This window comes from Stegostoma tigrinum, chromosome 43, assembly GCF_030684315.1.
Source record: "Stegostoma tigrinum isolate sSteTig4 chromosome 43, sSteTig4.hap1, whole genome shotgun sequence".
In the NCBI taxonomy this organism is placed as follows: Eukaryota; Metazoa; Chordata; class Chondrichthyes; order Orectolobiformes; family Stegostomatidae; genus Stegostoma; species Stegostoma tigrinum.
In genome coordinates, this window is record NC_081396.1 from 3,113,319 (window position 1) to 3,184,952 (window position 71,634).

Genomic DNA, 71,634 nt, shown 5'->3' on the forward strand with positions numbered 1-71,634 from the left:
TCTCATCTACCTGTTTGGTCACATTCTCAAAGAACTCAATAAGGTTTGTGAGGCACGACCTTCCGTTTACAAAACCATCCTCACTATCCCTAATCAATTTATTCTTTTCTAGATGATTATGAATCCTATCCTTTATAACCTTTTCCAACACTTTACCAACAACTGAGGTAAAGCTCACTGGTCTATAATTACTAGGGTTGTCTCTACTCTCCTTCTTGAACAGGGGAACCACATTTGCTATCCTCCAGTCATCTGGCACTATTCCTGAAGATAGTGATGAGTTTAAGATCAATGCCAAAGGCTCGGCAATCTCCTCCCTGTCTTCCCAGAGGATGCTCGGATAAATCCCATCCGGCCCAGGGGAGTTAGCTAACTTCACCCTCTGTAGGATTTCGATTACCTCTTCCTTGTGAACCTTAATCCCACCTAGTCTAGTAGCCTGTATCTCAGTATTCTCCTCGACAACATTGTCATTTTCTAGAGTGAATACTGTTGAAAAATATCCATTTATTGCTTCCCCTATCTCCTCTGACTCCACTCACAACTTACCACAACTATCCTTGATTAGCCCTAATCTTACTTTCGTCATTCTTTTATTCCTTAAATGCCTGTAGAAAGCCTTAGAGTTTACCCTGATCGTATCCGCCAACAACTTCTCATGTCTCCTCCTGGCTCTTCTGAGCTTTCTCTTTACATCTTTCCTGGCTACCTCGTAGCCCTCAAGCACCCTAACTAAGCTTTCACATCTCATCCTAACATTAGCCTTCTTCTTCCTCTTGACCAGAGTTTCCACCTCCTTTGTAAACCACGGCTCCCGCACTCTACAGCTTCCTCCCTGCCTGACAGGCACATACCTATCTAGGACACACAAGAGCTTTTCCTTGAATAAGCTCCACATTTCTAATGTGCCCATCCCCTGCAGTTTCCTTCCCCATCCTATGCTCCTTATATCTTGCCTCATCTCATGGTAATTGCCTTTCCCCCAGCTATAACTCTTGCCCAGTGGTATACACCTATCCCTTTCCATCACTAAAGTAAACATAACAGAATTGTGATTGCTATCACCAAAGTGCTCACCTACTTCCAAATCTAACACCTGGCCAGGCTCATTACCCAGTACCAAATCTAATGTGGTTTCGCCCCTTGGCCTATCTACATACTGTGTCAGGAAGCCCTCTTGCACACACTGGACAAAAACTGACCCTTCTATAGTACTCAAACTATAGTGTTCCCAGTCAATATTTGAAAAGTTGAAGTCCCCCATGACAACTACCCTGTCTCTCTCACTCCTATCGAGAATCATCTTTGCTATCCTTTCCTCTACATCTCTGAAACTATTCGGAGGCCTATAGAAAACTCCCAACAGGGTGACCTCTCCTTTCCTGTTTCTAACCTCAGTTGATGAGTCCCCAAACATCCTTTCTGCAACTGTAATACTGTCCTTGACCAACAATGCCACACCTCCCCCCCTTTTATCATCTTCTCTGTTTTTACTGAAACATCTCAATCCTGGAACCTGCAACAACCATTCCTGTCCCTGCTCTATCCATGTCTCCGAAATGGCCACAACATCGAAGTCCCAGATACCAACCCATGCTGCAAGTTCACCCACCTTTTTCCGGATGCTCCTGGCATTGAAGTAGACACACTTCAAACCAACTTCTTGCTTGCTGGTGCCATCTTGCGTCCCTGAAACTTTATTTCGGACCACCCTACTCTCAACCTTTTCTATACTCGAACTACAATTTTGGTTCCCATCCCCCTGCTGAATTAGTTCAAACCCATACGAATAGCCTTCGCAAATCCCACCCCACCCCCCCAAGGATATCGGTACCCCTCTGGTTTAGGTGAAGACCATCTTGCTTGTAGTGGTCCCACCTACCCCAGAAAGAGCCCCAATTATCCAAGAATCCAAAACCCTCCCTCCTGCACCATCCCTGTAGCCACGTGTTCAACTCCTCTCTCTCCCAATTCCTCGCCTCACTAGCACGTGGCACGGGCAACAAACCAGAGACAACAACTCTGTTGTTCCTAGCTCTCAGCTTCCATCCTAGCTCCCTGAATTTCTGCCTTAAATCCCCATCTCTCTTCCCACCTATGTCGTTGGTACCAATGTGGACCACGACTTGGGGCTGCTCCCCCTCCTCCTTAAGGATCTCAAAAACACGATCAGAGACATCACACACCCTGGCACCTGGGAGGCAACACACCAACCGTGAGTCTCTCTGGTCTCCACAGAACCTCCTATCCGTCCCCCTAACTATGGAGCCCCCAATGGCTACTGCTCTGCTCCTCTTCCCCCTTCCATTCTGAGCAGCAGGGACAGACTCTGTGCCAGAGACCTGTGCCCCACTGCTTTCCCCTGCTAAGTCGTCCCCCCCAACAGTATCCAAAATGGTATACTTATTGTTGAGGGGAATGTGCACAGGGGATCCCTGCACTGCCTGCCAGTTCCCTTTCCATCCCCTGACCATAACCCATCTGTCTTTTTCTTGTAGCTGAGGAGCGACTACCTCCCTGTAACTTCTCTCAATAACCCCACCTGCCTCCCGAATGTTCTGAAGTTCATCCAGCTCCAGCTCCAGTTCCCTAACGTGGTTTTCGAGGAGCTGGAGTTGGGTGCATTTCCCGCAGATGTAGTCAGCAGGGACACTAGTGGTGAACCTTACCTCCCACATTCTGCAGGAGGAACATTCAACTGCCCTGACCTCTGTTCCCATTATTGTAAATTCCCAAGACTGTTAAAAAATAAAGAATAAAAAATAAACTTGTTACCTTACCAATCAGGCACACAGAACCTTTTTTTTGTTTAGAGGAGGAGGACGGGTGGGAGACACTACACGGGTAGTGTTTCGGGTAACGTAACCACACAAGTATGTTACCTCACTCACTCACCAGTACTGTGTCAGCTCCTGCTCAGCGTCCCTCCGCCTATTCACGAGGAAAGCTTTTTAAAGTTTCCAAAACAGTGACTCACCGGCTTCCCGACAGGCTCCTGCTCGTGCTGCTGCTCAACAAGAAATGACATGGAATATGGGTTGCAGTTCCTGCAACCTTTGGGTAGCATCGTTGCTATGGAGAACTATAAAGGAAAAGTGAATTGATACAGCCAGGTAAAATAATGGAAAATGTTCAGTTGTTTTACAGGTAAATTAATGGTGAAAGGAGGAAAGACTGAGGCCCATTAATTTAAATCACATATTTCTCCTTGATTTGTCTCAGACAGAAAATCTTCATTTGGAACCAGGTCTGCATCCTCTGATTCTACACACAGATTACTGCAGCAGGCCCTAAAGAAATTAGAGCAGAGACAGAGGACGTTTTCAGTCATTGAGCAGGCTTAACTGTGGGTAAACTTCCAGATTCAGATGACATGTATCCTGCAATGTTGGGGCAAAATAGCAGGGGCACTTGCAAAATATTTCAATTCCCCTCTGACCACAGGAAATGTGCGAGAGGACTGACGAATAGTCGAAGTTGGAGTTTTATTCAAGAAGTGAGCAAGGGATGAATCAAGAAACTGCAAGGCAGTCAGTCTCACCTTGATTTAAAAAGGTATGCAGCTGGATGAACACAGCAGGTCAAGCAGCATCAGAGGAGCAGGCAGGCTAATGTTTCAGGCCTAGACAATTTCTCAGAAATGGGGGAGGGGAAGTGGGTTCTGAAATAAATAGGGAGAGGGGGGAGGCAGATAGAAGATGGATAGAGGAGAAGATAGGTGGAGAAGAGACAGACCAGTCAAGGAGATAGGGATGGAGCAAGTAAAGGTGAGTTCAGGTGGGGAGGTAGGGAGGAGATAGGTTAGTCGAGGGAGGAAGGACAGGTCAAGGAGGGGGATGAGGTTAGTAGGTAGGAGATGGGGTGGAGGGAGGGGATAGGTGGAAGAAGCAACAGGTTAGAGAGGTGGAGATGAGCTGGTTGGTTTTGGGGTGTGTTAAGTGGAGGGGAGATTTTGAACCTTGTGACGTCCACATTGATACCATTGGGCTGCAGGGTTCCTAAGCAGAATATGAGTTGCTGTTCCTGCAACCTTTGGGTAGCATCCTTGTGGCACTACAGGAGGCCCAGGATGGACATGTTGCCTGTGGAGTGGGAGCGGGAGTTGAAATGGTTCACGACTGGGAAGAGCAGTTGTTTAGTGCAAACTGAGGGTATGTGTTCTGCAAAGCAGTCCCCAAGCCTCTGCTTGGTTTCCCCGATGTAGAGGAGACCACAACAGGAACAGTGGATACAGTATATCAAATTAGCAGATGTGCAGGTGAACATCTGCTTGATGTGGAAAGTCTTCTTGGGGCCTGGGATGGGGGTGAGGTGGGACGTTTAGGGGCAGGTGTAGCACTTCCTGCAGTTGCAGGGAAAAGTGCCGGGTGAGATTGGACCGGAGGTGAGTGTGGAGCGGATAAGGGAGTCATGGAGAGTGTGGTCCGCCCAGATAGCAGATAAAGGTGGGGAGGGAAAAATGTCTTTTGTGGTGGGGTCAGATTGCAGCTGGCAGAAGTGTCAGAGGATGATGCATTGGTTCCAGAGGTTAGTGGGGTGGTACGTGAGGATGAGAGGCATTCTGTTTTGGTAGTTATTGTGGGGAGGGGGTGTAAGGGATGAGTTGTGGGAAATGTGGGAGACATGGTCAAGGGCGCTCTTGACCACTGGTGGGGTGGGGGGCAGGTGGAATTTGCGATCCTTGAAAAACAAGGACATCTGAGATGTATAGAGTGGAATGCCTCATCCTGGGAGTGGATGCAGTGGAGGCAAAGGAATTGGGAATAAGGGATGGCATTTTTGCAGGAAGGTAGGTGGAAGGAGGTGTATTCTAGGTAGCTGTGGGAGTCGGTGGGCTTGAAATGGATATTGGTTTCTAGGTGGTTGCCGGAGCTGGAGACAGAGGGGTCAAGGAAAGAGAGAGAGGTATTAGCGATGGTCCAGGTGAACTTAAGGTTGGAGTGGAAGGTGTTGGTGAAGTGGATGAACTGTGTGAGCTCCTAGTGGGAGCATCAGGCGGCGTTGATACAGTAATCAAAGTAACGGAGGAAGAGCTGGGATTTAGGGCCAGTGTAGGTGCAGAAGACAGATTGTTCCACATAACCTACAATGAGGCAGGCATAGTTTGGGCCCATGCGGCTACCCATGGCCACCCACTTTGTCTGTAGGAAGTGGGAGGAATTGAATTGGAAGTTGTTGAGGGTGAGGATGACTTCAGCTAAGCGGACGAGGGTGTCTGTGGAGGGGGACAGGTTGGGCCTGTGGGACAAGAAGTGGAGGGCCTTTAGGCCATCTGTATGGGGAATGCAGGTGTGTAGGGTTTGGACATCCATGGTGAAGCTGAGGTGCTGTGGACCGGGGAATTGGAAGTTCTGTAGAAGGTGGAGGGTATTGGTGGTGTCACGGATGCAGGCAGGGAGTTCCTGGAGAGTTGGAGAAAATGGAGTCCAGATAGGTGGAGATAGGTTTGGTAGGGCAGGAACAGGCAGAGACAATGGATCGACCATTGCAGTCAGTTTTGTGGATTTTGGGAAGGAGATAGAAGCCAGCGGTGCAGGGTTGGGGAATGATGAGGTTGTCAGCTGTGGGTGGCAGGTCACCTGAAGTGATGAAATTGTGGAAGGTTTGGGTGATGATGGTCTGGTGGTTGGGGCTGGGGTCATGATCAAGGGGGCAGTAGGAGGTGTTGTCGGAGAGTTGGCACCTGGCCTTGGCGATGTAGAGGTCAGTGTGCAGTCCTTCAACTGCGCCTCCCTTTTCCGCGGGTTTCATAGTGAGGTTGGGATTGGAGCAGAGGGCTGCAAGTTCTGTGCGGGAGAGATTGGAGTGGGGGAGAGGGGTGGAGAGGTTGAGGCGACTGATGTCACAACAGCTGCTGGAGATGAAGAGGTCGAGGGAGGGGAGGAGGCCTTGAGGTGGTGTCCAGGAGGAGGGTGTTTGTTAGATGCGGGAGAAGGGGTCAGTAGAGGAGGGTTCAGCTCATGGCTGAAGAAGTAAGCACTGAGGCAGAGGCAGCGGACAAACTGCTCGATGTCCAGTCCTGGCCGGTATTCGTTGATGTGTGGGTGGAGGGGTCAAAGGTGAACCGTTTACTGAGGCCTCCTCTCCACCTATCTTCTCCTCTATCTATCTTCCATCCGCCTTCCCCCTCCCCCTATTTATTTCAGAACCCCCTTCCCCTCCCCCATTTCAGAAAAAGTGTCTAGGCCCAAAACGTCAGCCTTCCTGCTCCTCTGATGCTGCTTGACCTGCTGTGTTCATCCAGCTCTACACCTTGTTATCTCAGATCCTTCAGCATCCGCAGTTCCTACAATTTCAGTTTCACCTGGGTAATGGGCAAACTATTGGAAGTAACTCTGAGTCAGAATTAATTTAGCAACATTAGAACCTGTGTATTTGTGGATTCACAAAATAACTGAAGTGAGCAACTTTTGGACAAAATTGTTTTGCAGCCAAGATCCCCATTGACAATCCAGGCCTGTGTTACAGAGCAAAAAAAAAGCCTTCCTTCGCTGCATGGTCGATCAACTCCTCATCTTTTGGTTAAGATTCAAGTGCAATAATCCAATCTCAATATGTTGCTTGTCACCGATCTCAATTGAGTACAGTTTACCACCGATCAGCCCATCTGGCCAGCCTGTCTAAATTCTCCTATGTCTGTTTTTCTCACTATTAACCACCTACTACTTTTGTATCACCTGCAAACTAACTGATCATCTGTCTCAAATTAAAATCATTTATGCAAACCATAAACTGTAAGGACTCAATACAAACCACTGTGGAACCCCACCAGACTTCCAATCAGGAAAAAAAAATCCCTCAACCTTCACCCTCTGCTTCTTGTCAATGAATCAACTGTAAATCTAATTGGTCAAATTTCAATGGATCCCACAGGCTCTTGCCTTATCAGTCTTCCATGCTTATAGGTGATGCTTCCCAGTGAATGAGAAACAGGAGAGTCCTGGGATAGATCCTTGTAGAGCATCAAGTTCAAGAAATTTGGAGAAATGGAAATTAGAGAGGGAGAGGTATATTTCAATGACAGAGAGATGAAGATTTGTTTTTATTTCACAGGATAGGTGATGATGTTGGATTGAAACGTGAGAGGGACAGAACCAGAAGAGACCATGAGCATTTTTTTTATAATTTCACTGAGCATGGGTAACTTGGATGGCCAGATGTTTAGTAGGATTAGGGTTGAGGGACTCAGTAGTCGATCAAATGATCAAGTGAGCACTGACAGGGCATGATGGGAGATTAGACAGAAATTAGGCAATGACACATGTCGAGGGTTCAAATAAGAACTTCTGAGACAGTTTGTCCTGGTGACCTCAGGGAAGGGAAGGACATGACGGACGCCAATGATCAGATAATCTCAATCCATGACAAAGTCCATCAGCTCCTCACATTGTTGGACTTGAGGATGGAGGGGATGGGGGAAAGCCCTTCAACCTTGAGTAGGAATGGGCCATTCAGCCCTGTGCCTGCTCTGTCATTCACTTAAATCATGGCGAGTCATTTCTTCCTAGCATTGTTCCTGTTTAGCATTATGTCGTTCATCTCCAGGAATCTATCGATGTCTGACTTTAAAATCCTCAGTCATTGAGCTTGCATTGCCTCCTGGGTAGAAAATTGCCAAGTTTCTGAGCAAAATAATTCCTCCTCACCCGAGTCATTAACGGCCTATCCCTTATTCTGAGACTATGTCTATTGGTTCTGAACTGAACAGCCAGGGAAGAAATCCTATCTACACTCATGCTGTCAGAATCTTGTAAGTTTCAATGAGATTACTGATAATTGTCCAAATGATTAGCCCTAGTTGATTGAACTACTGGACAAGTTGGATCTCCGTGTTAAACCTGACTTGATAGATTGTAAGTTTTATTTTTGCAGTTTAGTAAGGATGGTAATCAGTAACTATTCATACCAGGCTGCAATTTTCTTTCCACAAGACAAATTTATTTCTTGAAGAAAATAAAAAAAGCTGTGTGCATGTATATCAATTTTGATGGATCTTAAACAGTAATTTAACCTATTTTCCCAACAGTATCCATTATAAACACTCAATATCAGTGAAGTGACAATCCGATCCTTTTTAACTTGTTTATGGTTTGTGGATTTTGAAGAGTAGCTCAGCATTTATTGCCCATCCTAACCGTACAGTAGGAGGTGGTGGTGATGAGCTGTCTTCTTGAATGTCTGCAGTCCTTGGGATATTGGGGTATCCATGGTGGTGTTAGGAAGAGAATTCCAGGATCTCGATTAAATCATGGTGAAAGAACAGTGATTCCGGTCTAAGTTACGATGGACTATAGGTTGGGATAGAAGTTGCAGTATGTAGCATTCCCATGCATCTGCTGTTTTTGACTTCCGAGATGGCAGAGGTTGCAGGTTTGCAAGGTACTGTCAAAGGAGTCGTGATGAGTTACTGCAATGCATCTTCCAGCTGGTACGTTCCTCTACTTGTGTGGCAGTGATGAGGGTGTGTATGTTGAAGGTGATAGTTGGGGTGCCAATTCAGTGAGCTTTTACATCTTTCCCATTTTACACATCAATGGAAATTTTACTGTCTACTTTTATGTTTCTTGTGAGCTTCGCTGCGTTTTCTCTATTCCCCTGTATCAATTATTTTTGGTCATCCTTCATTGGGTTCTAGGTTTTTTCCAAGACTCTGCTTTACCACTTTTTCTTGCAACCTTATGAGCCATTTCTTTTGATTGAATACAAATTTTACGTTGTTTCTTTAGCCACAGTGGATTCATTTTTTGCTTTGTATTTGTGGTTGAGAAGAATGCATAATTATCGCAGGCCCTGATATGCTTCTTGAAATCATTTTGTGTATTTTGCCAATCCATCATGGGCACCTTCCACTGTTCAGATTTGTCACCCTAATTCCAGAATGAGCTAACACTTTCAAACCTGATAAAAATTCAACAATTTTGTGGTCAATATTTCCCACACTCGTGAACAGCAAAACTATTAATTATTCATTCTAATTACATAATACTGAATATAAAACAGCCTGATTCATAATTGTCCTTTTGATTCTTGAACACATGACAGAAATTCATCTTCACAACATTCACACTGATTAGGTCCACCAAACCTGCATCGAAATGGCAGTCACCCATTATTACTGTATTATTCATGTACATGCACATCTTACATTCAAAAGGGGGTCATTGGGATATTAAGTAGGTTCCGCTAATTATGTTAAATAGGAGGTCCAACTATACATCTTTACCTGTAACATTTTATCACATAAAACTGGACTGGGATTTTTCAACATTAGTTGTTAAAGATACCAGTGAAAATCCTTCAGACCTCGATGTGATTAACAGAAAAACAGCTCCTGACATTATTTATGAACTCTCTGCTGCCTCTGCAGGTGTGCCACGAGGTGGGATTTCTGAGTAAATCCTTTCCCACACTTGGTGCAGATGAATGGCCTCTCTCCAGTGTGAACTCGCTGATGTACTGTCAGTTGAGTTGATCGTCTGAATCCAGTCCCGCAGTGAGTACATCTGAATGGTCTCTCATCAGTATGAATATGTTGATGGAGCATCAGCTCCCCAGAACTTTTAAAGCATTTCCCACAGTCTGGGCATGAAAAAGGCCTGTCGTCAGAGTGAACACGTTGATGGCGTATCAGGTCACCAGAACTTTTAAAGCACTTCCTACAATCTGTACATTTAAAAGGTCTCTCCCCTGTGTGAACTCGCTGGTGCGTCAGGAGGTGGATTTTCTGAGTGAATCCCTTCCCACACTCAGAGCAGGTGAAAGGTCTCTCTCCGGTGTGAGTGCGCTGGTGTGCATGGAGTTGAGATGACCATCTGAACCTAGACCCACAGAGAGAGCAGCTATATGGTCTCTCGTCAGTGTGAATACGTTGGTGTAACTTCAGCTCCCCAGAGCTTTTATAACACTTCCCACAATCTTGACATTTGAAAGGTCTCTCCTCAGTGTGAACTCGTTGGTGTGCCTTGAGGTGAGATGGCTCAATGAATCCTTTCCCACACTCAGGGCAGGTAAATGGCCACTCCCCAGTGTGAACTCGCTGGTGTGTCAAGAGGGTGGAGAACTGAATGAATCCCTGCCCACATTCAAAACAAATAAATGGCCTCTCCCCAGTGTGAAGACGCCGGTGTATAGTGAGTTGTGATGATCTCCTAAACCCAGTCCCACAGTGAGAGCACCTAAATGGTCTTTCATCAGTGTGAATACGTTGATGGAGCATCAGTTCCCCAGAACTTTTAAAGCATTTTCCACAGTCTGAACATTTGAAAGGTCTCTCCTCAGTATGAACACGTTGATGGGACTGCAGACGGCTGGAACTTTTAAAGCACTTTGTGCAGTTTGGGCATTTAAAAGGTCTCTCCTCAGTGTGAACCTGCTGGTGTGCCTTGAGGTGAGATGACTGAGTGAATCCACTCCCACATTCAGAACAGGTGAATGGCCTCTCACCAGTGTGAATGCGCTGATGAACGGTGAGCTGGGACGACCATTTGAAGCCAGCCCCACAATCCGAGCATCTGAACCTTCTCTCCTCAGTGTGAACACGTTGATGAGACATCAGATCACCAGAGCTTTTAAAGCACTTCGCACAGTCTGGACATTTAAAAGGTCTCTCCTCAGTGTGAACTCGCTGGTGTGTGAGCAGGGTGGAAATCTGAGTGAATCCCTTTCCACACAGGGAGCAGGTGAACAACCTCTCCCCAGTGTGAACGCGTTGGTGAATTTTCAGTGCAGAGTGGTGACTGAACCCTTTCTGACAGTCCCCGCATTTCCATGGCTTCTCTGCAGTGTGACTGCATTTATGCTTCTTGAGCCTAGTTGACTGGCTGAAGCCTTTTTTGCACACAGAACATGTGTACTTGCTCTCGCCACCTTGAACGGTGCTTTCCCTTTCCATGGTAAAAAGCTGTTGGTACTCTGGTTGTGATAAATTGGGTGACTCCATTAGATCATGATGTGGTGACTGGTTTCAGTTTCATGGCTGCATATCATCCTCTTCGCATACCCTGTAGAATTTATTTAAAACAAAAGAAAGGAATGAGACAGAAATAACAAAAACATAAACGCAGGTTGCGACATTTTCAGGACTGAATCTGGCAATTTGTGGGGCTGGCATTTGTGAAAAGTGACCATGACAGCTGTTGATTGTCAGAGAAGCTCAATTGGGGCTAAAACTAATGTGGAAACAAAAAAAATCCTGCTACCTGGTCTAGTCCTACACATGACTGTAATGGCCTGCATGAAGCAGACTGAAAGAGAAAAGAGAGATACAGTTGCAAGACAGAGAGATAGCGAAATAAGTGGGAGATGCTGTGGGTAAAGATTGCCATTTCGTGCTCTACAACTTGACCAGAACATAAGTAGGACCTTGCAAAACCTCAATCTCCAGCAGCTCGAAGGGCCATTGTAACAGGTCTATCCAAGTGCCAATTTGCCATCCAACTCTCACCATTCTAACCTGTTTGACATACAGTACTGGAGCAACAGAGAATTCCTTGGCTGGAATATGAGAAGGATGGCAGTCATTTCTTTGAGTCTCCATTATGAATTCTATCCCCTAGCTGCCAACTAATTCGCTCCCTGGAAACTGTCTGATATTGAAAAAGAGATGGTAAGAACTGTCGATGCTAGAGAATCTGAGATGATGAGGTGTCGAGCTAGATGAACACTGCAGGCCAAGCAGCATCAGAGGAGCAGGAAGGCAGACGTTTCGGGTCGAGACCCTTCTTCAGAAATGGGGGAGGGGAAGGGGATTCTGATATAAATGGCGGGGGTAGATAGAAGATGGATAAAGGAGAAGATAGGTGGAGAGGGGACAGACAGGTCAAAGTGGGGGGGGGGGGCGCTGCAGCCAGTAAAGGTAAATGTAGGTGGGGAGTTATGAAGGGGATAGGTCATTCCAGGGAGGACAGACAGGTCAAAGAGGTGGGAAGAAGTTGGTGGGGAGGAGATAGGGGTGGAGCTTGAGGTGGGAGGAATGGTTAGGGAGGCGGGGACGACCTGGACCGACCTATCCCCTCCCTATCTCCCCACCTATATTCACCTTTACTGGCTCCAACCCCGCCTCTTTGACCTGTCTGTCTCCTCTCCACCTTTATCCATCTTCTATCCACCCCCCTCCCTATTTATTTCAGAACCCCCTTCCCCGCCCCCATTTCTGAAGAAGGGTCTCGACCCGAAACGTCAGCCTTCCTGCTCTTCTGATGCTGCTTAGCCTGCAGTGTTCATCCAGCTCTCCAGCTTGTTATCTCTGATATTGAAAAAGCCTCAGTGTCATATTTCACTGCAAACTGAGATACCAATCATATCTCCGTATCATCAGTAAAACCTCACATTTCCAGCTAATAACATTCACCCTCCCTGTAGTTGAGGTCAGTGTCCATCCTCTGCTGCCTGTCTCCTCACTCACTGAACCATCCCCCCTCGTGACATTCGCCCACCGTGACGCTGCGCACGCGCACTGCTGCATCTTAACACGATGAAGCATGCGCCCATCAAGCTCGCGTACGCTTCCGGTGCCTTCACCAAGATGGATAACGTCAACCTGGGCCTTTTCCCGGGATAAAGACCGCGGCTCCCTGACGCGGGACTTTGGAGGTTCTTATTCAATGTTTGCGACCAGACGAGGTGTTCATGAAGTCTCTCCGCTCAGCTCTCCCATGCAAGCTGCCACATACCTACACCCTTGCCGCCCCCTCCCCCCGCCCACTTTGTGCCGGAGATCGCAGCTGCTGGAAGGAAAAGCTCGATGTCCCTCACAGTCCTGATCAAAGTGATACTGCGCATGCTCCACATACTGTCCTCAGTGCGCCTGCGTGTGAGCCTCTTGTCCTGAACGGAGCATCTTCACATCTGCAATGAACGGTCGGTTAGAACAGCGCTATTAACATCGAAATGCGGATATCAAGCTAATTTTCTTGCTCGATTTATATAAATGATTTGGCAAAGAAACATCGTCGTTTACTTCCCCGCTGTTTCTTAAGTTGTCCCATCTGCTTCTTCGAGATTTGATCTTCTACGCATTGAGAATGATTGGAGTTTGTCAAACTTATCACGGCTTCCCTTTCTGACCGCTTTCACGCCCGTCTGTCCACCAGCCCTGCCCCTTGTTCACTCTGGTCGTCGGAGCAGCTTCCTCGTCTCGATCCTCCAGCCCCGTCCCTTGCGTCCTTTCCACAACAAAAAAAAACCTGCGGATGCTGTAAATCAGGAACAAGGAGAAATTTGCCGGGAAAGCTCAGCAGGTCTGGCAGCATCTGTGAAGGAGAAAATAGAATTAACGTTGCGGGTCTGGTGACCCTTCCGGCCTATTGGTCCGCAGCCGTCGTCAGTTGCTGGAACGCTGAGCATTGAGCATGCGCCGTAGCGATGCAGCACAGGATAGGTCCAGGTGGGTGAACGTGTGGGGAGGGTGAGAGCCCGAGGGTGGGTTTGCACTCTTCAGAAATATCTCGTATAGCTCGCAAGCCTCGCATTCCGAAGCTCATATGGAAAAAGTGCAGACTGTGTCTGCGAACAAGAGGAGGAGCAAATGGTGATCCCAACTGGGTTTGTCTGCTCTTGAGTGTCTATTCTGCACTGACGGGTGAGCTTGATTGCAAACTCTGTTTACAGGGTGTGATGACTGAAGGGCTTACAGAAATAAAATTCTCACCAAACCAGACGATCAAGTCACTCAGAGCCTGGATATCACCCACCCGGAAATGTGCAAGGAGAAATCTCTCACTGCTGTGAATGTGGGAAGGAATTTTAAACACAGGATAACGCAGGTGCTTCCCGCACAACAACTATAGAAAGACCTCAAGGCAATTGCACAACCTGAAGAAACATCATACTATTCACAAAGGGGAGAATTCATACATGTGTCATCTGTGGAGAATTAATCAGCAAACTGCGAACGATTGGTGGATACCTGTGCCATGGAGAAACCCGTGGAAATGTATGAATTGTGGGAAAGAATTCAAATGTCCATCCGATTTGGAAATTCAATGACTGAGGAGAGGCCGTTCACTTGTTCTGAGTGTGGAAAGGGATTCACTCAGTCATCACACCTGCTGCTGCATCAGCATGTTTACAGACAATAGACCCTTTAAATGTCCAAACTGAAGGGAGTCTTATAAAACTTCCAGCGAATTCAGACCGGGACAGGCTATTCTCCTATCCTGATTGTGGGAAAAGATTTACTACTTCATCCAACCTGCTGACACACCAGTGACTTCAATCTGTGAACAGACCATTCACCTGCCCTGGGTGTGAAAAGGGATTCAGTAATTGATCTATGCTGTTGAGGCACCAGCGAGTTCACACCAGAGACAGGCCATTTACCTGCTTTGAATGTGGGAAAGGATTTACTCCGTAAGCCATCCGCTAAGACATCAGCGAGTTCACATTGAAGAGAGGCCATTTGCATGCTCTGAGACTGAGAATTGATTCACTCTGTAATCCCACTAGCTGAGTCACCAGCAAGTTCACAAAGGACTGGAGTGACTGGAATTTTCTGTACAGCATAGCCGGGATAAAACCATTTTCATTTCTGGCTATTTCTGATATTAATAAACTTCAACCCAATTTTAGATGCTGATGTTCTGGCTGATAAGAGTCACATCAGCTTTGTGTTCAGTACAGTGTGTTACTTTTTTAAAATTGTCTTGTTAGTTTCTCCCTGCACTCCATTCTCACCTTCCACAACAAATGCAAGTATGCGGCCTTCCACATCACTAAGACTGAGATAATCGGATCAGCTGGCTCTGCCGTTTCCCTCTCACATACGCTACCTTTGTATAAGGAGCCGTTCAAGTGGGGAAGGAAATAGGAATATAATTGAGCTGGGAGCAATCTAATTAGAGGGATAGATCCTGAGAAGACAAGCAGTCCTTGTTCACTTCAGGAAGTGAATGCAACTTCTGTTCCTTTTCTTTACCTTGCTTTTCCAATTGTTCTATGAAAAAGTTTGTGGTTTGAACTGTTTCCAACATATGATGCTCCCACAGTAAACAATGACAAGCTCTAACGCTACACTGGGGAAAGAGAAGCACCTCATGAGACACAGCTTTGACACTGAGATAACAAGGTGTAGAGGTGGATGAACACAGCAGGCCAAGCAGCATCAGAGGAGCAGGAAGGCTGATGTTTCGGGCCTCGACTCTTCTTCAGAAGGGTCTAGGCCCAAACGTCAGCTTTCCTGCTCCTCTGATACTGCTTGGTCTGCTGTGTTCATCCAGCTCTACACCATGTTATCTCAGATTCTCCAGCATCTGCAGTTCTTACTATCTCTGAAAGAGCTTTGACACTGTCTGCTGCTAAGGACCGATAGCCTGATTCTTTTAGCTGTGATTACTTTGATAATTGAATTGACACATAATGAAGGAAAGTAGCAATATATTTACAAATGTGAATTTCTATTTACAATAAAGTGTTACCCATGCCATGCAGGTGTCCTCAGAAATGTTCCTGTGTTGCTTCTCTTACACACCATGCACTGTGATGGATTCTTCCTGGCGGGCAGTGATTGACCTGATGCACAGATTGGCTTTAAATATGATGGTGTCAGAAATTCCAGATGATCCTGGTAGCGCCAGACTCCTCTGTCGCTGGTGACAGTTCACAGAGCACCATAGAACCCTTTGGGTTATTTATAATGAGGTGAACAAACAGAAAATTGTGTGAGAACTCACTAGAGCTCACAGAGAGAAACACGCCATGAAACTGACACAAAATGACACCTGCTGATTTTGTCTAATATTGACCCTGTGTTTCCTCTTATTGCTGAGTCATCGGTGAAAACTAGAGGGTGTTGTTTTAGAATAACATTGCCCGTTCAGGACTAAGAGAGAGGAGAAGTTTTTGTCTGAGGGTTGAGCATCTTTGGGCTCTCTGTCTCAGTATGTGGGGAAGATGGAATTTTTTTTTAAGACAGAGGTAGTAATTTTTTCGTTTAGCAATGGGACCATCAACTATTGGGAGTTGACGGGAATATGGAATTTGGAGTACAAGCAGTTGGGCAATGATCCTCCTGAATGGCAGTAGAGGTTTGAGAGGCTGAATGATCTGTATCATCTTCTAATACTTATGTTTGTATGAGGCTGGGAAATGGTCAGTGAGTAACTCACCTTCTGGCTCCCCCGTAGCAGCAATATATACCGCCTACTGGATGCACCACAGAAAGTGACCAAGGCTGCTCAGACAGTTCCTTCTAATCCTATGAACTCTACCATCTAGAAAGACAAAGGCAGCAGACACAGAGGAACACCACTTGCCACAAGTCACACACATCCAAACTTGGAAATATATCCCTTTTCCTTCACTGTCAGTGGGTCAAATTTATAAGGCTTGTTCCTCATGTCATCCTCTGTTTCTGACTGGAGAATAATTAATACATTTGGTTAACTGCAAGACGTTGTCTTCAGTTAAATGTTCATCCCCAAAAGACGTCTTTCACTTTGTCAGCTTATTTCAGTAAAAAGAAAACACAACTAATCGGAAGGTGGTGAAGTTTGACTGAAATTTATCACGCAGGCCCAGTTACAGCTGTCAGTCTTTACTTACATCCTTCAGTATGGTCTCAGGCAGTGGTTGGACTTAACAAATGCATGTCTCTTTAAAAGGTCATAGATAAGGATACTAACATCTCCACATGAAGCTTTCCATTTATTAGTCTGATATATTCAACTGAACAACATCTGAGGTGATAACAAAGCGTGGAGCTGGATGAACACAGCAGGCCAAGCAGCATCCCTGGAGCACAAAAGCTGACATTTCGGGTCTCTGATGAAGGGTCTTGGCCCGAAACGTCAGCTTTTGTGCTTCTAAGATGCTGCTTGGCCTGCTGTGTTCATCCAGCTCCACGCTTTGTTATCTTGGATTCTCCAGCATCTGCAGTTCCCATTATCACTGATACAACATCTGAAGTGAGTTGTTCCAATTTCAATTTCCATTCAGTGCTGTTTTCTTCGCCCCCCCCCCCCCTTAAATCTGTCTGACTCCCATTCACTTATTTTCATACAATTACACAGATCCCATTCTAGTTACCATCCTGTTTCACTCATGAACCCTGGATAACTATGACTGTTCAATGCTCAGAATATTTTTCAGACTGAATTGAAACATTTGCGTCTGATTCTGAGCATTAACATAAAGTGTTTATTTGTTTGTTTTATTGCTTGGACATTATGCCTGGAGTTATTTTTTATTTTAATCTTATCCAAATTCAGGGTGCTGACACATTCTCTTAATCTTCCAATGAATTTTAATTAAAATAAACAATGTTTTTGAAATTCAAGAGTCACCTCACCTTTGTTTTTATTAACTTTTGATTCTCCATTTAAGCTTCAGGTCAATTTCCCACAAATGGCTAAGGTGTAAATTCACATCACTTAATAATTCAGAAACAATTATGCCCACATTTGTTGGTTTTAATGTTGCTTTTGCATCAGGGACAGACGTGCTTGCTATCAATTTGCAGGTAAGTCCCACAGTTTCTGTTCTGAAGCATTTTGTCTTGAATGATAACACATGACCTGAATGGTTAAAGCCAAGGCTTTGAAAGTCAATGTTTTTGTCCATGTTGTGTTCTGACATCTTGGTCGATCAGTTCATGAATTCATTAAAAATTTTACAGTTCCTGCTACTGTATCAGCTCCCATGTTGCTCTGGAAACCATTATCACCTGTTTAAACACACACACACACATATACACACACACACACACACACACACACACATACACACACAAAACATGGCTTTGATCAATATACCAATGGATGAACACATCCATGAGAACAACTACAGGAGTAAGAGCTGGACTAATGCTCAGAGACCCAGGACTGGAGTTTGGGTTTCACATGAGGTTGGGTTTCACAGGGCCCAACATGACGTTTAGCGTTTTCATGTTGAGCAATGCTCTTCCTCTGCTGTGATGTTCTTTCCTTTCTACTGATGGCCCTCCCTCCGTAAGTCCTTCCATCAAAGGAGATGTTGATGTGTTCATTGTGTAGTTACCTCATCCCATTGTGTGCAGGAGGTTATGCCTCAACAACTTGATTTTTGAGGGGGTAAACAAACAGAGAGTTGTGTGAGAACTCATGAGAGCTCACAGATAGAAACACTCCCTGAAACTGGCATAGACACCATTGAGTTCACACTGGGGAGAGGCCATTCTGACTGCAAACAAGAATTTGTTGATTCATCTGACCTTCTGATCCACCAGTGAGTTTACATTGGAGACCATTCACCGGGTCCATGTGTGCAGGGGAATTCACTTGTGCATCCCACCGACTGAAACACCAACACACTCACATCAAGAAGAGACTTTTCACCCACTGTGTTTATGGGAAGTGATTCACTCAATCATCCAACCTGCTGTAATATCAGTGAGTTCACCACTACTGTAGGGGTTTGATTTGATATTACTGCCATTCGTCATGGCCAGGTCTGAACAAGCAAGTTACTTCTGAGAGTGCAAGAAATGTTCCAGCCACTTTCTTTCATAGTTCAGCGCCCCTAGACATAGAACAGAAGATCCTTTACAACCATGTTTAGAGTCAGAAGTAGCAATGATAAAGGCTGGAAGTGTGCTGTCAAAGCAGAGATTAGTATAGAAATATACTAATATACTTTTAGTATACTAAATATACTTCCCTGACTGGAAGTAAATCAGCAGGTTCCACTACAAAATAGAATCAAAGCCTTCCATTGCTAATAAGTTATTTCTCAGCCTTCTCCTTTCTGAGGAAGAGAGCTTCAGGCTTTCCTGGTGATGATAAGCTATCTTATCATTTGGTATTTGTGTTGAATATTTACTTTCCTGGTCCTTGTGAATTATGGCAACAGCAGAAATGTTTCTTATCTGAGGGATTTCAGTTTGGGCTATTTGTGTTTACAATATCATTTTCCCCATACGTCTGCTGACTGAACAACTTAACCATAGGAATTAGTTGTTAATCTGTTTAAATGTCGCTGAGTGAGAATGTCAATCATCCAACAAACAATTATTGTTGATTTAGCAGTCGCCCCTGAAAAAAAGAACAAAATTTCCCCTTGATCTTTTACATCTTTGTGCTATTTTATTCCTATAATATTTTAACATGAATCCATCCAACTAAGTGAATAAAATCTGTATTTTTTAAAAATGAGGAATAACCACGTAGTGGAAAGAAAACATAACCACTAAGAATGACAGAAACCACGCCGATGTAAACAACTGGAAAGTAATGAAACACTAAAAAAAACAGAATTGTTGAATGAAACACCAAACAGTACTCTATGTACTTAACTATCGAGTGAATGCTTAATATTTGCGAACTACTGAGTCTTTGTGCAGGCATAAACGCATGTGAGAAGTAACAAATTGGAGAGTTACCCTTTACATTTCCACAACACTGTCAGTGGAGCTGTGGAATGAATTAGTTATGAATTCGTTATGATCTCAGATTCTCCAGCATCTGCAATTCCCACTATCTATGAATTCCTAAGCGTCCATTTGTTGGGCTGAATGATTTCATCTCGCTGCATCACTCCATAAAATTTGATATTTAGCATCGGGATAGAGGACGAGAGATGAATCTCGTTGGATTGCGCCCAGCAAGAGTCACCCCTTCGGCACCGATCACAATGGGAACAAGTGAAAAGTCATTAAAAACTGATTTCGTTATCTGTAGTATTAAAGCTCTTTTAAGAGATGGGAGAATTTAAGAAATTGTGGAGAAAACTCTGACAACTGATTGATTTTCCAATTAATTTATTAATCTTTTTCATCCCCCCTCCTTGCCAGATGTTAATAGCGTTCCTGTTGGTTGGAGGGCGGTGCATGAATGGCAGGTCCTCCAACCAATCGGAATAACCGAGGGGCGGGACTCGGCCCCGAGCTCTTCAAATGAATGAAACTCTGCCTTATTTGGCAACCTGGTTTTTCTCAGACTCCCGGAGAAAAGTGGAACTTTCTGTTAACAAAGTGTGGGGCTGCATGAACACAGCAGGCCAAGCAGCATCTGAGGAGCACAAAAGCTGACTTTTTGGGCCTAGGCCCTTCATCATGTTTTTTTTTCTGATGAAGGGTCTAGGCCCGAATCGTCAGCTTTTGTGCTCCTGAGATGCTGCTTGGCCTGCTGTGTTCATGCAGCCTCACACTTTGTTTTTTTGGATTCTCCAGCATCTGCAGTTCCCATTATCTCTGGAACTTTCTGGTTGTGGCTTTAAACTATTGCAGCCCGGTGGGGCTGGAGCAAACATTTCACAGTGCTGTTAAAATTTTAAACCAGACCAGATACCTGTGATTGGCATTGCCCTGAGAAACTAACCACCTAATGGCTGACAATTTTGTTGAATTGAATGACAAGCAGTGTGTGTGTTCTTTTCTGTCTGCAAGTAACAGAGCCTTGTGTACTAACACACATTGCTTTCAATAAATGCAAATGCATCAAAACTCTAAACTGGTTGTTAGTGTGAGGTAATAAAATGTGAGGCTGGACGAACACAGCAGGCCAAGCAGCATCTCAGGAGCACAAAAGCTGACGTTTCGGGCCTAGACCCTTCATCAGATGCTCCTGAGATGCTGCTTGGCCTGCTGTGTTCGTCCAGCCTCACATTTTATTATCTTGGAATCTCCAGCATCTGCAGTTCCCATTATCTCTGTTAGTGTGAGGTAACAAGGTGTGGAGCTGGATGAACACAGCAGGACAAGCAGCATCAGAGGAACAGGAAAGTGTTTTAGGCCTAGACTCTTCTTCAAAAATGAAGAAGTGTAATTGTTAGTGTAATTCTTAGCAATTAGCAACTGTAATCAGTAACTTGGCTTTGAACATATTGTCCAATTAGAAATTAAGCACCACACCAGTCTTAGCCACACCAGATTTCTTGAACCCTGTTAAGTCACTGTCTACGCGAGCACTGTAGGAGTTGGAGCTACGTTGATGCAGCACGATGCTGGTGGAATTGAAAGGCCAATTCATTATTTTTTCAAAGAAACTCAATATCCACCTGAAAAATACCCTGCCATTAAAAAAGAATTATTGAGTTTGGTGCATGTGCAGGCCACAGCCTTCTCTCACAACCCTCCTTTGGGAAAGATTTAAGGATAAGAATACAAGACAATTTCATTGGAGTCTTATGTTACAGGCTTTTAATTTACTAATTGTACATTATGCAGGTTGTAAAAATGTTATTGCAGATGCATTATCACAGATTTGAAAGAAAATATGTCGATAGGCAGGCACAGTACGGTCCAGGGGCCCTTCAGAAAATTCCTGTTTCTGAAGAAGGGTCCCAACTTGAAACATCAAGCTTTCCTGCTCCTCTGATGCTGCTTGGCCTGCTGTGTTTATCCAACTTCACACCGTGTTATCTCAGATTCTCCAGCATCGGCAGTTCCTACAATCACAGCACGGTCCGTATGACATATGTATGCAGAATAAGAGTGAAGGGTGCAAATATAGATTACTGACTTATGTATCTCATGTCAAGATTTAAAAACAAAGAAGCCATCTTTTCATAATTTTTTTACTTAAGGGGGGAGGTGTTACAAAGCTGTATGGAGTATGTGGGCTCTTTAAGAAACAAAGCATTTTTCTAAGCTTAGAGATTTATTCAGAGAGAGAAACGAGCGTATGCAGCTGAAGATGTATAGCCAATTCTAAAGTGGAAACATGTATCACTTGGCTGTGTGAATGGAGACTTTAGGTTTGTTTTGATATTTTGGCAATGAGCTGGAACAGCCAATTAATTGAAGCCAAGCATTCAGTGATTGAAAGCCAATTGAATTTAAAACCTGATGGTTTTGACAACTTCAGACCAATGCGATTGTAAGAAAATTGATATGTCATCCAAAGAATGCAAGGGTGAGGGTTAGGCTGAAAATCAGGCTGAGGGCGAACTTCCTTCTGAGAAGTAAGTATTGGGCTCTCACAAAAAAAAAATCACTAAGGTCTCTAAAAAAAAAGCCATCATCCATAAAAGACACCATCACGGCACTTTTAGCTAAGAGTCCTCACAAAGAAAATATCCCTGGCAGCTGCATCAGCAGGAGAAATGCATTAATGACTTGAGAACAGCAGAAGAAAAGTGTTTATGACTGAAATACAGTGGAGAAGACAAAGCATTCTAGAAGACACTTCCTGTGTGAACTTTGGGAGGCCAAGTTTTTACTTTTTTTTTCTTACTACTTGGGTTGCATATGTGGGACTTGTTTATTGGAATAGTAGAATTTTGTTCAGTTAGGCTGTTGTTAGGAGTTGGGGGGGGGAAATCATTCAGTTTGTTACTAGTCCTGTTAATTTGTTCACTGTTAAGGTTAAATAAATGTATACTTATTCATGTTATAAGTAAAATCAGGGATTTTCTTTCATTTATCCTTGCCTCATCTGTTAAACTGTAACAGGGAAGGGGAGGTGAGGCAAGCTTCTCTGAGTGTTTCGGGTTTAATTATTAGAAGGGGTCCTCTACTCCTGCCATAACAGATTGGGGCTTGTGTTTCATTTTTAATTATCACAAGGGTTCGGTCTCCCCTTCATTATATTATGTATGCTTTCTTTATCTTTTTGAGCAAGGTCATAACATCCCTGGTCAACCAAGATTCATGTAACTACCATATCTATCCTTCATTCCTGCATGAACGTGCCTCTCCTGAACTCTTATCAAATGCCGCACATGTCCAATGTGGATTTACCCTCAAACAGCCAATTGCAGTCAACATCCTCCAGATCCTGTCTAATATTGTTGTAATACGCCTTCCCCCAATATAACATGATCACCCAATGACTGCTGTAATCCCTGTCCATGAGTACCTTAACAGTGACAGTGTGGTCACTACTCCTGAAACACTGCCCCAGTCAAACTCCAGTGAAAAAGAGCTGGGCTCATTTCCCAAAACTGGGTCCAGTACAACCCCTTCCCTGGTTGGACTGTTTCTGTACTGTGTCAAGAAACCCTCCTGAATGGTCCTTATAAATTCTGCCCCATTTAAGCCCCTCGTATGAAGTGAGTCCCAGTCAAGTCGGGGAGATAAAAAATCACCCACCGTAACAACCCTGCAGTTTTATATCTTTACATTTGTCTTCGGATTCTGTCATCTACCTCCTGTTAGCTGTGGGGAGGGCTGTACTATGTCCCCAGCACTGTGGTTTCACTTTTCCTACAGCCGAGTTCTACCCATATTGCCTCACTGCACAAGTCCTCTGATGTATCCTCCCTCAGGACAGCTGTCAGATACTCCTTTTCCAGTAATGCAACTCCCCCACCCCTTTTACATGCCTTTTGATCACACCTGAAACATTGAACTCCTGGGACATTCAGCTGCCTATCCTGTCACTCTTTCAGCCAAATCTCCATAATCAAAATAATATCAGAGCTCCAAGTATTAATCAAAACTCAAAGATCATCGACCTTGCCTATTATACTTCTTGCACTGAAACACATGCCTTTCAGAACACCTCCCCTGCTCTTCTCAGCAGTGTTTCCCTGCCTGTTCTTGTTCTTAGTCACGTTTGTCTTGGTTTCTACCTCTCCCACATTTTCTGCATCTACTGTCCCACTCCTGGCTCCCATTCCCCTGCCACACTAGTTTAAACCCTCCCCAACCAGTCTACCAAGTATACCCCCCAAAGACATCAGTCCCAGTCTGCCCATGCATAACTCATCCAGTTTGCATGCGTTCCACCTTCCCTGGCTGAATGAGATGCTGTTGGCAATCTGAAATTGAACTTCTTCAATAGAATTTCTGCAAGTCTCTGGAAGTTCTGAAGATGCCATGCTTGATTCGAAAATGCTAACTCTGTTCCTCTCTCTGCAGATGCTGCCAGACCTTCTGAGTTTCTCCAGCATTGTGTTAGATTCCAAGGAAACAACCACCAAATCATAGAGACAGCATTCCATGATTTCACAACATCCATTTGTCCAAGTAGTGAACGATTTCCTCCTCATATGCGCTGGACTTCTTTTTGCTCTGATTTGCTTATGTATCCTACCTAACTGTATCATTTGAACAAAAGGGTCATGATGTGAACCCCTTACTTCAGTCATCTGTGACTCCCAGACACATAACTAACACTTAGCCGAGAGAGGAACCGAAGATCTGAGAACTGAAATAAGCTAGAGTAATAATGGGGTCTTAGTCATGGCTCAGTGGTTGCATTGTCATCTCTGATCCAGGAGGTCAGTTCAGACAATGCGCAAGAACTAGGTTGTAATTCTGATGCAGCATTGTACTCACATTGTGGATGCAACGTTCAACTGTGGCCTCATCTGCCCTCTCAGTTGGGTTTGTAAGTTCCCAAAATGCTATTCTGTAGAGCAAGTAACTCCTCTCTGGTGAATTGCTCAATGCTCATACCTGAACAAACACAATAGAACATAATACATTGTCAAAATCACAGATCTCAGTGCAGGATGTTGCAATTTGATTGCAGTATTTTTGAAATTAAAAACAGTCACTGAACTTCCAATGTTCCTCACTGGCTATAAAGCATTATAGGGCATTTTGAAATGTGAAATATAACATAAAAATACAAATCCTCCATTAAAGCGGTCAGTAACAGGACACCAAACAGCTTACTTTCTCAGAGCAATGAAAGAGTAACACTGTGTTTAGTGTAAAACTGATTTATTTAATCTTTCTCCATATTACTTACCACCAGCCCAGCTACAGAGATGATTAACATGAACTGAAATAAGCTGCAACTATCAGAGAGAACCCGGTTCACTCCTGGATGTGATTACCTGCTGCAACAACAGCAAAATCCAATAACTGGAGTCACTTGTGAATTTGCTGATGCCTCAATAAAGGAGGAGTGAATGAGTGAATCACTTCCCACAACTGGAGCAGATGAATGGTTTCTCTCCAGTGTGAACAAGCTTGTGTGTAGCTAGGGTGGAAAACTGAGTTAATGTCTTTCCACATTCAGAGCAAGTGGAGGGTTTCTCCCCAGTGCGAACCCTCTAATGTATTACCAGGTTGGTTAACTGAGTGACTCTTCTCCTACACGTAGAGCAGGGGAATGGCTTTCCCCATTGTGAACCCATTGGTGTGGCAGCAGATTCTCTTTGCTTTGAAAGCTTTCCTCATTTGGAACATTTAAAAGGCCTCTCGCGGGAGCGATTGAGTTCATCTGAGGTGTAGTTGAATGGATGAATGAATGCCTTCCCACACTTGAAGCAGGTGAACAGCCTCTGCCCAGTGTGACTGCATTGATGGGTTTCCAACTGGGTTGGAAATTTGAATCACTTCCCACAGTGCTCACATTTCCATGTTTTCGCCCTAGTGCTGATGTCCTTGTGTCTCTCCAGATTGCCAACAAATTATCCAGTCATGTCTGCATACGGAATGTGTGAACATTTCTGCCTGCTGTAATTGATGCACTGCATTTTCACGCTGTCTGACTGGTTGAATCTCTTCTCACAGACGATGAACTGGAACACTCTCACTGCAGTGTGCGTGTGTGTCTCAGAGTTTGTTCAGAACAGTCAGTGTCAGATTTTGACGCAATGTTTATTTCAACCTATACAATAATCTCATTTCAATCCCCATACAAAGAAATGACAGCATCAGGATCACAAGAAGCACAACATAGAAATCAACAATTGAAGCTTTTTTTTTTGTGGAACATTCTTTGCTCTCACTTCCCTAAATGTGAGAGCAAACCAAACTTGAAGCTAAAATGAATGTAAGGTTTCCCAGAAAGCTACCTGTCCAAAGTTGCCCGAGTACAGACATGATCAGCAAAGAAAGGTCGATAGGCAGTGATCACCTCCAACTTGGACCCACGTGTTCTGCTCTATAATTTTCTGTTTGAACCAAGACCACGAGTGGATTCAGATGACACGTTTCTGACTTACAATCTTCCTTCCTCAGACTTAAACAGTCCCCTATTTTGTTTGTTTCAGTCAGTTGCACATCTGCTCCTGGCACATCTTTTGTTTCTTTGTTTCTTTTCCAAGGGACTAATGTTTCTGTCACTCAATCGCTCCTGTCTTCCTTTTGTCATGGTCCCGCCCACTCTTTGCACAAGGCCCATTCAATGTCTCACATTCCCCAGATCTAAGAAGCTCACAGACCTGAATGTTTCACTCTGTCCCTCTCTCTCTGCACAAAAGCTGTCTGATGTACTGACTGCTTTTCAGCATTTTCTGATTTTGAAGGTTTGAATTTAGGAACAATTAACTCAGTGGAGAAATTTGCTGTTCATGACAAGCTGTGTATCTAAACTGAAGAATATGGCAATGACACAAGGCAACATTACAAAACTCACAATTTGCGCAATTCAATAACAAATAACTGAGGAATAGATCAGAGTCCACTTTGGTGGGAGGACTGTAAATATCAGCTGGTCCTTGGAGAAAAAAGAAGCGAAAGGAAAAGCAGAAACAAACCTAAACTGTGCTATGAAAATCTGACTTTGTCAACTCCTCGAATTTAAACTGTCTGCTTGGGCCAGAATACCAAATTTATGCTTTGTTTATCCACTCATAGAATGTGGAGACTGTTGGCTTGACCAGCATTTACTGCCCATTACAAATAGCCCAGAGGGGCAGTTAAGTGTTAACCACATTGTCGTGGGTCTGAAGTCACATGTCGGTAAGGGCAGAGGATTTCCTTTCCTAAAAAGGCATTCATGAACCTGATGGTTTATTTCAAAAAAATTCAATTTTCACAAATTCAAACTTCACTGTCTGCAGAGGTGGGAAATGAACGCATGTCTCCAAAATGCTAGGCTGTGATTCTGGACAACAAACCCCATGACACGATCACTACAGCACAACCTCCCAGTCAACCTGGTTAAGGACAGGTAACTTTTCAAAGTTGACAGAGAGTGAAATCCAGGAGACTTTCAAAGAGAATAAGCTACAGGATTTAATGGTTTCGAACAAACAGCAACAGACTGTACTGTTGTAGGTAAGCTTAGACAGACAGGACTGGCTGAAGCTAAAATCTCTCAATGAAAAGCAAAATCCTTTTAGACGTAACCCATGATGTCATGACAGTAAAAGCTTGAACCAGCTCGTAGATGTCCTCCCAGAATCTCCAAACCACGGCTTTCAATTCTGGCACAATAATCTGGGAGACGGAGTTGCTCCTCATGGCTTGTGGTCCATCTCTAATTCGATGCTGAACAGGTCTACATGGAATCTTTCTCATGCCAACACAAATTCCAGGGCTTCTTTCTCCGATTGAGAATCTCTCCTCTCTACGTCTGTGAGAGACCTTCTCTTACAGGCAATAGCTCTCAGGCCCTCAGCCTGCATTTGCACCAGCACTGCTCCTAATCTGGTTGGGCAGGCATCTTCCAGCAGTTTCAGTGCTCCCACTTGCATTCGGATCATAGCAACCTCAAGTTACACAGCAAAGAAATAAATCCATGGGTCCACTTGTCCATGCCAACCAGATATCCTAAATTAGTCTAGTCCCATTTGGCAGCATTTGGCCTGATTCCCTCTAACCCTTTCCTCTTCATATACCTATCCAATTGCCTTTTAAATATTGTAATTCTACCATTTTCCAGGACTTCCGCTGGCAGCTCATTCCAATATGTACACCATCCTCTGTGTGAAAATGTTGCCCCTTAAGTCCCTTTTAAATCTTTCCTGTCTCACCTTAAACCTATGCATTCTTCTTTTCGACTCCACTACCCTGAGGAAAACACCCTGTCTATTCACCTTATCCATGCACCTCATGGTTTTATGAACTTCTAAGGTCACCCCTCAGCATCTGACAGTCCAGAGAAAGTAGCCCAGCTTATTCAACCTCTCCCTATGTTACAAACCGTCCAACCCTGGAAACATCCTTCTATATATTCTGAACTTGTAAGTTTCACAATACCCTTCCTATAGCAAGGAGACCAGAAATGCATGCAGTATTCCAATAGTCACCTAACCAATGTCCTGTACAACTGCAACATGACATCCCAACTCCTGTACTCCTTGATAACAAAGTGTGGAGCTGGATGAACACAGCCGGCCAAGCAGCATCTCAGGAGCACAAAAGCTGACGTTTCAGGCCTAGACCCTTCATCATGTTTTTTTCTGATGAAGGGTCTAGGCCGAAACGTCAGCTTTTGTGCTCCCGAGATGCTGCTTGGCCTGCTGTGTTCATCCAGCTCCACACTTTGTTATCTTGGATTCTCCAGCATCTGTAGTTCCCATTATCACTCCTATACTCCTTGCACTGACCAACAAAGGCATTCATTGCAAATGCCTTATTCACCGTCCTGGATACCTACAACACTACTTTCAAGGAAATGTGGACCTGCACTCCAAGGTGTCTTTGTCCAGCAACACTCTCAAAGACCTGAGCATAAGTGTATAAGTCCTGTCCCGATTTGCCTTTCCAAAATGTAACACCTCACATTTTATCTAAATTAAACTGCTCCTCTCTAATCACTCCACTTCATTAGTTCTTCAAAAAACTCAACCAAGTTAGTGAGACACAATTTCCCACTGTCAAAGTTGCGTTGACTTTTCTGAATAAGTTCCTGCCTTTCCAAATAAATGTAAATCCTGTCCCTTCGGATCCCCTCTAATAACGTGCCTACCATCATGTGTCAGGCTTACCAGTCTATTGTTTTCTGGCCTTTCCTTACCATGTTTCTAAAATAGTGGCACCACATTAACCAACCTGCAGACTTGCAGCACCTCACCTGTGGCTATCGATGATTCAAATAGCTCAGCGAGGGGCCCACTAATCATTTCCCGAGCTTCCCACAGAGTCCTATGTACACCAGCTCATACCGTCAAAATTGGCCTTCCTTGAATTTAGCATTTTAATTTTAACATCCGGTCTACTCCTGCACCTATTGTCTATTGTCTATCCATTTCCATTACTATTTAAAACTAATAGAATTATGATTACTTGCCCCAAAGTGCCCCCCCCCGCCACTGACACCTCAGTCACATGCCCCGCCTCATTTCCCATGAGAAGATCAAGGGATGTTTTGCTGCTTTTCTAGTCGGTACATTCACATACTGAATCAGAAAATGTTCTTATGTACGCTTAACAAATTCCTTTCCATCCAAGCCCTTAACACTATGGCAGTCCCAGAATATGTTTGTGAAGTTAAAATGCCCTACCATGACGACTTTAATTTTCTTACAGATAACTGAGATTCCCTTACAAGTTTGCTTCTCAATTTCCTGGGGGTCTACAGTAAAATCCCAGTAAGGTGATCATTCCTTTCTTATGTCTCAGTTCCACCCAAACAACCTCCCTGGGTGTACTCCTTGGAATTTTATCCATAATCAAAAACGCCACACCTCCACCTCTGCTGTGCCACCGCCCCCGCTATCCACCCCCCCAACTTCTATCCTGCGTGTTCCATCTATTACCTGGAATATTAAGCTGTCAGTCCTGTCCATCCCTGAGCTACGTCTCTGTTATACATGTGATGTCCCAGTTCCACATTACCAACCATGCCCTGAGCTCACATGCCTTACCTGTCAGGCTGCATGCATTGAAATAACTGCAGTGTAATTTAATCAGTCCTACCTTGTTCTCTGCTTTGCTCCTGCCTGCCTTGAGTATTTGGCTTGGCCTATTCCCAACTGCACCAGCCTCAGACTGATTTCTTTCCTTACTGTTTATCTCGGTCCCACCTCCTTCCCTCCCATCCTCCAACTTACAGATTTAAATCCTCCCGGGCGGCTCTTGCAAATCTCCCTGCCAGTATATTAGCCTCCTTCCGATTTAGGTGCAACTCCTCCTCCTAATAAAGTTCACTACTACCCCAGAAAAGATTCCAATGATCCAAAAATATGTATCCTTCTCCCCAGTGTCAGCTACTCAGCCATGCTGTCATCTGTTCTACCCTCCTATTCCTACTCTCACTAGCACATGTCATCAGGAGTAATCCAGATATTACTTCTCTCAAGACCTACTTTTTTTTTCAAATTCCTGCCTAATTCGTCAGAATCTCATCCTTTTCTCTTCACATGTTGTCGCTTCCAATGTGTGCAATGACCCTCCATTGCTCTGTCTCCACTTTGACAATATTTTGCACCCTCTCCATGCCATTCTTGACGCTGACACCCAGGAGGGAACACACCACTCTGATGTCTTGCTATCGGCTGCAGAAGCATTTGGCTATACCTCTGACCACTGAGTCCCCTATCACACTATTTCACTTGGAACCTGCCATTCCCCTCATTACATCAGACCTAGTCTCGGAATCAGAAACCTGGCTGTCAGTGCTATATTCTCCTGAGAGTTCATCATCCCCTACATTTTCCAAAACAGCATACTTGTTTGAAATGGAGATAGCCATAAGAGACTCCTGAACTACCTACTACCTCTCCTACCTTTCCTACAGGTAACCCATCTACCCAACTGCATTTGCAGTTTTTCCACCTCCCTGAAAATGCCATTCATCACACCCCCAGCTCCTGTACATTCCTCAGTGCCTCTAACTGCCATTCCAATCCTTCCATGTGATCCAAGAGGATTTGCACCCAAACACACTTCCTGCAGAAGTAATCATCAGTAACACTGAAATTCTCCCTAATATTCTTCCTGTCAGATGTAAGAGATATCACTCGACTTAAGGCCATCTTTGTACCTGAACAGTTGACAGACCCAGAAAATAGAATGGTCTCACTGCTTGAAAGACACTTGCTATAGGGTAACTTGGTGGTATATGTTTTCTATTTTAAAGAAGAGTTGAATGAAACGTACATGAGAAAAATTCACTCTACTCGGTTCTGTAGGTTTACACAACAACAGAATATGGTTAGACTTGTAAAAAACCTGTCCACTGCTGTGAGCAGCTCCCAATACCGAGGTTCTCCAAGGTCAGTGGTGAATTTCACTATTCATTTATTCCTTTTAGGCTGAACTCCGATTTCCAAAGACCTTGATTGATTGATGGGATTTTCCCAAAACTAAAATAAATATTCATTCTTCTAAACCGAAAGTAAGGTAATTGATTCTCTCCAATCAGAAAAAAAAGCATCCAGACAAATTCATATTATCGCTTCTGAAAAATCCCAATTACCCACACTCTGAGACATACAGGTTCCAAATTACAGCAGCAGAAATACTGAATGGATTACTAAACCCCTTCATAATAACAGATCAAAGCACATACCACGAGTTCAAAATCACCTTCGGAAAAAATTATGTACACATTTACATATAAAAATAAATCACAGACCTTATGTGACAATTGATACGAGTCATCTGTTTTTTTTCCAATTCCTGACAACAAGGATTTGAGAGCATAGGCCTCAGAAACCAACATTTTGGTGCTCCAAGTTAGCTTGAGGTTATTCATTGTGCTTTTCAAGAGATGTCTAAAGGTGCTTGCTCCTTCCCTTACATGTGTACTGAACTCTGCCTCAAAGAGACATGACTTCATCACAGGCTCAAGGTCAAAGAAGTTGTTAACCACTTCAAGCAGGACGTTCTTTGTCTTGGTTTTCAGTCTGGATTGATTGTAGAACTCACTGCCTGACCCGGCATACAGGGAAACTCTCCAGTATCGGTGGGGAATGCGAAGGTTGAGAGAATGGAGAAGAAAATGCCAAACTAAGCAGGGACCCTGAAACCAAATGATTTCATTTCATTCTTCATCCTAAAGTTGTCAGATGAGATGCTGCTAATCTGTGCAATAAACATCATGAATGGGACAGTTCAGCCCGGGAGATTTGTTGGAGGAAGCTTTTTTGATTATCTCATTTGTCAGCTTTCTAATTGGAAATCGATGATCTTTGTGTTTCCCTTGCACAGGACATGTGATTCCCTCCCCACATCCAAACACATTTCTTGAATTCAGGATCATGATTGGTACTTTTAAAAAGGGACACTGCAGTCTCAAAAATCAGGAATAAATCCAGATTACCAAAATCCATCCAGTTAAAGGTGCGTTAACATTGGAAGAAACAAATCTAACATTCTCAGACTGTCAATCCTGGAAGTGATCAACAACAACAGCAGAATCCAATTCTTTCAGAGGATATGGCTTTCACTGGCTGGGACACCATTAGTTGTCCTGGACAATACGGTTATGAGTTTCCTCAAACTGTTGCAGTACACTCGTAATTCAGGTTCACTTGTGAACTCACAAGTGTCAAAAGGTTGAAAGGACTAAGTGATTCCCTTCCCCCACACACAGAGCAAATGAACAGCCTCTCTCCGGTGTGAACTCATTGCTGAGCAAGTAGAAAGGATGAACGCCTGAAATGCTTCCCACAAGAAGTAGAACTGAACGGCTTCACCTCGTGTGAATTAGTTGGTGAGACTCGAATGCAGATGACAGTGAATTCCTTTCCACACACAGGGCAAGTGAATGGTTTCTCCCCCCACGTGAATTTGCTGGTGTTCAACGAGGGTGGATGACAGCCGGAAATCTTTCCCACAGAAAGTGCAGGCTTACTTCCAGTGTGAACTCACTGGTGTCTCAGCAAACTGGATGACTGAACGAAGCACTGCCCAAACAGAGAGCAGGTGAATGGCTGTTCCCCAGAGTGAACTCCTGATGTTCAACAAGGTCAGGTGAATGTTTGAACTTCATTCCACAGGACATGCAGCTGAGTGGTTGCTGCTCAGTGTGAATACGCTGGTGTGATTGAAGGCCAGATGAATGAGGGAATCTCTTTCCACACACAGAACAGGTAAATAGCTTCTCCCTGGTGTAAACTCACAGGTGTATATTCAGGTCAGATAAAGGCATGATTCTTTTTTGTACCATTAAGTACAGCTAATGGCCTCTCCACAGTGTGAATCTGCTGGTGTAAAATGAGGCAGGACGTCTGTGTAAATCTCTTCCTACACTCTGAACTCTCATAGACTCTCTGGACACACAGACTCTCATCAACCTGAATTCGTTAATATGACAGGAGTTTCACTGCCTGATTGAATACCTTCCCGCAAATATGGAACAGGTAAATGGTTTCTCCCCAGTGTGAATTTGTCCATGGACTTCCATCTGCGATGGATTTTTGAATTTTTTACCAGAATCCTTATATTTCCACTGTTTCTCCGCAGAGATGTCATCTTTGTATCTCTTCAGGATGGGTGATCAATTGAAGTCTTGACCGCATGCAGATTGATCCTGTTATCTCCACACTGCAAATGATTTCCCATTCTTCTTGACTGGTTAGAGTTCTTTCCACAGGAAATTTGAATGCCCTCACTTGGAATGTGAGACAGGGTAAAGTTCTTTCCCCAGACTACTCGCTGGAACATGCTCAGGTATGCGTGTTTATCACTGGGTTCTCTTCATGCACACCGATGTTTGAAATCATTTCCCACAGACAGAACAAATATTTCTCCTTCTACAGTCACAGGGTATCAGTACTCAGGTTGTGTTGATTTGCATGAGTCAACCAGACCCTGGCGGGAAATTTGATTTGTGTTTCATATCACCAAAGACTTCTCTACATTTAACTTGCATAAGGAGTTTAGAAAAGTCATCACGGTCAGCATAGGATAGAAATTCAGAAGTCAGTTCAAGTTTGTAAGGCATATTATGTTCCTCTCTTGTTCCCCCGAATCGGTAGATCTCAGGTCCACAGCCCCTCATTTCCCTTTGGACTGAAATCCAAATCCATCTCCCCATCGCTTTCTCCAGTCCTAGTTTTCGCCCTACCTCGAGTTTTAATTCTCCAGCCTCGGTCTGCAGACAGAAAATCAAATCAACGAGTTTGATTTGGGGTGGCAGGGCCGGGGGTATTCCAGTGGGTGGCAGTGAATCCACCCCGCCCACCTCTGCCAGGGCATCCTTCCTGATCAGAGATCTTCAATGATTTCCCCCCAAAGTACGGCGCGCCTTTCCCTTACCAAGATGGCGGTCAGTTACCCGGGTAACCGGTGCCAAGCGCCGCCTTGACAAAGATGGCAGCCAGTTCCCCCTCGACCCCGTGGCGACTTCAGGCCTCCCCCAGAATTTTTTAAACTCCCTAGGACCCCTCCTCTCGTGGTTTCATTTCCTACCATGTCTCACAATCTCCTCCGTCGGAGGCAGGAGCGCGATCTTGTCTCTCGGGTCTCGTCACCTCCCCAGAACATCGCTGAAGCCTTCGCGACTTCACCACCTCCCATTCTGGGCATCCCCGTCTCCAACCCTCTCTGAGACAGATTGTCCAGGCTGCCTGACGTCGGTTCCGGATTAAAAGGAAGTAGGCGTGACTGGCGGTCCGTAGGGAGACAATGGTCCTCCAGCCATTCGCAGAGAATGCGGGGCGGGGTTATGTTGCGGACCGCCCCCAGGAACCTGCATCGCGTCCAGTTCAGGGATGACAGGAACTGCAGATGATGGAGAATCCAAGATAACAAGGTGTCGAGCTGCATGGACACAGCAGGCCAAGCATCGTCGTAGGAGCACAAAAGCTGACGTTTCGGGTCTAGACCCTTCGTCAGAAAAGTGGGAGAATAGGGAGAAACGTCTGCCTCCCCTCTCTCCCTATTTATTCCAGTTCCTTCTCCCCATCCCCCTCTCTGATGAAGGGTCTAGGCCCGAAACTTCAGCTTTTCTGCTCGTAAGATGCTGCTTGGCCTGCTGTGTTCATCCAGCTCTACATTTCTGAGGAAGGGTCACTGGACCCGAAACGTTAACTCTGTTTTCTCCTCCTCGGATGCTGCCAGATCTGCTGAGCTTTTCCAGCAACTTTGTTTTTGTTCAATATTTAAGGGAAAATATGAATACTCAGTAAGCATTTGAAATATTTAGGCACCACTTCCCGAAACAAACTCCACCATACATAATTGAAAAGAAAACAAAATAAGCCCTCTGACATGAACCATGATTCTATATGTCCTTTGACCCCAGTTTTACTCTTATTCCTAAGAGTTCCCTCATTTCCAAAAAATCTTGAAGGTCCATGCACTTATTTGGGGACAAACCAGAAAATTATGACACAACCCTCTGATATTTGCTTTGATCTCACTGTGGTTTCTCAGTCGGGCATGCAGTCATAAAATCACAGAACCCCTACAGTGTGGAAACAGGCCCTTCAGCCCAACAAGTCCGCACTGACGCTTGGAGCATCCCACCCAGATGCATCCCCCTATAACCCACCTAAGCTACTCATCCATGGACACTAGATGGTAATTTAATATGGCCAATCCACCTAACCTACGCATCCTTGGAATGTGGGAGGAAACTGGAGTGCCTGGAGGAATCCCATGCAGACACGGGAGAATGTGCAAACTCCACACAAACAGTTGCCTGAGGGTGGAATTGAACCTGGGTCCCTGGCACTGTGAGGCAGCAGTGCTAACCACTGAGCCACTGTACCTCCCTCCAACAGTTGTCTGGAATTCTTTTGCTTGGAGAAGATTCAAATATATGTGTTGTCAGAACCAATTGGAAAAAGCATTTGGTTCACCATAAAGACCAACAACTTGATACTTCATTGGTTACAATCTTCCTTGGTCACATTATCAAAATCCATTTTATGTTTAAGAGTCATATTCTTGGTTGGTCTGACCTTCAGTTCTCCTTGATCACATTGAGAAGAACATTTATTTCACTCTTTGTGAGTGCCATCAACACATTCATAATTTGGACATTCATTTTTCTTTGTATTTCGAGCCTTCCACATAAGTTGTTGTGAGTTGTTCATTGCTGAATTCCTCACTGTTGTATTCTGTATTATTTCAGCACTGGAATGCATCCCCAATTCAACAACAAAAAAGAAATTGCTGGTAAAACACAGCAGGTCAGGCAGCATCTTTAGAGAGAGACCAGAGACATTTGCGTCAAGATCCATTTTGAGGAAGGGTCGTTGGACTCAATGCATTCATTTTACTTTCTCTCCACAGATACTACCGGATTTGCTGAGTTTCTCTCGCAATTTATCTTTCTCCAGCATCCACACTTCATTGTTTTTTTCTACATTTAAATAAATCTTAAGAGTTACGGTCAGTCCAAGGTCACTGAGGCCTTTGTCTATGCCATTGAAAGTATATAATTTGTGATTTTGCAGACACTTTTGCTGCCTGAGTACAGTCCATAACTGAAGTAGATACATCGGTATTTTTATTTGAATCAGTTCTTTGCTCAGATGGATTACAAATAGGCAAGGAATGTTTACTCACCGACATAGCTCTTGAACTGCAAGGGGGGGGGCGATGGCCTAGTGGCATTATCGCTGAACTATTAAGCCAGAGATTGGACAACATTCTGGAGACCCAGTTCAAATTCCTCAGCAGCAGAAGGTTGAATTTGAATTCGATAAAATATCTGGAATCTGGAATCAGGAATCTAACGTTGACTGTGTGTCAATTGTCAGGAAAAAAAATCTGGTTCACTATTGCCCTTTAGGGAGGGTATCTGTCATCCTTATCTGGCCTACATGTGACACCAAGCCCACACAATGTGGTTGATGCTTAACTGCCCGCTGGGCCATTAGGGATGAGCAATAAATGCCACAGTGCTAGGGATGTCCTCATGCTATGAATGAATTTTAAAAAATGCTGTGGCACTCCATCACAAGTTGTGGAGACGTTATACACCTCATTATATCAATTCCAATGTATAATCCACATGATTCATTTGTAAGTTGGCAATAATACTTATTTACCAGAACACAATATAAATTCATTCTAAAAAATGAGGTACACACAATTACTAAAAATTCACTGTATTAATGCAACAAACATCTTGAAGAAAAGTCAATCTACTTATCATAATAAAACTTTTGCCGAGTCCGTAACTCCCAGGATTACAATCTTTCTCACTTCCATCTTTGAGAAAAACGGAGAAACTTCCCTTCAAACAGTAATCCACCAGACTCCCTTCTGTCTCTGTTTTTGCCTTTGTGAATCCATAAGAAGTTATAGATTGATCACAATTATACCTCTTTGGTCCAACTTTCTCTGGAGAAACTCTAGCCATTTTCTCTAACACTGCTCGTTAAATTTTCAATCTCTGGAAATTTGTCTTGAAATATTAATCCCTAAGACAGGGAAAACACATCCGTCCTTTTGACTCACTTCCATCTTCAACACTTGCTCAGCTCCTCAGCGAGAACAGATTATTGACTTCAGAAAGAAAAGAAGAGAACACATGTCCACATACATCAACAGAGCAGATCTTGAGAAGGTTGAGACCATTAGGTTCCCAGAAGTGACAATAACTGATGACCTGTCCTAGACTTCCAATGTAGATGCGACAGTGAAGAAGGCACATCATTCCACTTCTTCCTCAGGAAGCTTAGGGAATTCAGCATGTCCATAAGGACTCTCACCAGCCTTTATAGATGCACCACAGAAAACATATCATCTGGGTGCATGACAACCTGGTATGGCAACTGTTCTACTCAGGACCACAAGAAATGGCAGAACGATGTGTACACAGTCCAGACAATCATGGAAGCCAACTTCCCATCCATTGACTCCATAAACACCTCTCAGTGCTGCAGAAAGGCTGCCAACGTCATTGCAGTGTAACCTGTATTCTTTATCTGTCCAAGCACTTCATTTCTCACCCTATAATCTGTATGTCCTTGATTACTATGATCTGCCTGTACTGTGCACAAACAAAGTTTTTGACTGTACTTCGGTACTTGTGACAATAAATCAAATCAATTAATCTGTGCTTTCACTCCAGCTGCTTTTCCATGCTAGTTTGATTCCTGTTCACTCTCCACTAGTTCCACTTTCCCTTCTGGGTTTGTAACTAATAGTTTGCTGCCATCAAGATGTGAGAGCTGAAGAAGGGCCATTGGACCCGAAACACTGCATTCTCTCCAAAGATGCTGCCAGATCTGCTGACTTTTCTCCAGCAATTTCTGTTCTTCTTTCTGAATTCCAGCATCTGTATTTCTTTGGTTTGCTGTTAGTTATTCAATTGGCTACTTACTGCCACAAGACCCACAGCCTCTCACAGAGGTCACCTCTGGGGATTTCCTCTCCTCAAGCAGAGATGGGCAAACTGTCCTGCTTTACTTCCCCTCAAAAACTTCACCACGTGAGCTATAGTTGACTCAAGAGCAAATCTGCAATAGTTTGCCATGGGGAACCCAAAATCTGTTCAGCAAAAGAACCTAGTAAGTCCCACAACCCATATCTTTGGCAATATACTGTGCTGAATGTGGTTCCAATGAGAATGCAAATTAAATGCTGCATACCTTCAAAACACTCATTCAATCTCTAATTGTATCCCTTACGGTTCGATAATCAGTTCGAGCCTCATTGACACACACAGCACACGTACAGTCTCTCCATGCTCTTAATGGTGTCATTTTGTGGTGCTTGTTTAACTGGTTAGAGCCCTTTCCAAAGGACCTACACTGGAACACTCTCATAACTGGTGCATAGGATATAGTGTTTAACTGGTGAGTTAAAACGTTTGAAGCAGCCAACACTGTCAAACGCATCTGCTTCTCGATTCTCAGGCCAATGAATTACAGGTCCTAAAGAATCAAGTTGCTGTGCAAAATAAAATCATAAAAATCATCATCACTGTCAGTTCAGGATAGAGAGTCAGAAATTACAACTCCACTTTTAATCAAACATTCTTTACTCTCTTGTTTCTGAAAAATCTCTTGTGTCCCAACACATTGTCCCCAACAAAAACAGAAGTTGCTGGAAAAGCTCAGCGGGTCTGGCAGCATCTATAAAGACAAAATCAGAATTTCCGGTTCTGATGAAGGGTCACTGGACCCAACATTAACTCCGATTCTGTTTTCACCGAAGCTGCCAGACTTACCGAGTTTTATCGTGAACTTCTGTTTTTGCTCCTGAGAGACAGCATCCGCATTTCTCTTAGTTTTTACCTTGTCTCCAATCACAACTGATTAGCATTCCCAAAATTCTCCGAGAGGTGATGATTCCTGCTGAGTGACAGGCCCATGTTAGCTGTAATATATCGATGTTTGGTGAAATAAAATCAGTAAGTCGAAAAATAATTTCATTTGAGCAGTAAGTTACCATGACCTGGACCGCTGCCTTTCTTCACTCAAAGGATGTGGACATCATTGGCTAGGCCAGCATTTATTGCCTTTGTCTAACTGCTCATGACATTGTGGGTATGAATGGTCACCAGCACTTTCGTTGACTGACACTGGCATCTTCACTGTGAATGATGAAGCTAATTCCAGGGCAGGGAGAAGGGAGAGGTAGGAGAAAACGCAGTGTGGAGCAGGAGGAACACAGAAGGGCAGGCAGCATGAAAGGAGCATGAAAATGGAGCTGGAGGAACAAAGGTTTCCTGCTCTTTTAATGCTGCCGGCCCTGCTGTGCTCCTCCAGCTCCATTTTCATGCTCCTTTCATGCTGCCTGCCCTTCTGTGTTCCTCCTGCTCCACACTGGGTTAACTCTGACTCCAGCATCGGCAGTTCTTATCGTCTCTGACAGAGAGGGATGATCCCAACACTTCCCTCACAATGGGGACAGGCTGATTGACGACAGCTCAGCAACCAATAGGAGAGGGGAGGGCGGGACGGGAGGACCATGCGGCTGCGGCTGGTCTTCCAACCAATAGAAGTGAACGAGGGGCAGGACAACACGTGAGAATTTACGCAGCCGGCACAGTGCCGCTGTGACCAGAGCCTGAGTAAATTCTGGAGCCAGAGCGACAGAAAAGCGGGTACCGAGAGAAAAAAAATGGAGTCAGTTTGGAGTGGGAGGTTTTATGAACACCCGGCGTAGGCTGCTAGACTCGAATCAGAGACTCTCGGAGCTAATGGGAACTGCAGATGCTGGAGAATCCAAGATAATAAAGTGTGAGGCTGGATGAACACAGCAGGCCCAGCAGCATCTCAGGAGCACAAAAGCTGACGTTTCGGGCCTAGACCCTTCATCAGAGAGGGGGATGGGGAGAGGGAACTGGAATAAATAGGGAGAGAGGGGGAGGCGGACCGAAGATGGAGAGAAAAGAAGATAGGTGGAGAGAGTATAGGTGGGGAGGTAGGGAGGGGATAGGTCAGTCCAGGGAAGACGGACAGGTCAAGGAGGTGGGATGAGGTTAGTAGGTCGGAAATGGAGGTGCGGCTTGGGGCGGGAGGAAGGGATGGGTGAGAGGAAGAACAGGTTAGGGAGGCAGAGACAGGCTGGGCTGGTTTTGGGATGCAGTGGGTGGAGGGGAAGAGCTGCGCTGGTTGTGTGATGCAGTGGGGGGAGGGGACGAACAGTGTCGTGAACCATTTCCACTCCCCCTCCCATTCTTTAGACGACATGTCCATCATGGGCCTCCTGCAGTGCCACAATGATGCCACCCGAAGGTTGCAGGAACAACAACTCATATTCCGCCTGGGAACCCTGCAGCCCAATGATATCAATGTGGACTTCACCAGCTTCAAAATCTCCCCTTCCCCCACCGCATCCCAAAACCAGCCCAGTTCGTCCCCTCCCCCCACTGCATCACACAACCAGCCCAGCTCTTCCCCTCCCCCCACTGCATCCCAAAACCAGTTCAGCCTGTCTCTGCCTCCCTAACCTGCTCTTTGTCTCACCCATCCCTTCCTCCCACCCCAAGCCACACCTCCGTTTCCTACCTACTAACCTCATGCCACCTCCTTGACCTGTCCATCTTCCCTGGACTGACCTATCCCCTCCCTACCTCCCCACCTATACTCTCTCCACCTATCTTCTTTTCTCTCCATCTTAGTTCCGCCTCCCCCTCTTTCCCCATTTATTCCAGAACCCTCACCCCATCCCCCTCTGATGAAGGGTCTAGGCCCGAAACGTCAGCTTTTGTGCTCCTGAGATGCTGCTTGGCCTGCTGTGTTCATCCACCTTCACACTTTATTATCAGAGACTCTCGGACCTGCGTTTGCAGCAAACGTGAAAACAACTGCGGGTCTCAAGCAGCGATCGGCCCCGCTAACCCCCGCCATCTTTATTGGGGGTGAGTTTCACCAACGTGCACGCGCGTGCTTCAAGAGATAATGGGAACTGCAGATGCTGGAGAATCCGAGATAACAAAGTGTGGAGCTGGATGAGCACAGCAGGCCAAGCAGCATCTTAGGGCCACAGAAGCTGACGGCAGTGAAAGGCTGAGGCCCGAAACGTCAGCTTTTGTGCTGCGAAGATGCTGCTTGACCTGCTGTGTTCATCCAGCTTCACAGTGTGTTATCTCGTGCTTCCAGAGTGCAGGCGGGGCGATTTGAAGAGAGCATTTCCAGTGCAAATAAATCATGGGAAATGTTTATCTTTTCTAGATTTGTATCCTGGATTGACGGTTTTTTTCTGTGAATTCGTTTCACAGGATATTAATGCACAATAATTTGCAGACCGGGATCTCAAAATAAGTCCTGACAGTCAGAGGAATCATCAGGATCTGAATATCATTGGCATATAATTGTGGAAGGATAAAGGTTTGTCTGTTCTGTCTGTGGGAAAATATCTCCCGTACGTTTGTAACTCTAAACGCAACAAGATGTTCGAGTTCGTTGTTAGAGCATCCGAGAGGTATGTGCTCGGTTCTGGGCCCTGCAGCTGAGGAAGGGCATATTAGCCTGAGAGAGGGATTACAGACTTATCCAAATTAAATGTCGTCTTTTTGAAAGAGCTAACATATTTAGTCCGAATCTCTAACTTCATGATTTTAACATATAATTTCCTCATTCTCAAATATCTGCAAATTTACTTTTGAGATTCCTTACGGACTGAAACTTTAGCACTGTTTTTCAGATGGAACATTCCAGATGCTGACAAATCTTTGTTGCTGCAGAAACTGAACTCCATGTTCAGTTGAGAGGGTTATAAAGTGCTCAATTGAAAGATGAGATGTTGTTCCCTGAGCTCCCATCAGGCTGTGTTGTCAGGCAATTAATATGACAAGTCTGTGCTGCATGTGTTGTTTGGCTCAATGTGAGTGCTTTGGAGTTGGTTGAAAATAGGGGAGGTGGGACATGGAAAGGTGAACCTGCAAGATTGGGTATGGTGCTCAGTCACAGTTTGGGCAGTTCAGAAAGTGATACGGTCACAATGGAAAGAGCCAACTTGTAAGTGATACCTGCACAGTATTTTCATGTAGTTTTGAAGTATAATGTATCAGCTTCTGTAAAGGCAGGAGCTTTCAATCAAAACAGACATGTTTGAAAGGAAGGAATATCCCAAGGTCCATTAAATTGTTTTAAAGGGAGTAACTAGCTTAAATTACAGAAGTCATGACAGGAGCTATCAGACTCCTGGTGTGCTCCTCTTCACAATGTGGGAAATAAGAGAAGCTTCCATTCTCCCTGACAACTACATGTGAAGGAAGTCTGTCCATCTCCACCAATTGGTGAACCGCTTTTCCAAGCTGGTGCTGTGAGTGCATTCACTTTGAACAATCTGCAACACTGAGAATATACTGGACAGCACCTATAGTGAGAGGTTCACCTGCACATCTGCCAATGTGGTATACTGCATCCACTGTACCCGGTGTGGCTACCTCTACATTGGGGAAACCAAGCGGAGGCTTGGAGACCGCTTTGCAGAACACCTCCGCTCAGTTCGCAACAAACAACTGCACCTCCCAGTCGCAAACCATTTCCACTCCCCCTCCCATTCTTTAGATGACATTTCCATCATGGGCCTCCTGCAGTACCACAATGATGCCACCCGAAGGTTGCAGGAACAGCAACTCATATTCCGCCTGGGAACCCTGCAGCCTAATGGTATCAATGTGGACTTCACCAGTTTCAAAATCTCCCCTTCCCCAACTGCATCCCTAAACCAGCCCAGTTCGTCCCCTCCACTCACTGCATCCCAAAACCAGTCCAACCTGTCTCTGCCTCCCTAACCTGTTCTTCCTCCCACCCATCCCTTCCTCCCACCCCAAGCTGCACCCCCATCTACCTACTAACCTCATCCCACCTCCTTGACCTGTCCGTCTTCCCTGGACTGACCTATCCCCTCCCTACCTCCCCACCTATACTCTCTCCACCTATCTTCTTTTCTCTCCATCTTCGGTCCGCCTCCCCCTCTCTCCCTATTTATTCCAGAACCCTCTCCCCATCCCCCTCTCTGATGAAGGGTCTAGGCCCGAAACGTCAGCTTTTGTGCTCTTAAGATGCTGCTTGGCCTGCTGTGTTCATCCAGCCTCACATTTTATTGTCCTAGCACCTATAGTGAGTTGATCACAAGGCAGGTGAGAAGTGCACAGGCACAAAGTAAATGGGTGACCAGCAGATAAAGTAAAAGGCACATGAAGGATGTGCAGGAGTCCCCAGTGGTCATCCCCTTTTCAAACAGCTATTGTGCTTTTCATGCTGTTGGGGATAGCCTGAGCTGGTCTCGGTGGAAATTGGCAACAGCCACGTTTGTGGCACCACAGGTGGCTGTGCTCCACAGAAGGAGAGGAAAACATGTGCCAGGGCTATTGTGATAGGACACTCAATAGTCGTGGATACGGACAGGCGGTAGACATGAATCCTGGATGGTATCTTACCTACCTGGTGCCAGGATCAGGGATATCACAGAGCGGCTGCCGGACCTCCTAGAGCTGGAGGGTGAACACCCAATGGTCATGGAACACGTAGGTCCCGTGACACAGCTAAACAAAGTGACGAGGGCCTGAAAGCTTACTGTAGGCAGATAGGAGATACATTAAACTACAGGATCTGAAATGTAAGAACGTCAGACCTACTCCCAATGCCATGTGCTAACGAGAGTAGGAACAAGAGGACAGATTGGACAAGTCTGGAGAAATGGTGTAGCAGAGAAGAGTTTAGATTCTTGAGGTATTGGGACTGTTTCTGTGTGAGTTTGGCCCTGTGTATTTGCCCCTGGGCAGAGCTGAGACAAACCTCCTAGCGGTGTGGAGGTGGGGGGATGCTTTTGCTCATTCAATTGGTGAGGTTTTAAATTAGAATAGTCAAGCATCTATTTACTCGTGTTCCATTTTCCAGCACTCAGAATGTAACCTATGTTGTAATGCCTTGCATGATCATCAAAAATACTTCAAGGTTGCAATGGTTCCTACATCTGTCACCATTTCAGATGCTGCTGACCCTCTTGAACAGCACCTGCATTTTCTGTTTTTATTTCAGATTTCCAACATTTTGCTTAATTACTCAGTCATGGAGTTATACAGCATGAAAACAGACCCTTCAGTCCAACCTGTCCATGCCAAACAGACATCCCAGACTGAACTCGTCCTATTTTTCAGCATTTTGCCCATATCCCTGTAAATACTTCCTAATCATGTACCATTCCAGATACCTTTCAAATGTTGTACATGTATCTGCCTCCAACCACCTCCTTTGGCAGTTCCTTTCATACATGCACCACCTTTTGTTAAAAGATGGTCCCTGAGGACCCTTTTAAACATTTCCCTTCTCACTTTGAACCTATGTCCTCTAATTTTAGACTCCCCTCTGCTGAGAAATAGACCTTAGCTATTCACCTGATCCATATTGTCATGATTTTATAAACCTCTATACCATCATCCCTCAGGCTCTAACACTGTAGTGAACAAAGCCTCAGCCTCTCCCTATAGCTCAAACTTTCCTAGCACACTACCTTGTAAATCTTTTCTAAACCCTTTCAACTTTTCCGATAGCAGGGATGCCAAGACCAAGATTGAGTGCGATTTTCTGAGATTCTTTATGTCCTATAGAGCCACAGCATAACCAATAAAGGCAAGTATGCCAAATGCTGCCTTCACCACCCTGTCTACCTGCAACTCCACTTTAAAGAAACTATATACATGTTCTTAGCTCCTCGGAGGGATTGAAAGGGAGAAAGCAGGAACAGGATTGAGTTATACATCGACGAAATGCCTCTCCTTGATGCCTGTCTCTCCTGCCTCTCTGTCTGCAGTTTTGCGCAAACACTGACTGGTTCCCTTCTTTGAAGGACATTTATAAACCAGTTCAGTTTTAATTATAATTCAGCAGTTCCCCTCAGTGCAACCTCCACAACTGACCAGATTAATTTGTCACAGTTTCACAAGGTGTGTGCTCCTCTGGTTTCTCCAAATATGTTTGTTTTGTGTTTGAAAGGGTGATTTGCGATTAGAGACTTCAAATGAAACCACACCCAGATCTGACAGTCGGTCTGTTTATCACAACCTAATCATCACAGAATTTTGAACATTGAAGGAAGAAGCACACATCTTCTGTACGTGGGAGAGTCTGTGAAATTCACCTGAAATGTCCAAACGCCAGCACAGTCACACTGGGGACAGAATGTGGAAATGTACGGATTGTGGGAAGGGATTTCTTTACCCATCCCAGCTGGAAAATCACCGACGCAGACACACTGGGGACAGACCATTCACCTGCTCTGATTGACGGAAGGGGTTTACTCAGTCATCCAGCCTGCTGAGACACCAACGACTTCACACGGGGGAGAGACCATTCACCTGCTCTATCTGTGGGACAGGATTCACTCAGTCATCTAAACTGCTGGAACACCAGGGAATTCACACTGGGGAGAGACCATTCGCTTGTTCTGAATGTGGGAAAGGATTCGCACACTTATGTAGATTGCTGGAGCACCAGCGAGTTCATACCAAAGAGAAACCATTCGCCTGCTCTAATTGTGGGAAGGGATTTACCAAATTATACAACCTGATGAGACATCAGCAGATTCACACTGCGGAGAAAGCATTCACCTGCTCTGAATGTGGGAAAGGATTCAATTCGTCAGCCAACCTGCTGAAACACCAGCAAGTTCACACTGGGGAAATACCATACACCTGCTCTGAATGTGGAAAAGGATTCATTCACTCAAGCAGACTGCTGGAGCACCAGCGAGTTCATACCAGGGAGCAACCATTCACCTGCTCTGATTATGGGAAGGAATTTACCAAATTGTACAATCTGCGGAGACACCAGCGAGTTCACACTGGGGAGAAAGATTCACTCAGTAAACTTGCATGCTGAAACAACAGCCTGTTCATTCCATGGAGACACCTTTCACTTGTTCGGTATGTGGGAAGGGATTTACTCTGTCATTGAAACTGTTAACACACCAGTGAAATGACACTGGGTGGATCCTGTTCACTTGCTGTGGTTGTGGAAAAGGCTTTGCTGTTTGCTAATATACCAGCAACTTCATAAGGAACCACAGGTGAAGGGTTTTGCTTTTACTCACACCAAGGAAGGAACCTCGGTCATTTTGCCATTTGTATTGACATTATTAAACCCTGGTCCATGACAGGGGTGATATTGTAGATAAAATGGTGATACAGTTATCTATCAGAAGAATAGGTTGTGGAAATGATCACAATATTGCTGTACATCATACTTACACTGGGTAAAGACTGTCCACCATAAAAATACAAATCAGCTTTTTGTCAAAACTGTGTTGCATCAAATCTTTGTCTAATCCTGAATGCCTTAGAGATAAGATAATCAGTATCCTTTACTGGGAAAAAGCATATCCAGAGTGAGATATAGCCAGAAATGCTGGGAATTTAGTTCCAAGTGCTGTTAGGGCATGTGCAAATTAATTTGGCAGGGGGTGGGATCCAGAGAGAAAAGAGAAGAATCAATAAATGCGTCAGGAAGGCATCGACATGACAAGCCAGTTCAGGTACAAGGGAGTTTGACATGATTGAATGGCATTGATAATAATGCTAAGACTTTGATGGACAAGACAGATGAGTTCAGAATACAAATTAAAAATAGGGTGTGATGACATTGCTGTAACTCATATATGTTTGAGAGAATGGCAGGATTGGAACGCATAGGTACTAATGACAGTCTTCATGCAGGGTCTTCGTGCGATATAGCGAAGGAGACAAAAGAAGAAGAGGTGTGCCAGTTGTGTTTAGGGAATTTATTCGGGCGATAAGGAGAGATGACATTCTTAGAAAACTCCTTTAATAAACCTGGACAGGTAAAGCTAGAAGCACAGGTAAGGAGGCAAATTTCAGGAATTGTAAAAGTGCTAAGGTCACGATAGCGGGGTATTTCAACTTGCCCAAAATTCACAGTGGTTATCACAGTGTGAAAGGTTTCAAGGAACTTCTAAAATCGATCCAGCACAGCTTTCGAAGCCAGTGTGCAAAAGTCCCAACAAGGAATGGGTAGGTCCTGTACTTAACCACTTGTCACCTTTTGTTGCCTAAAGTTGAAGGATCAACTGGGGAGTATTTTGCAGATAGTTGCCATAACTCTTCCAAAAATATTTGGGATTGCTCTGGAAAAGGACAAGGATAGGCCTCAAATGAAAGTTCTAAATTGTTTGATTTTTTTTAATCAGACCAGGTAATAATTTGGCTGGAGTGTGCAGGAAGCAGATTCTTTCAGGTAAATGTGCAAGAGGGAATTTAAATGAGTAGATGTGGAGAGCTATAAGGGGAAAATGAATTGATGCAGTTAGGTAAAATAAAGAAAAATGCTCAATTGTTTTACAGCAACATTAATCTTGAAAGCACAAAGGGGGAATGAATGAGACCCATTAAGGGCCACAGCAGTAACCTGTGTGTGGAGCTAGAGGATGTTGGCCTGGTTCTTAATGAATATTTTGTGTCATTGTTCATTAGTGAGAGATGATTCAGGGAGATGATCTGTCATCAAATTAAAAAAAAATGCACAGAGGGGAGGTTTTGAGTCGTCTGGGAGTCAGAATTAATTTATATTGGAGAGGCAGGGATTAATCAAGAACAGTTGGCATGCATATCTGTAAGGGGAGTTCATGCCTGACCAACTTGATTCAACTTTTTCAGGTACATTAATGGTTAAAGGATAATGTGGCAGAGAAGAAGACCCATTAAGGACCACAGTGTGAATGTGTGGAAGTGGATGATGTAGCCCAGTTCTAAATGAATGCTTTGTGTCTGTGTTCACTCGTGAGAGAGATGAATCAAGGTGAATGTCTGTGATAGAAATTAAAGAAATTAACATCGAGAGGGAGCAGGTTTTGACAAGTCTAGCAAGCTTAAATATAGACAAACCTCCTGTGTGAGATGAAATGTTTTTGATGTCGTTGGGATGAAATAGTAGGGGCGCTTGCAAAACTTTTTCAGTTTCCCACTGATGACAGAAAAGGTGCTAGAGGAGTGCAGAATAGTCATAGAGTCCAACAGCACAAAAACAGACCCCTCGAGCCATCTTGTCCATGCTGACCAGATTTCGTATATAAATCCAGTCCCATTTGCCAGCATTTGGCACACATCCTTCTAAACCTTTGCTATCCATATACCCATCCAGATGCCTTTCAAATGTTGTAATGGTACAAACCTCCACCACTTCCTCTGGCAGCTCATTATACACACACCACCCTCTGCATGGAAAAAAAAGTTGCCCCTTAGGTCCCTTTTATATGTTCCCCTTTCATCTTAAACCTATGCCCTCTAGTTTTGGACTCCCCCACTCCAGGGAAAAGATCTTGCCTATTCACCTTATTGATGCCCGTCATGATTTTATAAATCTCTATAAGGTCACCCCTCAGACTCTGACAATCCAGGGGAAAACAACCCGTTCAGTCATTTCCTATAGTTCAAACTCTCCAAAATGGGCAACATCCAAGTAAATCTTTTCTGAACCCTCTCAAGTTTCACAACATCCTTCCTATAGGAGGGAGACCAGAACTGCATGCAACACTCCAGAGTGGCTGAACCAATGTGTTCTACAGCTGCAACATCACCTCTGAACTCCTATATTCAATGCACTGACCAATAAAAGCCCTCTTCACTATCCTACCTACCTGCGACTCTACATTCAAGGAACTATGAACCTACTCTCCAAGGTCTCTTTGTTCAGCAGTACAATGCAGCACATTACCATTAAGTAAATAAGTCCTGCCCTGATCCGTCTTTCCAAATGGCAGCACCTCGCGTTTATCTAAATTAAACTCCATCTGCTAGTCCTCGGCCCATTGACCCCTCTGACCCACATCCCGTGGTACTTTTACTCTCGAATGGAGAAAAGAATAAACCAAGAAACAACTGGCCGGTCAGTCTCACGTTGGTGGTAATTGGAAGTAATTGTGAGGGACAGAAATAATTTGCATGTCAAGAGGCAGGGGTTAATCATGAAGAATCAGATGACACTTCTTAAGGTTGATTCAATTTTTTTTGTTGAGATGTCCAGAAGTGTCAGTGAGGGCAATATTTTTGACCTAGTCTGTTCAGACGTCTGCCTGCCTTTGACAAGTCCTGCATAGGAAACTGATAACAAAGGGAAGACACCATGGAATTTATTGAAAATTGGCAAACTGGATCCACAATCGGCTGATGGTCAGGAAATAGATTATGATGGTTAAGCGGTGTTTTATTTTTCCTGACCAGAATTCTGTGGGCAGTGGGGTCCCATAGTGGTCAATGTTGGACCCTTGCTGTTTATGGTTTATGTAAATGACTTGTACTTGAATGTTGTAGGATTATCACTTAGTTTGCAGATGATACAAAAAAAATGGATGATCAAGGGGAGGATAGCCTTAGCCTACACTGGAAGATATACACAAGCTGGTCCAATGGGCTGATCAATGGTGAATGAAATTCAGTCTGGATCAGTATGAAGTGACATGCTTGAACAGGATAATTGGTCATTGCATTTGGCTATTGCTGAAAGGTTAGTGGTTGCAAAACCAGCCAAGGAAAGAAGCTTATTCCTTTTTAACTCCAGCAGCATGCTCGGCAACGCAGTGCTAGTTTGTAAATAGGGATATTGGACGTGAAACAATTTTGCCCAAATGCTGCTCGTTTTACAGTTGTCCCACGATCCCTGAACAGACAGCTTCTAATGCATGGTGCTCCAAGTTATGAAGAAAAGAAAATAAAGTTGAGACTTAATTGCAAATTAAACAGTGCATTTTCTGCTAACTCCGTTAACATGGCCTCCTGTAGCAAGTATACAAATCCTATTTTACAAGGTGCAAAATATGATAGCTTTGAGATTTCTGCCTGCAATTCCTTCCCTTGCAATGTCATCTGAAAGGAGGTGTAAAAAGCTGTTGCTACCAGTGCAGAGTAATTGTTCAAAACAGACAATTCCAAGTTCAATGTGAGATTTTCTTTTAATTCCAAAAATCGGAAGTCACCTTTCCACATACTCTGCCTTCCTTCAAACACGACTGTAACTCATCCTCCTCAAGGTGGAAAGTCTTGTTGTTCAACGGATCACTGCTCAGTTGTGAGGAGTGGTCACTGGATCCAAAATGTTAACTCTGATTTCTTTCCACAAATGCTGCCAGACCTGCTGAGCTTTTCCAGCAATTTCTGTTTTGTTTTTGATTTCCTGCATCTGCAGTTTTTTTGTTTCAGTTTTATTGCTGAGTGCTTGCTGTCCAGGACACACAGACATGATTTTTTTCATGCTGGCCTGAGCCTAATTGTATATGCATGTATAAATGTTATGTAAGGCATTACCTGTTTTATATCAGTGCAATACTTATAATCTTCTGCCCGGTAAATTCTGACCACCTGTGATAGAAATCCTATAATGTGAACACGAGGAAAAAGGCCACCCTTTGAGGCAGGCAAATAAATGTTTGAAGCTGAGAGTTCAAAACATACCTGAACCAACATTTCCAGAGCATGCTCCCTCCCTGGATTCAATTCCTCTTCCATCAGATGCTGCATGTGAAAAGCACTCCCCTCTCCCTTCCAGGATGAGAAAAGAAATGGAAAGGGGGAGACGTTACTCCCAACTGTTGCAAAAAGGAGGAAGTTTCATTCTTAAGTTCGTTGGACAACTTCTGCATTGTGATGACACTGTGTGGAGCTGGAGGAACACAGCGATCCAGGCAGCACCAGAGGAGCAGGAAAGTTGACGTTTCGGGTCGGGACCTTTAGAAATGCAGAGGGAAGGAACAAGCGTTCCGACCCGAAACATCAAATTTCCTGCTCCTCTGATGGTGCCTGGCCTGCTGTGTTCCTCCAGCTCCGTACTGTGTCATCTCTGACTCCATCTGTAGTTCTTGCTCTCTCTTCTGCATTGCCTTGTCCACCATCGCTGGTTGGGGGAGGGGGGGGCGGCGGTGTGCGTGAAACAGCCAATCGGAATCGCTGTGCTCGGCGGTGACAGCCTCAGGTTGCAGGCTGAGAACGCGGAGCGCGGGCACCAGAGCCCGGTCCCTCACCCACTGCTTCCCTTCCCCCGCCCCTTGAGTCAAGGTTTCCAGGGCAAGTGGCTGTCGGCTCAGAACAGACCACGAAGCTGCTCGGTTAGCTCCCCCTCCCTTTGGTGGCTGCTGCTCCAAAAAGAGACTGATCGACCTAAATGCTGGGCAGCGGCTGTTCTGTGCATTCTCTGGATAGCGAGCCTGCACTGCTCCTGGGCTGGACGGCACTTGGGAGAAGGGAGCAACATTTTGTAACCCTTCATTTTCCTCCAGGTAATGTAATAACCCAGGGTTTGTGAATTATGTTTCGAGAGAAGAACTGGGCCATGATCTAAAACAGTCATTTGATGGATCAGAAGGTGAATATGATCAGCCTTTGACTGTGGGAGGATTGAGCTTTGCTCCGACTGTGGGGTACGATGGAGCGTGTGGAAATAGGGAGGGAAGATCTCGGAGGAGTTTGAAACCAAGGATGGGGATTTGAAAAGCCAGGCGCGGCTGAACGGGGTTCAGATTTCTCCATATGTTCATTCATGGGATGTGAGCATCGCTGCTTGGATCAGCATTGGTTGCATCTCAGCCCCACACTCCTGATGTTTGATAGACCCGTGCGGAGGGGTCTGCGCAAGTCAGACGTTCTTCCACTGAAGCTTCAGTCCGTCAATTTAGGATAGATGATCTCCAAGAAAGTGGGGCTCACTCCAGCTGCCAACCTCCTTCCTGGTCTGTGCCTCTCTCAGTAGAGACAACATGCAGTGTCTACTCGTACGATTCCATATTTCTACAATTCTACCAGCACCTTTCATAACTAATGGGCACTGCAGGGCACAGACAGTGGGGCCAACTTTCAGATTTATTTTGAAAAATTCCTGTTACATTTGTCGAGTCATTGTTGCTGATTTTGCCTGAGTTTAATTGAACCACAAGTTCGACAATTTTGACAGGGGCAAGAATTTTCCATCAAAACTAGAATAGTAATTTCTTAATATGTATCCTGGACTGATAGTGAAACTAATGCTGACAATTATTATCCAAGGTTCAGAATGAGATATGTTTTGGAGGGTGATGATTAGCAGACAGGAATCTCAAACCAATCATTAATTAAGATCTAACAGGTTCACTGATTTATCGGAATACCACCAACCTTTGAATGTGGAAGGAGAATGTTTTTCTGGGTGTTGTGTCTGTGGGAAAAGATTTCAAACATTAGGGTGTCTGGAAAAATACTGGGACATGAACGTACCTGAGTGTTCCAGTGCACTGACTGTGGAAAGAGCTTTAACCAATTACTACATCACATCATTCACACAGTCTGTGTGGATGAAACTTCAACCACTCATGCAACCTGGAGAGAGACAGCGCACATACACCATGGGGAAAATGTGGAAATGTAGGAGTTGCACAAAGACCTCAGTCTAGGATCACAGACAGTCCAGTGCTATGAGGTGAGGAGCTGCAGCTTATTCATGCACCGATGATAAATGAACAACAATGTGTATCCACTTGTATTTATCAGGGTACTTGTTAAATGCCAGACTATTATATGGAACTTCAGAGGAATGTTAGAAGCAACATTCAACATATGGTGATGCAATGAGATGTTTGGGCAGAAACTAAGCAACTGTTCAAAGAGCTAGATGCTAACAAGTATCCTAAAAGAGGAAAGTGAGGTTGAGGGGCAGAAAGTGTTAGCGAGGAAATTCCAGAGCTTCTGGCCTTGTCAGCTGAAGGCATATTCAGCAAATATGATGGGATATAAAATCAGGACTGTCGTGAGCCAGAATTAGAGGGGAACAGAGATCTCGGCACATTGTGAGGTGGGGTCGAGTGGGGGTTGGAAGCTCATCTTCCAGTGAAATATGATATCCCGGTCGTGAAGAAGCTCAGTCACCAGGCGAGAGGGATTGAGTTGGTGGTGAGGGAGTGGCGTTGTGGCTGGGACTGAAGACAATGATGCCAGTTTTCCTTAGTATTTGATTGGATGAAGGGTCTGTTCATCTAATCTTGATGTCTGACAAGTGGGGATGGTGTGTGAGGTAAATGGAACTTGGAGGGAATGGTGTTCACATCCAGCTGTTGATTTAGCCCCTCCAGGAGACGGAAGGTGAAGATCTGGGAGATTCTTTCAAAGCTCTGGTTGTGTTCTGGAAATATAAATCCCCATTCCATTGTTCCCTGCTGCTTCTATCTTCATCTCTCTCTCTCCTCTTCCCTTCTTCAAAGAAGCCAGAGACTTGTGCAGGGCCAGGCTCGGTGACAGGTTCTCCTCCCTGAAGGACATTAGTGAAACAGTTGGGTTTTTACACCAGTTTGGCAACTTTTGTGGTCACTTTCTCCTCCAGCTATCCCCACAAATGACCAGATTCATTCAGCACAATTTCATAACTTGTATATGTGTTTTTTTTTGTGAGTTCTCCCTCTCATTCCTGTTTTTCTCTTTGAAATCAGTTTCACAGGGCAGAAAAAGGGAGGTAACACCATGTGGAGCTGGTGGAACACAGTGGGCCAGGCAGTATCAGATGAGCAGGAACGTTGCTGTTTCGGGTCAGGACCCTTCTTCAGAAATGGGGAGGGGGAAGGGAGCTCAGAAATAAATAGTGAAGAGAGGTAGGGCTGGGCAAGTTAGGTGGGATGTTGACAAGTGAGTGCAGGTAAGGAGTGGTGGGGATTGATCAGTGAGGTGGGATGGGCAGATAGGCAGGAGAGAAGATAGACATGTTGTGTCGGGTCAGGGATGCAGAGATGAGAGGGAGGGTATTCGCCTCAACCTGAGCTACAGATCTACTACAAAACCTGAGGGAGGGTTGATCATGGAATGCGGCCGGGGGCGGGTGGGGAGATTTTAAAACTGGTGAAATCCGTGTTAAGGCCTTTGGGCTGTCGGCTCCCAAGGTAGAATATGAGGTGCTGTTCCTCCACTTTCTGGATAGCATCATTGTGACCCTGGAGGAGCCCAGGATGGACATGTCATCCAGGGAGCGGGAGGGTAGTTAAAATGGTTCACAACCGGAACATGTTGTCGTTTGTCGGAAATAGAGCACAGATGCTGTACAAAATGGTCTCCGTGTCTCCACTTGGTCTCTCTGATGTAGAGGAGGCCACATGAGATGGGGTTATCAAAGAGGTGTAGGGACAGATAGCTGCAGGAAAAGGGGCTGGGTGTGGTGGTGTTAGTGGGGAGAATGGAGCGGACGAGGAAGTCCTGGAGAGAGCATCCCTAAGAAAGGCAGATGGGGTGGGGAGGGAAATATACGTTTTGTTGTGGGGTCAGATTTTAGGTGGCAGCAGTGCTGGAGAATGATACACTGGATGAGGAGGTTGGTGGAGTGATTTATGAGGACAAAGTGGATTCTGCCTTTATTTTTGTTTGGGGGAGGGGATGTGAGGGCAGAGGTGCAGGAAGACGTGGTTGAGGGCATTGTTGATCACTGGTAGGGAGAAGTTACAGTCCTTGAAATGGGACAACATTTGCAATGTGCAGGAGTGGAATACCCCATCTTGGGAGTTGACGTGGTGGAGGCAGAGGAATTGGGAGCAGGAGATCACATTTTGGCAGGAAGGTGAGAGGAGACGTGTAGGTAGCTGTGGGAGTCGGTGGGCTTGAAATAGATGTCAGTTTCGAGGCAGTCAACAGAGATGGAGACAAAGAGGTCCAGGAAGGAGGGGGAAGTATTGGAGATGGTCCAGGTGACTTTGAGGTTGGGGTGAAAGGCACTAGTAAAATTGATGAACTGTTCAAGCTCCTTGTGGGAGCACAAGGCAGCACCGATACAGTCATCGATGTAGCAGAGGAAGAAGTGGGATATAGTGCCAATGTAGTAATGGAAAAGGGGCTGTTCCACATATTCTATGAAGAAGCAGGTATAACTTAGGCCCATGGCCACCCCGTTAGTCTGTAGGAAGTGGAAGGTGTTCAGGGAGAAGTTAAGGGTAAGGAAGACTTCAGTGAAGTGGGAGGGTGTCAGTTGGGGTGGGGGGCACCGGTTGAGTTTGCTGGAGAGGAAGAAGCAGAGGGCTTTTATGCCATCTGCGTGGGGGTTACAAGTGTACAGGGATTGGATGTCAATAGTGAAGAGGTGTTGGGACCAGGGAAGTGGAAGTCTTGGAGGAGGTGGAAGGCGTGGGTGAGACCCATCCTTTTCCATAATAATTTTGAATCTCGTTAAGAGTTATGATAACTGTCTGCAAAATCCCCGCCCACTGATCCTTCACCACTTGTCAGCCTTTGTCACCCAGAGTTAAGTCCAGCAACCCCCTGCCCCCTTCCTGTTGGGACTTTGATATACTGGTTTCAAAAGCTGACCTGGATCTATTTTAACTGTTCCTCTAAACCTTTCACACAACATCACAGTTGCTATTGGGGAAATTCAAATCCCACTATCTCAACCCTATTTATTACACCCTTCCTTAAAATTTGCCTTCTTACCACCGCTACTTGTTCTACGCATACTGGTTTATTGAAGGAGTTTTCTAAGATGTGATCGCTCCTTATTGCTGTCATCAGTTCAAGACATTATTGTGACCCCTCCTCCTCTTTTGCCTCCTTCGCTGTCTTGTGTGAAGATCCTGTAGCTGAGCATATTGAGCTTCCAATTCTGCCTCTCTGTCAACCATGTGTCAGTGACAGCAATATCATCATATCCCATTGTCAATTTATATCCTCAACTCATCCGCCTTGCTCAAATTCTTAGCATTAATATCAATGCCATTCAACCATGTCAAACCAAGCGCCGCATCAGCACTTGTGACTAAATTCCCAGCATTTCAGGTTCTCTCTGGATGTGCCTTCTCTCAACTGCTCACGTGAAGGGTTCTGATTGCCTCATTCTGACTGCCTTAGAGACAAGAAAAAGACTCGATGCAATTTAGTTTGAACAAAAAGCTCATTTGTATTATTTTTATTCCAAATAGGTAGATGAACCTGTGGGGTTTACAAACGTCATAAATAGGGCCAGAAAGCGTGCTTTGGACATAGATAACAATCGCATCAAAATGCAACACTGACAGTTCCTGGAGAACTCGTTGTTGTTTAACCAATCCTGATGCAGATGACACTCTTTATCCAACATAAATGTGTTCATTAACATTGAAAATATCAGTCTCAAAATCTATCCTACTGATACACAATGTATCAACATTTTATCCTCTGTATCAGCACCTTGAACACAGCAAGGTTTGATGACATTAATACAACAGCTCAGTGATCAAGGTTCCTTCTTTGGTGTAAGTAAGAGGAAAACCCTTCACCTGTGGTTCTTTGTGAATTTCCTGGTGTGTTAACAAACAGCAAAGCCTTTTCTCACAAATGGAGCACGTGAACAGGATCCATCCATTGTCATTTCACTGGTGTGCTAACAGTTTGAAATTCCCTCCCATGTGCAGAAACAAGCAAAAAGTCTCTCCACAGAGTGAACAGGCTGGTTTATCAGCAGGTGAGTTAACTGAGTGAATGTTTCTCCCCAGCATGAACTCGCTGGTGTCTGTGCAGGTCAGATAATTGAGTAAATCCCTTGCCACAATTGGAGCAGTTGAATGGTTTCTCGCTCATGTGAATTCGCTGGTGTATTAGCAGGATTGTTGACTGAGCGAATGCTTTCCCACAATCAGAGCAGGCGAATGGCTTCTCCCCAGTGTGTACTCGCTGGTGCCTCAGCAAGTTGGATGATTGAGCAAATCCCTTCCCACAATCGGAGCAGGTGAATGGTTTCTCTCCGCTATGTACTCTCTGGTGTATCAGCAGTTTAGATGAGCAACTGAATGCTTTTTCACATTCAGAACAGGCAAATGGTCTCTCCCCAGTGTGAACTCGCTGGTGTTTCAGCAGTTTAGATGAGCAATTGAATGCTTTTCCACATTCAGAACAGGCGAATGGTCTCTCCCCAGTGTGAACTCGCTGGTGTCGCAGCAGATTAGATGAGCGATTAAATCCTTTTCCACATTCAGTACAGATGAATGGTCTCTCTCCAGTGTGAAGTCGCTGATGTTCCAGCAGTCGACATGAGTGAGTAAATCCTTTTCCACATTCAGAACAAGTGAATGGTTTCTTCCCGGTGTGAGCTCCCTGGTGTTCCAGCAGTTCAGACGGGCAAACAAATGCTTTTCCACATTCAGAATGGGTGAATGCTCTCTCGCCACTGTGTACTCGCTGGTGTATCCGCAGGCTGGCTGACTGAGCGAAAGCTTTCCCACACATTGAGCAGGTGAATGGTCTCTTCCCAGCGTGAGCTTGTTGATGTTCCAGCAGTTTAGATGAATGAGTGAATCCCTTCCCACACAGGGAGCATGTGAATGCTCTCTCCCCAGCGTGTACTCGCTGGTGTAGCCGCAGGCTGGATGACTGAGTGAATCCTTTCCCACACACTGAGCAGATGAATGGTCGCTCTCCGGTGTGAACTCGCTGATGTTCTAGCAGTTTGGATGATCGAGTGAATCCTTTCCCACACATCGAGCAGCTGAATGGTCTCTCCCCAGTGTGAACTCGCTGGTGTATCTGCAGGTTAGATGATCGAGTGAATCCTTTCCCACACACTGAGCAGGTGAATGGTCTCTCTCCAGTGTGAACCACCCGGTGTTCCAGCAGTTTAGATGAGTGAGTGAATCCCTTCCCACAATCAGAGCAGGTGAATGGTCTCTCTCCATTGTGAACACGCTGGTGTTCCAGTAGTTTCGAACAGCGAGTGAATCCTTTCCCACATTGAGAACAGGTAAATGGTCTCTCCCCAGTGTGAACTCGCTGGTGTATCAGCAGGCTGGCTGACTGAGCGAATGCTCTCCCACAAACTGAGCAGGTGAAAGGTTTCTCCCCAGTGTGAACCCGCTGGTGTATCCGCAGGTTGGATGACCGAGTAAATGCCATCCCACAATTGGAGCAGGTGAATGGCTTCTCCCCAGTGTGGCTGCGTCGGTGAGTTTTCAGCTCACATGGGTAAAGGAATCCCTTCCCACAATCCTCACATTTCCATAGTCTCTCCCTAGGATGACTGTGTTGGCGTTTGGACATTTCAGATGAATCTTCGTAGACTCTTTAACACATAGACAATATGTGTTTCTTAGTGTGAACAGTGCTTTTTTCCTGGATGTTCAAAGTCCTGAGATGATTAGCTTATGTAAACAGAGTGACTGTCAGATCCGGACATAGTTGTGTTTTAAGTCTCCTTCCGATTGCAAGTCAACCTTTCAAACAGAAATCCGATATATTAGGAGAAACCACAAGGGCTCACAGATTGTGTAACTAAGCACAATTAATCCGGTCAGTTGTGGAGATGACACTGAAGGAAACTGCTGGATTATCATCAAAACTGAACTGGTTTATAAATCTCCTTCAGAGAAGGGAACCAGTCAGTGTTTGCACAAAACCACAGAAAGAGAAAGAGGTGGAAGAGCCTGGCAGGAAGCAGAGGCATTTTATAGATCTCGAACTTAATCCTGTTCCTGTTTTCTCCCCATAGCCCTGTGGAGAGATTAAAGGGTAAGAACAATTGCATAGTTCCTTTAAAGTGGAGTTGCAGGTAGACAGGGTGGTGAAGAAGGCATTTGCAATGCTTGCTGTTCTTGGTCAGCACATTGAATATCAGAGAGGTGGGAGGTCATGTTGCCGCTGTATTAGACATTGGTTAGGCCAACTTTGGAAGACTGTGTTCAGTTCTGGTGTCCCTGTTGTAGGAAAGATGCTGTTAAACTTGAAAAGTACTTAGAAAAGATTTACAAAGTTGTTGCTGGGGTTGGACAGTTGAACCACATGGGGAAGCTGAACAGGTAAGGGCTTTTCTTCCCTGGAGTGGTGGAAGTCGAGGAATGATCTTACTGAGGTTTACAAAATCATGAGGAATATGGATAGGCTGAATTGCCAATGTCTTTTAACGAGGATAGGCAAGTTCCGAACTAGTGGATATAGTTGAAAGGTGAAACATTTAAAAGGGACCTAAGCAGCAACGATTACACACAGAGGGTTATATGTGTATGAAACAAGCTACTAGAGGTGGTAGTGGAGACAGGTACAGTTACAGCATTTAAAAGGCATCTGCATGGATACATGAATAGGAGGAGTTTAGAGAGATATGAGGCAAATGGAACTTGATTTATTTTCAATATCTGGTCAGCATTGACAAGCTGGATTGGTCGTTCTGGCTACCACTCTGTTTTCAGCAAAATGGTGGAAATCCAAAATAAAATCAGAAAAGGCTGGAGACATTCAGCAGGACTTGCAGCATCTGAAACGGGGACAGATGCAGAAACCACTGCAACCTTGAAGAAATGTTTCGATGATCATACAAAGCACCACAATATAGGTTACATGTTGGGTCTAGAGCAAATAGCTGCTTGATAACCTGCAACAACACGATGGGGACATTGTGTTCAACAATTGTACATCCGCGGCTCTGACCCCATTTTGTTCTGTGTTTCTCTGTGACTATACGTAAGCAGTCACAAGAGGTAGGCAGGGAAGAATGCAAATGATATGTAGGCCTTCATCATGAGAGGATTCAAGGGATATCTTTCTCTAAGGGCTTTGGTGAGCCCACACCTGGAGAATTGGGTGCATCTTTGTTCTCCTCTCCCAAGGAAGGATGCCCTGGCTCTTAAGCAAGGGTAAAGAAGGCTCACCAGATTGATTCCTGCAATGTGCGAAGAGAGACCCCATGCTCATTTAATCCTCCTTTGTTTTGTCTTTCTGAAACACTGACTGCATCACTAACTAATATTCTACCTCTCATTTCCCAAACTAAATCTAATCCATCTAAGACTACGCTTTGGTTCCCATTCCCTTCCCATAATTTAAAAATCATCAACGTAACTAGCACATGGTGCAAGAGGAAATGTGTCACAGCTCCGGCTTATACAGGTCCCAACTTCCACAGAAACAGTCCGAGTGCCTCAGGAATATAAACCCTTCTCAGGTACACCATTTCGTCAGCCACACATTTATCTGGCCTATCCTCTTATTCCTGCTTTCACTAGCATGTGTGACTGGGAGTAAGTCTGACATCATGACATTTGAGGTTCTGTGTTTTAATGTATTTTCTATCATTTCATATTCAGCTTTCAGGCCGTGATCCATTTGTTTAGCTATGTTGTTGCTACCTATGTGAACCAAGATCACCAGCTGTTCACTCTCCAGCTCAGAATGTCCTGCAGCCACTCCACGACATCCTTCATTCTGGCACCAGGGAGGCAAAGTATCATCCTGGATTCATGTCAAATTGTAGCACTTACTATTTTGAATCCTGTCACTCCAGCCCTGACATTCGTTTTCCTCCCGTTTTATGCAGCAGACCATGCGGCGTCATGAGCTTGGCTCTGACGGATTTACCTTGAAAGGCCACCTGCGACCACTCCTAACAGTATCCAAAGCATCATAACACAGTGTGGAGCTGGAGAGAAACAGCAGGCCAGACAGCATCAACTTTCCTGCTCCACTGATGCTGCCTGACCTGCTGGGTTCCTCCAGCTGCATGCTGATTTCTGACTTCAGCATCTGCAGTTCTTGCTATCCAAAGCATTATAGCTGTTTGAAGCCACTGAAGTCTCCTGCACTTCCTTCAGAAGTCTTTTTACTTTGTCTGATGGTCACCCATTCGTTTTTTGCCTATGTAATTCTCACCACCTTGAAAAACAGTGGGACCGTGGTTACTCAGTGAATAGCACTATTGCCTCACAGCGCCAGTGACCTGGGTTCAATTCCACACTGAAACAAGCATCTGTGTGGATTTTGCAAGTCCTCCCAAGTTTGTATGATCATCGAAACATTTTGTTTCCACCAAGTTGCTCTGATTTCCTCCCACAATCCAAATATGCGCGAGTTAGATGGATTGGCTGTACTAATTACACACAGTGTTCAGGGATGTGACAGTTAGGTGAATTAGTCATGGGAAATGCAGGGTTATAGGGATAGTGTAGGGGGCTGTGTCAGGGTGGGATGTACTTTGAAGAACCAGTGTGATTTGTTGGGCTGAAATGGCCTCTTTCCACACTGCAGGGATTCTTGCCATCCACAACATTCTCAGCGTCATGGATGCTCCTTAATGAGTCAGCCACAGCTCCAGCTCAAAATGCGATTAGCCAGCAGCTGCAGATGGACACACCTTCTGCACGCAAACCTATCAGGGACACTGGAGGCATGCCTTATTTCCCACATTGTGCAAGAGGAGCACACCACAGGTCTAAGGTCTCCTGTCATGACTTCTCCCCAATTTAAGCTAGTTACTTCCTTTGACAGAATTTAATTGAGATAAGGATCTTGCCTCATTTCAAACACCTCCATCACAATTGAAAGCTCTATCTGTATTTAAGCTAAATGTTATATTTTTTAAAACTAAGAAAATTCTCTGCATGTATCACTTTCTAATTAGCTGTTTCCATGGGGACCAAATTACCTTCTGAACTGAGACTGAGCACCACACTCAATCTCTCAGCTTCACCTTCTCCCTATCTCACAAAACTTGTTGAATCAAAGCACTCAACTCTACAGCACTGGCAGTGCAGCCTTGTCATTTTAACTGTCTGCTCACGCCTACTCAGACTTCAACCTCATTGCAGCTCATCTTTCAATTCAGCACGTGATAACCTTCAACATAGACTTCAGTAGGTTCAGGGCCAACGGAATCTTTGTTAGGTTCCGGAATGTTCCACCTGATAGGGTGCCAGAATTTAAGTACACGTGAATTTTAAAGAGAGGTTTGCAGGTATTTGAGAATGAGGAATGTATCGGTTAAAGTCATGAAGTGGGTGATTGGGACCAAATACGACAGTTCTTTCAAAAAGCTGATGTGTTATTTGGGTAAATCTGTACCCCTCTCAGGCACATATCCCTCAGTTGCAGGACCCAGAACTGAACATCTTCCCCAAACAGTGATCCAACTATAAGTTTGAATATATTGCTCCTTTTCGATTTACAAGAGAGATATTTTCCCATAGACAGAACAGACAAACCTTCTTCCTTCCACAGTTAAGTGCCAACGCTATTCAGATCCTGACGACTCTGTTGATTGTCAGAAATTGTTTTGAGATCCAGGTCTGCAAATTCTTCTAAAACTAATTCACAAAAGAAAAATCACTGTCAGTTCAGGATAGAAATCTAGAAAGGACAAGCATTTCTTTTGATTTCAGTTTGGTTGTGTGAAAGCACCTTTTCGAATCACCTCGCCCCGACACGGGAGGAAAACTACGCATGCTCACAACTGCATCTTGCCCCCAAGAAAGATGGCACAGTTAACCAAAGGCCTATCACCGCCTGAGCCTGCAGCCGTTTTCCCACTTGCTGCAAACGCGGGACCGGGAATTTCTAAATTCAGGTATGGTAGCTGACACGGGGTCTGTTTAAAGCCTCCCAGTTCAGATTAACTCCATTTTGTCTTCTAATTCTCCTGCATTCATTGAGTGACCAGTCACAGTGCTGCGCAGGCGCTGGAAACATTAATGATCACGTGCCGTCCTGCTCTCCCCGCCCCTCACTCACTCCGATTGGTTAGAGGACCATACGCATCCGAGTGGTCCGCCAGCCCCGCCCATTCACCTCTTAATGGTAGCTGAGCTGCCGTCAATCACTGAGGCCCATTGTGAGATGAATGGTGGAATCCACCCTCTCCCCGCCCTGCGATGAGCTTCAACATCTCAGAGCACAGGGGTTGGTGACCATTCAACCCGTTGGAACTGTACTCTCTCACTCGAGGGACGGCGTCGGCCTCGATCTGTTTCTTTTCTGGAGCAGCAACCGCGGAAGAATGGGGAGGGGCGGCTTCTCGCTCTGGCCCGAGGTGGCAGCCGGTTGGCCTGGAAACCTCGGCTCCGTGAAGGGGGGGAGGAGGAAACTGGGTGGAGGCGGGGCTCCGTGTGCCTGCGCTCAGATCGGCAACCAAGTGACGTCACCAACTGGTTTCCCGATTCCTATTGGCTGCTTCAGGCGTTCCCCGTCCCGGGCGCTGATGTCACTACGCAGTGGTTGCCCAGTGGAGTGGATAAGCTGTTGTGTGCAACATCTAGGAACAAAGCAATGTCCCGTTCTTTTCATTTTAGTTGTCCGTTTCTTTTCTCTTTCTGGGAGGTAGTGAGAAGAAGGAAATTGTTTACTAACAGCAATTGAAGGTATAGGAAGTGAAACCAGTGAGGCAACGGACACTGGAAAGATTAATCAAGTGTATATGTGTCTCTTAAAGTTATTGTCATTATTTGTTCTCTCAGCTTCCCACATTCATTTGCCTGGCAATAAGGCTGGCCTCTTTCTAAATGTTCACAATGAAAGGATTTCTGTCTGAGATGGTCAGGATTTAAGGAGCTGTAAATTTAGAATAACCCAGTTAGTAGTATCCACCCTCTAAAGCCCGACGGCCTTGCAAGTTTATTTCCTTCAAGTGCCCCTTCCAATAAATTTTGACGTAATCCATCGTCTCCACTTCTAGGCGTGACTTTGGCAAATATCTCGTACAGGGCACTGCAGTATCTGCAGCTGTCGCTCTCTAAACGAGCTTGATCTGTAGATCTGACAGAATCACTCGACCCAGTGGATATGAATATCATTGAACTTTGAATCTGAAAGTGCTAACGATACTCTCTGTTCCAGACATTGCTGTGACTGGAAAACAATGAGCTTCACACTGAAACTATCTCCTCTGTGCGCCGTCTTGGGAGGGAGGGGGGCAACTGTTCACGAGCAGCAATCGAAGGGAAAGAAAGTGAATCCAGGAGGTGCAGATTTTGTTTTAGTTCCTATTCCTGCCTTTCTTACAGACACTGACATCTTTTGCTGTCTAAGTTTGACACATTTTCCTGTCTGGCTGAAAAGATGGCATTCTCCTGAATATTCACAATTAAAAGAATGATTTACTCAGGGAAAAGCTGATATTTAAGGGAACCATAACTTATAGATATTTCTTGTGTTATTATGACAGATATTCAACATTGTTTCCAGATCTATAAACATAGTACGATTACCTTTGTTTCTAGTCTTGTAATAGAATAATGTGGCTACATAATACATTTACAATCTGAAAGCCATTATGACACAGGACACCATCTCCTCAAAACGTCCACCAAGAAAGCTACAGATTACCCATGAGCAAACACAATACATGCACAGACTTTCCCCATTGTTAATGGTATGCAGTTTGTTGCGGCTGTTTAGCTGGTTCTAAATGTCTCTCGAGTCCACACCAGTACCAAAGCAATGCACTCATTCTCATTTGTTCCTCTGCATGTTTGTAGCCCTGCAAGTTTACATGCATTAGGTGCCCATCAGATTTCGATTTCAATTTATTGATTGTTTTTGTTTCAACCGTAACGTAATTCACAGCCACCTTGTCAGAAGCAGATAGGTAGTAAATGCTGGCCTAGACAATTATATCCACATCCTTTGAATGAATAAGTATAAAAATGGCAGTGGTCCAGTCATAGTCGCCTGCCAACAAAATAGAATTATTTTTCACGTTCCTCGCGCATCTCATCATTCATTACTTTCTGCATATTGCTCATTTTAGTCCACCGAATATCTTCATGTTTACAGGAAATATGGGTCTGTCACTCAGCATGAATAATCACCTTGAGGAGTGAGTGCATACCCGATACAGCAGTGTGAAAATGGAGAAAAGCTGTTGGAACACGCAAGATTTTTGGGGAACAAGAGAGGAAAGAATACTTGATTGAAACTAGAATTGTGTGTTCTGACTCTCTATCCTGGACTAACAGTGATTCTGATGTTAATGATTTTGTTTTGCACTGCCATTTGACTCCTTGGGACTTGAAATCCATTGGCCTGTGAATCTAGAAAGAGAAATATTTGACAGTTCTGATGCTTCATAAGTTGTTTTTTTTTCAAATTTCATTGTCACCAGAAAACAACTTGACCTTTGCTCCTGATTGAGAGTGCTCCGTGGGAGCTGTGTGGAAAGGGCTTCAACCAGCTAAACAGCCGCAACAAACTGCATACCATTAACAATGGGGGAAGTCTGTGCATGTATTGTGTTTGCTCATGGGTAATCTGTAGCTTGCTTGGTGAACTTTTTGAGGAGAAATAATGCAGGGCAATTTGTCTAGCTTGGATCGATGTGGGGGGGGGGGGGGGGGGGGGAGCCCGAGAGGTGACCTTAGTGAGGGCAGTGAACCTTGAGGCAGGAAGTGGCCAGTTCAATAGTTAACAGCAAACCAAAGAGCAGTAAATGCTGGAAATCAGAAACAGGAGCAGACGTTGAAGGAGAAATTCAGCAGATCTGGCAGCATCTGTGGAGAAAAAAACAGAGTTAATGTTTCAGGTTCAGTGAGCATTCTTCAGTTCTCTTAGGCATCTTGATGGCACCAAATCATTACTTACAAACTCACATGGGAGCTGGAAAGTGAAATGATGGGGTGCAGGGCTGAACAGGAATCATATTATTTTAGAAAAGGCAGCAGAAGTGAAAGAACAGATTCTCACTGACATGCTGAGAAAGATAATGCAGAAGATGGAAGTGCGTCATAAGGACCTTCAAGATATTTTGAAAATGAGGGAACTGTTGTTAAATAACAGTACAACTAGAGTCAAGGGACGACTTGATATGTACAGTCATGGTCAGTGTCAGAGGGCTTACTTTCATTTCTTTTTTCAATTGCATGCGTTTCAGTGCTTTATATTTAATGTAATTTAGCCCACTATTGCCTTTCATTCTAGCATTGTCCATTCTGAGCTACAGAAGAAGATTTCAGTTTACAGATCCAAGTGAGAATCCAAGACATCAATTCAACTGAATCATCTTCTCTGATTTCTTCTGAAGTGTCTTTAGGAAATAAATTCGGTTTTTGTTTCATAAATGGACTGAAATTATTTAAATGACTGTTCACAAAAAGAATTATTGATCAACCAGTCTCTTTAAAAATGGAGAGCTATTTTATTGAAAAGGTCTAACAGCATCAGTGGAGAGAAAAACAGGAGTTAATGCTTTTAATCTATTGCAATTTTTCTTTGCAATTGAAAAGAGCTAGAAAATTGTCCTTTCTATTGTGAAAAAAGGGGTGGAGGATTAAATGGAATGCATTATGAGGGTACCCACAGCATAAGATAAAAGCTTTTTAAAAGGGGGATGAGCTGGGTGGAAGATATTTCCCTCTTGGCAAGGTGCTCATCGTTAGGTTCTCTCAGGACCATGACTTGAAAGGAATTTGGGGATTGAGATATACATACTAATCAATTAAAACTTTTAAACTGATGAAGTATTTAACAACATCTTAAGTTTGTTTAGAATACCCCCATCAATGGTGTGAAACTTTGTTCTTTCACTCATAAATTCTGTGTCTGATACTACATCTCTAACTCGCACCTGATGAGGGACTGCGACTCCGATAGCTTGTGTTTTCAAATAAACCTGTTGGACAATAACTTGTGCCATGTGATATCTGATGTTCCCCACCCCAGTCCAACACCGATGCTTCCACAGCATCATTCTGGGGGGGAAATCAATGAAGCTCTGATCAGGAAGAAAATTCTGGGAGAGGCAGGTGGAGAGGATTGACTACCACCACCCACTGGAGACACCCCAACCCTGAATCAAACTCATTGATTTGATTATCCATCTGCAGACAGGAGCTGGAGAACTGAATTCAGGGAGAGGGGAGGGAGGGAGAAAACTGGGCCTGGAGGAAAGAGACGGGGAAATGGGTTTGGATTTCAGTCCAAAGAGAAAGGACGGGTGGTGGAGCCAGGATTTACTGATTTGGGGAGCAAGAAAAGAAAATAATCTTCTTTACAAACATGAACTGTATTCTGAATTTCTATGCTGCGCTACCCGTGATGACTTTTGTAAACTCCTTGTGTAGGATATGGGAAGAAAAGGCTTCAGAGATATTAAACACAAATCAACTTTTCTGCCAAGGTCTGGTTGCCTTATACAAATCATCTCGACCTAAGTGTGAAGGGGAAATGTTTGTTCTGTCTGTGGGAAACTATTTCAAACATCGGTGTGAATGAAGAGAACCCAGTGATACTTACACCTGAGTGATTGCCTTCTAGTCAGCAGTCAATGGAAAGAGCTTTACTCTGGTACCCGTCCCATGTGAGGGCATTCCAGTGAATTTCCTGAGAAAAGAACTTAAACCAGTCAAGAAGATCGAAAAAAAACATTTGCAATGGGAAGACACTGTGAACAGTGTGTGGTCAAGGCTTCAATTGATTGTCCATCCTGAAGAGATACAAAGACAACATCACCATGGAGAACAAGTGGAAATGTGAGGACTGCGGTAAAAGATTCAATTATCCTTCCCAACTGGAAATCCATCGATGAATTCACACTGGGGAGAAGCTGTTTACGTTTCTGTGCATGTGAAGCGATTCACTCAGGCAGCAAAACTTGTGTCACAAGGATGAATTCGCACTGCGGAGAGTCAGTTTATCTGCTCAGAATGTGGGAAGGGATTTACATAGACAACCTGCCTAATGTTACACCAGCGGATTCACACTGAGGAGAGGCCATTTAGCTGCAGTTACTGTGCTAAGAGGTTCGTTCTTCATTTCACCTGAATATACCATCGGCGACTTCACACTGGGGAGAAGGTCCTTACCAGTTCTGTGCATGGCAAGAGATTCCCTCATTAATCTGGCCTTCGATCACACCAGTGCATTCACACTGGGCAGAAACAATTCACCTGCACGTCCTGTGGAAAGAAGATCACACATTCATCTGCACTTGTTGAACATGGGTGAATTCACTCTTGGGAAAAGCAATTCACTTGCTCTGTGTTTGGGCAGGGGTGGCCTCAGTCATCCAGTTTGTTGAGACACCACTAAATTCATTCTGGAGAGAAATCGCTCAGCAACACTTCATGTGGGAAAGATTTCCTGCAGTCGTCCACTCTTATTGCACTGAGATGTTAATGTGATAACATCTCATTGATGTCTATATTTCTATAAATTAAAGTCTTTTTGACTGCATTTGATTCCTATACAGAGACTTTAATTTATAGAAGTAAACTCTTATCTACCTACACATAGATATGCAGGCACTGCCCTGAAGCTTCCTGCCCAGCTAGGAATTCAGTGTAAAGCTTTTGTAACTCATCATCTTCCCACACATCGGTATGCAGACACTGTCTTAAGCTTCCTAACTGAATTAAAATTAGAATTAAACTGTTTCAAATAGGGTTAGGTGGGGAAAATTTGTAAAGGTGTGAAACCTCTAAAGCATGTAACTTCTGTCACTGACAAAGGGGTCAGGGCACTGACTTTGTTCTAGCCAGACACACTGGCAACTTGAATTCACAATCTGTCCCGGGCAACAACTCAAAATCGCCTCCTGCCATTAGCAGCTACTTCACTAGCAATCGATACTATACCCTAGTTTTTTATGTTCTTGATGTAATAATTGTTTGGTACGCTGTTTTTGTCTGTTGTAGTAATTGTTTTATGTATCATGCCATTGTAAATTGTGAAATCTTTTTATGTATTATGTCTTTTGTAAAGTATAAAAAACGGGGACTTTTCGCTGCTCGGGGAGAATTGTTTGTGAGACTCTGCGCTCTCTGCCAGGCTAAGTACAGTGATCCTCCACAGCTTGTACTTGCTTGGTAATAAAAGGATAATAAAGTGTGAAGCTGGATGAACATAGCAGGCCAAGCAGCATCTCAGGAGCACAAAAGCTGACGTTTCAGGCCTAGACCCTTCATCAGAGAGGGGGATGGGGTGAGGGTTCTGGAATAAATAGGGAGAGAGGGGGAGGCGGACCGAAGATGGAGAGAAAAGAAGATAGGTGGAGAGGAGAGTATAGGTGGGGAGGTAGGGAGGGGATAGGTCAGCCCAGGGAAGACGGACAGGTCAAGGAGGTGGGATGAGGTTAGTAGGTAGGAAATGGAGGTGCGGCTTGAGGTGGGAGGAAGGGATGGGTGAAAGGAAGAACAGGTGAGGGAGACAGAGACAGGCTGGGCTGGTTTTGGGATGCAGTGTGGGAAGGGGATGAACTGGGCTGGTTGTGTGATACAGTGGGGGAGGGGACGAACTGGGCTGGTTTTGGGATGCGGAGGGGGAAGGGGAGATTTTGAAGCTGATGAAGCCCACATTGATACCATTGGGCTGCAGGGTTCCCAAGCAGAATATGAGTTGCTGTTCCTGCAACCTTTGGGTGGCATCATTGTGGCACTGCAGGAGGCCCATGATGGACATGCCATCTAGAGAATGGGAGGGGGAGTGGAAATGTTTCGCGACTGGGAGGTGCAGTTGTTTATTGCGAACTGAGCAGAGGTGTTCTGCAAAGCAGTCCCCAAGCCTCCGCTTGGTTTCCCCAATGTAGAGGAAGCCACACTGGGTACAATGGATACAGTATACCATTATCCATTACCAGTGATTCCCATTTCCTCGAAAAGAATTGGACCCCGCAGTTGTTGCTGTTTGTCACTTCCCAGTTTTGCAATCTGAGAATATTAGATTTATTTGTCCTGATGTGAACATAGCTACAACTGGTTGGAGTTTGAGATTTCTGGATGTGACACTGATTTTTGAGACTGAGTGTCCTTTTTTAAAAACACCAACTGTGATCCTGAATTTGAGAAATGTGTTTGGAGGGAGGAACACATATCCTGTGAAAGGGAAACACGAAAACCATCAATTTCCAAACAAAGGAGATAATCAAAAAAAGGCTTTGTCCAACAAATCTCCCAGGCTCAGCTGCTCTGTTCATGCATGAATTGCACAAATCGACAGCACCACATCTCTCAGTTTCAAGATGAAGAATGAAGGAAAATCGGTTGTTTTATTTTTCTACTCAGTTTTGTGGGATGTGGGTGTCACTGGATGGCTAGCGTTTCTTGCCCATCTCGAGTTGCCCTTGAGAATGTGGTGGTGAGCTGCCTTCTTGAACTGTTGCAGTCTACGTGCTGGGGTTTGCCCCTCAATGCCATGAGGGAGGGCATTCCAGGATCTTGATAAAGCAGCAGTGAACAAATGACAATATCTTTCCAAGTCAGGATGCTGAGTGGGTGGAGGGGAACTTGAAGATGGTAGCATTCCATGTCTGTTCCTTTTGCCCTGCTGGGTGGAACTGGTTGTGGGTTTGGAAGGTACTGTCTGAGGATCTTTGCTGAATTTCTGCGGTGCATCTTGTAGATAGTACACACTGCTTGATCAGGCTCAATAACATTGCTTGAAGTGCTTAGCAACTTCTGTGACCTTGAGCCTGTGGTGAGATCATATTTCCTTGAAGCAGAACTCGATGAACATGTATGGAAATAAGTGAGCACCTTTGCACATCTCTTGAATCATACAGTGAATAACCTTGAACTGAGTCAGAGCACCAACGTACTGGTTTCTGAGGCCTATGCTCTCAGATCCCTGTTGTCAGGAATTGTAAAACAGATGACTCATAGCAATGGTGATGTAATTTATATATTTGTGTATAATTTATTTTAGAATTGGATTTTGAAATAGTGGCATGTGCTTTGATCTGTTAGTATGAAGGTGTTTAATAATCTACTCAGTATTTTTGGTTCCATAATTTGGAGTGTGAGTATTTGTAGTCTTCGTGCAGTGATAATATGAATTTGTTTGGGTACTAAGTTTTGTTTTAGATTGGAGAAAACCAATTAGCTTATTTTTGGTTTAGAAGAATGAATATTTGTTTCAGTTTGGGGAAAATCCCATCAATCAAAAGTCATTTTAACAGTGGAGTTTGATCTCAGAAAAATAAACAAAAAGTGACTTCCATAGCTGACCTTGGAGAAACTCAAGTATAGGGAGCTGCTCACAGCAGAGAAAAAGCTATTTCTTTTAAGTCTAACCATATTCCTTTTTTTTTGTAAATCTACAATAGTGAGTAGGATGAATTTATATATATATATATATATATATATATAGAAACACACACACATATACATATTATATGTATGTAATATAATATACGTTTCTTTGCAAACTGAGTGTAGATTAAACTGTGGTTTAAAATTTAACACATCGGAACCAAGTTACCCTAGCGCAGTAATACTGTTATTTTCTGTGTCTGTATGCTGTTGAGGTGCAAAGATCACCTTTAGTAGACTGATGTGCTCTCCATGTCGGATGCAGGAGATTAACAAGAATTTCAGTATTACTGATGATTATGCCTGCAAGAAGGTGTGTTTGGTTGTGAATCCTATTAGATTGCATGGATGGGTTGGAACAGCACTTAGAAGCAGTGAGGAATTTACAGGAGCTAGGGGATATGACGGACGGCAGTTTCAGAAAGGTAGAAATACTGCGTATGTAGTTGGTTAGATGGGCTACCTCTAGGAAAGGTAGGAGAGGTAGGTAGGTAGTTCAGGAGTCTCTTATGGCTATCTACATCCTACACAAGTATGCTGTTTTGGAAAATGTAGGGAATGATGAACTCTCAGGAGAATGTAGCACTGACAGCCAGGTTTCTGGTTCCGAGACTGGGTCTGATGTAATGAGGGGAATGGCAGGTTCCAAGTGAATTATTGTGATAGGGAACTCTCTTGTCACAGACACAGATGGGCACTCCTCTGGCTGACAATGAGATATCGAAATGGTGTGCTGCCTCCCAGGTGCCACGGTCAAGATGTCTTGGAGAGGGTGCAAAATATTCTCGAAGTGGAGAGACAGCAGCGAGTGCTCATTGTACACACTGGAATTGACAACCTAGGAAGAACAAAGGACGGGATTCTACAGAGAGAATATAGGAAGTTAGCTAGGAATTTAAAAAAAATAGATCCTTGAAAGTAGTAATATCTGTGTTACTCCCGGTGCTGTGTGCTGGTTAGAGTAGGAATAGAGTAGGACACAGCAGATGAATGCCTGGCTGAGGAGCAGGTGCATAGGAGAAGGATTTACATTTTTGGAT

At 44.5% G+C, this 71,634-nt stretch overlaps 2 protein-coding genes and 3 long non-coding RNA genes across 16 annotated transcripts; 2 read left to right on the top strand and 3 right to left on the bottom strand.

Moving 5' to 3' along the window:
* Positions 1 to 7,971: 7,971 nt before the first annotated feature.
* Positions 7,972 to 13,335, bottom strand: LOC125449095 (zinc finger protein 420-like). 7 transcript variants are annotated; one of them, XM_048524720.2, is made up of 2 exons: positions 12,792 to 13,335; positions 7,972 to 11,000 (listed from the first exon to the last, which is right to left on the bottom strand). In XM_048524720.2, exon 2 carries the CDS (start codon positions 10,937 to 10,939, stop codon positions 9,338 to 9,340), a length of 1,602 nt encoding a protein of 533 aa, XP_048380677.1. In that variant the 5' UTR covers positions 10,940 to 11,000; positions 12,792 to 13,335; the 3' UTR covers positions 7,972 to 9,337. The 7 variants fall into 7 exon arrangements, with proteins under 7 accessions (XP_048380677.1, XP_048380680.1, XP_048380675.1 ...); XM_048524723.2 differs by having other exon boundaries at positions 12,672 to 13,335; XM_048524718.2 differs by having other exon boundaries at positions 12,539 to 13,335.
* A 7,519-nt stretch (positions 13,336 to 20,854) lies between these two features.
* Positions 20,855 to 34,056, bottom strand: LOC125449123 (uncharacterized). The gene is made up of 3 exons (XR_007246836.2): positions 31,119 to 34,056; positions 24,194 to 24,313; positions 20,855 to 21,357 (listed from the first exon to the last, which is right to left on the bottom strand). It is a non-coding gene; the product is annotated as an uncharacterized LOC125449123 (long non-coding RNA).
* A 6,535-nt stretch (positions 34,057 to 40,591) lies between these two features.
* LOC132206758 (uncharacterized) lies at positions 40,592 to 47,157 on the top strand. Its single transcript, XR_009443136.1, has 3 exons — positions 40,592 to 40,757; positions 41,118 to 41,226; positions 44,842 to 47,157. It is a non-coding gene; the product is annotated as an uncharacterized LOC132206758 (long non-coding RNA).
* Positions 47,158 to 55,764: 8,607 nt separating this feature from the next.
* On the bottom strand, positions 55,765 to 62,652 carry LOC125449097 (zinc finger protein 420-like). Of its 6 annotated transcripts, none has more exons than XM_048524726.2 (3): positions 62,367 to 62,652; positions 61,784 to 61,885; positions 55,765 to 58,304 (listed from the first exon to the last, which is right to left on the bottom strand). In XM_048524726.2, the coding sequence occupies exon 3, from the start codon at positions 57,852 to 57,854 to the stop codon at positions 56,292 to 56,294; it is 1,563 nt and encodes a 520-aa protein (XP_048380683.2). In that variant the 5' UTR covers positions 57,855 to 58,304; positions 61,784 to 61,885; positions 62,367 to 62,652; the 3' UTR covers positions 55,765 to 56,291. The 6 variants fall into 6 exon arrangements, with proteins under 6 accessions (XP_048380683.2, XP_048380681.2, XP_059497698.1 ...); XM_048524724.2 differs by having other exon boundaries at positions 55,765 to 58,507; XM_059641715.1 differs by lacking the exon at positions 62,367 to 62,652 and adding an exon at positions 61,980 to 62,273 and having other exon boundaries at positions 55,765 to 58,027.
* On the top strand, positions 61,095 to 65,629 carry LOC125449122 (uncharacterized). The gene is made up of 2 exons (XR_007246835.2): positions 61,095 to 62,145; positions 65,490 to 65,629. It is a non-coding gene; the product is annotated as an uncharacterized LOC125449122 (long non-coding RNA).
* Positions 65,630 to 71,634: the final 6,005 nt, after the last annotated feature.

Coding starts and splice junctions, on each gene's coding strand:
- LOC125449095 (XM_048524720.2), bottom strand. CDS start 10,939: ATGGAGTCACCCAATTTATCACAACCAGAGTACCAACAGCTTTTTACC.
- LOC125449097 (XM_048524726.2), bottom strand. CDS start 57,854: ATGTCCAAACGCCAACACAGTCATCCTAGGGAGAGACTATGGAAATGT.